Here is a 72,089-nt window from a genome sequence, read left to right as displayed (position 1 = left end):
AGAGAATGCAATGGGCCAGACTGCAGCAGCCTGCACCGTGGGAGATATGAACACGGTCGTGGCGATTGAAAGAATATCTAGTGGAATGCATAAGCCCTGGGCGACCACCATGAACATGCTCCCTAGAGTCCACAAAGTTGAGGTGGAGCCATGGAAATCAGATTTCGGCGTGCGCGATTGATATCGACATTAACCGTGACATAGTTTGAAATGATGCCATCGCCAGTAGGATGGGCGATGCAACCACTGTTGGACCCCCGATGGAAGGCACATCACTGTGATGAGGAGGATGCCGACCACGGCAGGGGTTCCGTCAAAAATGGTTCAAATGGCTCTGATTACTATGGGACTTAACTTCTGAGGTCATCAGTCCTTTAGAACTTAAGAACTGCTTAAACCTAATTAATCTAAGGACATCACACACATCCATGCCCGAGGCAGGATTCGAACCAGCGACCGTAGTGGTCGCGCGGTTCCAGACTGAAGCGCCTAGAACCGCTCGGCCAACCCGGAAGCGGTTCCGTCATTCTGTACGTTTCCACAACGTCCATCCCTAGCATCGACGACGTCCGCCCAGGAGAAAACGTCGCCCTGGGCAGGTTGAGTGGAACACTATCAGATGGTCTCCCATAGGTAGCGTCAGACACAGAGGGGAGGCTACCGCATCAGATGTAGGTGGAGACGGTCGGTATCTGTAGATGGATGATGACTGAACGAGGAGGCGAGGAGTGACATCGAGTCGTCTGGTGCCAGGGGCGTCAGAGGAGAGCGCATTATCAGTAGGACGGTCGTCATCCTGCGCACACATCGATGGAGGCAGTTATCAGAAGGGCTACAGCGTTTTCTTTTCCGTTTCCTCGGCGTCCGTTGCTTCCTAACATGTTGTTCCGGTCTGATGTCCAACACGCGGCCAGAAAAGCGGGGGTCGGTACAGCTCCATGATGAACAACTAAGGGGTTGGAACAGACGGCTCGTGTCCGCTGACGGCCATCGTCCGTTGGTTCTGCCTCCGACGCCAGTGTAGGAAAGACAGGGAAAAGTCCATTGCGTCGTTGAAAGGAGTCAACGCCAGTGCCGACTGATTCAGGGTAGTCGCAACAGGCAGTGCCGCCTCGTATAACAGAGGTAACACAGTGGGCGCCGCTGGGAAAGCTACGTTGCTGATCGGCGTCTGAACTAGTCTACGTTCGAAACATTCAGAACGGACATGGCCTTCCTGGCCACAGGATGAGCAAGTGCTGGCTCTGAGGACTATGCGACTGAACTTCTGAGGTCATCAGTCGCCTAGAACTTAGAACTAATTAAACCTAACTAACCCAAGGACATCACACACATCCACGCCCGAGGCAGGATTCGAACCTGCGACCGTAGCGGTCACGCGGTTCCAGACTGAAGCGCCTTTAACCGCACGGCCACACCGGCCGGCTGAGCAAGTGCGCTGCTGGCCATCGTACATGGTGACAGCTCTGCAGCTGGCAATAACTGAGTAGGAAGCCACGTGTTTCCTCTGTTCAGTTTTTATCTGACGGACACCACTTTCGACTTCGTAGGTTTCCAACGTTTTCCACGTTTCATCAATGTGACTAACTACGTTGCCATAAGGTTTAAAGGCGATTGGCTTGAAGAACAGTGTGGATAGTTTGAGCGATCGCCTGATATAAATCCCATCGAACATTTATAGGACGCAGTCGAGAAGTCAGTGGGTGCACAAGTTCCTACACTGGCAATACATTCTAAATTAAGGACTCCTGTAGAGGCAACATGGCTCAGTATTTCTTCAGAGAATTTCCAACGCCTTCTTGAGTCCATGCCACATAGAGTTGCTATAGAACGCCGAGCAAAATGGGATCCGACACGATATTAGGAGATAAAAAAATGATTCAAATGGCTCTGAGCACTATGGAACTTAACTTCCGTGGTCATCAGTCCCCTAGAACTTAGAACTACTTAAACCTAACTAACCTAAGGACATCACACACATCCATGCCCGAGGCAGGATTAGAACCTGCGACCGTAGCGGTCACGCAGTTCCAGACTGAAGCGCCTAGAACCGCACGGCCACACTGGCCGGCTTATTAGGAGATATCACATGACTTTTGTCACATCAGTGTACTTCCACAGGTGTGGCCAAGCCTTGTCTCCGCAATAACCTTTCTTCCAGGTATGCTAGTCCTGAACATATCGCAGAATTTCTGTGAAGTTTGGGAGGTAGGGGATGAGGTACTCGATGATGTAAATCTGCGAGTGGCTTGGGTAGCACAGTCGATAGAGCATTTGCGTGCAAAAGCAAAGGTCCAGAGATTGAGTCTCAGTCCAGCACACTTAATCTGCCAGGAAGTTTATAACTCCAACGCAGAGTGAGAAATTCATTCTGGGAACAACTCTGTTTGTTTGAGAAAAGTCGCTCACCAGCTCTATGTTGTGTCCAAGTTGGTCACCCTGCAGGGTGGTAAACAGGGCGCCACTTTGTGCTGTGCCTCAGCTAGCGCTGCCCGCTGGCAGGTCGACGCCAACGGCCGCCTGCGCTGGACTGTTACAGCAAGGCAACAAGTGCGGGGCAGCCTGGCCTCATCAATCACCCCGCGGCAGCGGCAGCAGTCGCCAGGCCCGGCTCACGCCCTACTTTGCTGCGCACGGCGCGGGACGAGCTCCGGAATCTACTAACTCTTCCTGCAGGCTCGCGAGACTGGAATATTTATCGTTCGCACAAATCACTGTTTGCTCCAGATAGATGCCAGGAGGGAAGGCACTACAACTCTTAAAAACAACTGTAAAGATTATCTACCACAGATCTGGTTTCTATTTGCCGTTTCCACAGTTAAAGAAAGGAAACAATATTTCAAGTTTTAGAAGGCCAGTAATCCGTATGTACAGGTTACCTTTCTTTCGCGTCTTCTCTTTGCGTCCAGAAGTATTTGGGCTTTCCGCTTTCTTTTCAATAACACCCTCAAAATTAGAATTGTTAGCGTTAGGTTCGATCAACACACGATTTTTATGTAGCTGGTTCGTGAACTCAGATGGGAATCAATGGAGGAAAGACGACGTTCTTTTCGCGGAACACTATTGAGAAAATGTAGAGAACCGTTATTGGAAGTCGACTGCAGAACGATTCTGCTGGCGACATTGCACATTTCGCGTAACGATCACGAATTTAAGATAAAAGAAATTATCGGGCATGTAGACATTAGATTTTCCCTCATGCTACTTTCAAGTGGAACATAAAAGGAAATTACTTGCAGTCGTACAAGCTACCTTCTGCCATGCACGACGCAGTGCCTTGCGGAGTATACAGTAAATGTAGATGAAGTACTTGTTCAGAACCTTAAGTTACTTACCCCTGTGGTCGTGAAGGGTGAATAAAAATTTTCAGCAAATAAAAATGGTTCGATTACGGTTCATGCTCGAAAGAATCCTCTGTTATCGTATGTTGTCAGACTCTGTTACTTATTACGTCATTATCAGCCATTGAAAGTCTATGGGAAGGTGAAAACTTTCTGTACAGTAGTGTACAACTTCAGTGTTTTGTGATCCTGCAAGGAACTTCCTACGTCGATCTACAGTCCATTTTCCTATTTACCGCCGACATCCACTTCGGTTTCATTAAAGTAATACTTTTTCCTTCCCTGATCCACTACTTTCTTTCCTGTCTTTTCTAGTGATTCCCTTCATGAATGTATACGTTTGTAGCTGAGCAAACTAAAGCTTTACAGTGGTTTTCACGTTTAATGTATGTCTATTAAGATCATATATCAAGATCGCTACTGTACGGGTTGAACCAGAACTGCGCCGATAAAATTTCGGTGGCCTTCAGCGATATTTTGATATAAGGGGCTCGAGGTTGCCGGTAGCTCGTTACAAAGTGATTTTGTGGATATGATTTATTCATAATGTAAATGTAAGATATGGTCACGCAGGACGTAGGCGACCATTACTGTAATGAACAGCAGTTCTGTTTTCAGGCTGATTGGGTCCCAGAGTAGTCTGCGAATGTTTGAGATACGACTGGAATCGCTATATCTACGTGCAGGAATCGCTCCTGGATATGTGATGAGGGATGAATTCTTAAACGCGTCATATGAGCAATAAAGTCATTTCTTGGCTGATATTTGACTTTTACCATAGTGACCCAGTTTGCCTCAATACACAGCTACTGATTATGATTTACTCTGTCAAACCAGTTACCTCTGCTTATCAGAAAATACCTTGACAACAGTCAAAATGTGTGTAAATACAACACAAAACCGAGAGTACTGCAACAACACTCAAACAGATGCAAAAGTAGTGCAATGGGTTGCCGTCAATGGGAGAAAATCTCAGCGTATCATCGTTGCACCGCTCTTCTTCACATACACGAGGTACAGTCCAGTAAACTTTCCATCATTAAAATTATCCATACTACTGTGTGTATCATTGTTAACGAAGAATTCATTGTTGGCACCACATCTGCGTAAACACACACACACACACACACACACACACACACACACACACAAGCACATGCATCACCTAGTTCCCATAAATTCAATCTCATCCCAGATGTGTTCGATCGGATACAGATCAGATGAGTGGGGGGTCAGCACATCAACCGGAACTCGTCACTATGTTCATTGAATCACTCCATTACACTCCTGGTCTTGTGACATGGCGCATTAACTTGTTCAAAAATGCCACTGAAACATTATCATCATTAAGGGTTGTTCTTGGTCCTCAAGCAGTGAAAGACACTCCTTGGCTGTCATTGTGCTTTGCACGAGCTCCATGGACCTATGGATGCATATGTGCCTGTGTCACCAGAACATAACGCAACCACCGCCATCTTGCCTCCGTTCCACAGTACAGGTGTCAAGGTGTTGTTCCCCTGGAAGGCGATGGATTCGCGCCCTCCCATCGGTATGATGAAGAAAATATCTGGATTCGTCACACCCTGAAACGCTCTGCCATTGAGCCAACGTCCAGTGCAGATCGTCACGTACCCATTTCAGTCGTAGTTGCCCACGTCGTGGTGTTAACATTGGCACATGCATGGGTATCAGTTGCGGAGGCCTATCTTTGGAAGTGTTTGGTACACCGTGTGTTTAGACACACTTGTACTCTGACAAGCATTAAAGTGTGGCGTAAGTTTCGCCACAGTTCATCGCCTGTACTGTTTTACCAGTCTGCCCAGCCAACGCCGTCCGACATCTGTAATGAGCAGTGACCGCCCAACCCCCAAGATATCTGTACGTGGTTTCACTTTGGTTTCTCCACGTGTTGAAGACACTCACCACAACACTCCTCGAACACCCGACATGTTATACAGTTTCCGAAATGCCATCACAATCTGCATTTGGTCAAACTCAGATAGTTCGCACGCCTTCCCCATTCTACCCACTGACAAGACGCTCACTGATACTGCATGCACGATGGATGTGTCTGACTAGCAGTTATTCCTCGGCAGCTGACGCTGCTATCACCTGGACGGCTTTATATCGGTAGTAGGTCAGTGGTTATAATGTTATGGCTGATCAATGTATGTATATACATAGTTCACGCATTCTGGGAATCGAGAATCTCCACGATGTTTTCCTGTTATCAAGAATGTCTTAATTTCAAGTTTAAAGTCGGATAACAAACTACAATACAAATATTTTATCTTGTGGTTAATTACGAATTGGCAATTTTCTGATTTTTTCCTTTACTTAAACATTGAAACCTTTCTTCTTCTGAAATTTCATGATTCATGTCGAGGGGGAGTACCCTTTGAGTTTGAATGATTGAGTTTCCGAATTTCCGAATACATTATGTTTTGATTTCATTTGCTTGTTACAAACTTAACATTTTTACTCCAAAAAAAGACTAAGACGTCAGTAGGTGACATAAATTTCAACTTGCTACGGCTGCCCGTTCCTGAGAAAAAAGGGGGCTTAACACACGGACAGGCAGATACTCTGATAAAAAATGACAAATATATTTTCGTGTGATACAAATACAAATTAATAATTTGGTTGTACTGTGAGACCTTGATTCTTCGTAAATTTTGTGATTCTGGATTAATGGGAATTACCCTATAACGTAAGTGGCCTTATCTTTTGGTTGTCTTGACTTAGAAGCTTTCTTTTACTACACTGCCAAGTGACTGTAATTAATATTTGTACCCGTTCCTGAGATAAAAGGGGGTTTAACAGACGGATAGACAAAAAAATGATCCTATAAGGGCTCTGTTTTTACCGACTGAGGTACAGAACCCTAAAGGAGAGACAGAGCCGAACCCTACTGAATGCAATGTTGAAGTCTGAGAGTAAAGTGGGTTTTACTGTTTCCAACAACAAGTATCGTGAAGGAATGGAAGAAGTGTTTCAACAAAAGACACACAGTGCATATTGTCGACATTTGCAGCGTAATGCATGTTTTTTAACTGCAGTATAGGCTCAAATATAAATGAGAGAAATAAATAAAACGAAATGCAATTACTCTGTAACGACCCAACAGAGACTGTATGGTCCCTTATGCTAAAATACTCGGAAAATATCTCTGAGCAATCTCCGAAATTTTATCGGAGTTCTGATTCACTCTGTATACTGTTTGTAATGATTCAGCTCCATACGAATTGTAACATGTGCTATTAATATTCTTAAGTGTATTGCCTTTGTTGTATCTCCGATGATAATAATTTACTGATCTAAAAGAATTGAGAAGGAAATGCCTTGGTGCTGGCAACTTTTCAGTGAATGATGAAATATGTTCAAATACTGAAATTCTAGCTACTGTACCACTTAAGAGTCAATGAGAGTATCTCACTGTAAACAGTTCCTCTCAACCCAGTACTGGGAACACTGAAGTTAAAAAATTTCTAGTGTGTATGCAGTACTATCTAAACTACCATTATAAATACAGCTTCCATTCGCCGCAACTTGCAAGGGAGTGCTTTCCATGTGGTAGCTATCGAAATAAAATCAAGGATCAAATAAACGCGGAAGATATTTTACGATGTACAAAGACAAATAACAATCCCAATATTAAAGGAAATTCTTAGAAATGAGCTGTAACAACTGTTTCATTGAATCAATAGTAAACGAAAAAAATTCAGGAGAGTTTTATTAAACCAAAGGTTAGCGAAATACTTGTATTCTTATTTATTTATTTTTGTTTTCCGTATTATCAATTTCGTTTAACTGGCATGTTAGTAAGGCGCTTAACTCCGTTGGCGGTGTGGTATTTGCTGATATCTGATCTCGTTCGGGAGTAATAGCCTCAGATTGTTTGGGGCCTCCGACCTATAGTACTGCGCAGGTTCTGTCGCCTACTTTATTGCGACGTAATCTCACTACTTTTTAAGAGTTTCATTCGTGACTGACAGAGCGCCGTAGAATGGCCACACATTCTGCGTGTAGGAATGCTGGAAGTACTTATTAAATGAAGGCACAAAAGTTATTGTTTTCCTTCGGGAAAACGAAATTCAGCACTTAACAGCGTCCAAGTAAAGTATAGGGGTTTGTTCACGGTCACCCTAATTGAGTGTTGGCAGAACGGAGATACAACGAAATAATGTTCGCTGCTGTGCACCTGAACTGAGAGCACGATTTCGACCGGCTTCTCTGAAACTTGCTTTGCACCAAACTTTCGAATATACGATTCTTCCTCCTACGTGTTTGGCTTTTATGGGTGACTGTGTAACTAGTCCCCGGGAACGGATATCTAACTGTATTTCTCCTTTCAAAAACTCGTCCTCCCATTCCACACATTCTGGTAGCCTTAGTTCTTTCTTTGGGCAAATGTAATTTTATAACCCTGAGCTCTACATCTTATATTGTTTTCTTTGATTCAGGAGTGGCATTTACCTGTTCGTGATTCTCACATGAATCCTGCTATCTATGCGTAATCCAATCGATATGTACTCCTTATTAATAGAAGTAATTTTAAGTATCTGTCCATTTTAATTTACCTTCGATGACCAATTTTATTTCCTTTTGCTGCAACCAGCCGTAACTAAATGAAATAACAATTACAGTAGTTACTAGCCACTTGATCAATTTCGATATCCAAATTCTACTCTCTCCGTGTCTCGTTCTTCACAAAGATAAAACCTGCCATTTCTTTGTTATTCAGATTTGTTTCAACACAATGGAAACACCTTTTCCGCGTAACCACCATGGCATATTGTGGTATGCTGTTGCAGTGCACTTCTACTGACTTAGCATGGATTTTTGTAGTGGCGCTAACCCTCAAATCCAGAAAATTGGTTACCGCATCAATGGGCTGCACCATTTTGTGATAACCATGCTTTTTTACTATCTCTTGTATCCTAATTCTTGCTACATTACTCTTCCTTTAGTTGCTGCACTATAATCGCTCTACCTCATCGTCAAGCAGACCAATGTTATCATGCAGTACTGCCTTGCAAGTATGTGCATCTATATTGTTTCTGCATCTTTCCTAAATTGATCTACCCACCTGCCTTTAGACTGACGTTTCGTTCTTCGAAATATCTTTGACGGTAGGAAACTTCCTTCGTCATCTACATTCGTCTACATCTTGCCTCAAGAGCTGAAAAGGGAAATGCAAAGGCTCAATCTAAATGTAGTAGGGGTCAGTAAAATGAAATGGAAAGAAGACAAGGATTTCTGGTCAGATGAATATAGGGTAATATCAACAGTATCAGAAAATGGTACAACAGGGGTACGATTGGTTATGAAGCTAGAAGTTTGTGGTAAGGTCTTATGGGACATAACTGCTGAATTCATCGGTCCCTAAGCTTACGCACTACTTAATCTAACTTAAACTAACTTACGCTAAGGACAGCACACACACCCACGCCTGAGGGAGGACTCGAACCTCCGACGGCGGAAGCCGCATGGACTGTGACGAGGCACCTAAGAAGGTAGGGCAGAGAGTGTGTTACTGTGAACAGTTCAGTGACAGGGTTGTTCTTATCTGAATCGACAGAAAACCAACACCAACAACGATAGTCCACGTATACGATGCCGAGGACGAAAGATGAAGAGATAGAAAGGGTAATACGATAGGTAAAGGGAGACGCAACTCTAATATTCATGGGAGATTGGAATGGAGTTGTAGGGGAAGCAGCAGAAGAAAAGGATATAGGAGAATATGTGCTTGGGACAAGAAATGAGAGATGAGAACGACTAATTGAGTTCAGTAACAAGTTTCAGCTAGTAATAGCGAAACTCTGTTAAAGGATCACGAGAGGAGGAGGTATACCTGTAAGAGGCCGGGTGATACGGGAAGATTTCATTTGGATTACAGCATGGTGAGACAGAGATTCCGAAATCAGATACAGGATTGTAAGGCGTACTCAGGAGTATATATAGACTCAGATCACGAGATAGTAGTGATGAACAATAGGCTGAAATTGAAGGCATTACTTAGGAAGAATCAATACGAAAAGAAGTGGGAATCAGAAATACTAAGAAATGACGATACACGCTTGAAGTTCTCTAAGGCTACAGATACAGCAATAAGGAATAGCTCAGTAGGCAGTACAGTTGAGGAGGAAGGACATTTCCAAAAAGCCCATCAGAGAAGTTGGAAAGAAAAGTATAAGTATAATGAAGGTAACTGCGAAGAAACCATGGGTAACAGAAGAAATACTCCATTTTATCGGTGAAAGGAGGAAGTACAAAAATGTTCCGGGAAACTCAGGAATACAGAAATATAAGTCGCTGAGGAATGCAATAAATAGGAAGTGCAGGGAAGCTAAGACAAACTGGTTGCATGAAAAATGTGAAGAAATCGAAAAAGTAACGATTGTCGGAAGGACAGACATGGCATACAGGAAAGTCGAAATAACCTTCAGTGACATTGAAAGCAAGGGTGGTAGCATTAAGAGTACAAGGGGAATTGCACTATTAAATGCAGTGGAGACAGTGTATATGTCGAAAGAATACAATGAAAGCCTTTATGAAGGGGGCGGGGGGGGGGGGGGGGGAAGATTTGTATGGTGTGATAGAAGAGTCGATTTAGAAGAGATAGGGGAACCAGTATTAGAATTTAAAAGAGGTTTGGAGGACTTAAGATCAAATTAGGCAGAGGGCATAGACAACATTCCCTCAGAATTTCTACAATCATTGGTGTGTAGAATGTATGAGTCTGGCGACATACCATCTGACTTTTGGAAAAGTATCATCCACACAATACCGAAGACTGCATGAGCTGACAAGTGTGAGAATTATCGGACAATCAGCTTAACAGCTCATGCATCCAAGTTGCTGACAAGAATAATATACAGAAGAATGGAAAAGCAATTTCAGAAATCGCTAGATGACGATCAGTTTGGCTTTAGGCAAGGTAAAGGCACGAGACGTTACGGGTAATAATGGAAGCAAGACTAAAGAAAAATAGAGACACGTTCATAGGATTCGTCGACCTGGAAAAAGCATTCGACAATGTAAAATTGTGCAAGATGTTCGAAATTCTGAAAAATGTAGAGGTAAGCTATAGGGAGAGACGGGTCATGTACAATATGTACAAGAGCCAAGAGGGAATAATAAGAGTGGGCAACCAAGAACTAAGTACTCGGATTAAAAAGGGTGTAAGACAGGGATGTAGTCTTTCCCCCCTACTGTTCGATCTCTACGTTGAAGAATCAATGACGGAAGTAAAAGACAGGTTCAGGATTGGAATTAAAATTCAAGGTGAAAGGATATCAATAATAGGATGAGCTGATGAAATTGCTATCCTACATCTACATCTACACGATTACTCTGCAATTCACATTTAAGTGCTTGGCAGAGGGTTCATCGAACTACAACCATACTATCTCCCTACCATTCCACTACCGAACAGCGCGCGCGAAAAATGAACACCTAAACTTTTCTGTTCGAGCTCTGATTTCTCTTATTTTATTTTGATGATCATTCCTACCTATGTAGGTTGGGCTCAACAAAATATTTTCGCATTCGGAAGAGAAAGTTGGTGACTGAAATTTCGTAAATAAATCTCGCCGCGACGAAAAACGTCTTTGCTTTAATGACTTCCATCCCAACTCGCGTATCATGTCTGCCACACTCCCTCCCCTATTACGTGATAATACAAAACGAGGCGCCCTTTCTTGCACCCTTCCGATGTCCTCCGTCAATCCCACCTGGTAAGGATCCCACACCGCGCACCAATATTCTAACAGAGGACGAACGAGTGTAGTGTAAGCTGTCTCTTTAGTTGACTTGGGTCATCTTCTAAGTGTCCTGCCAATGAAACGCAATCTTTGGCTCGCCTTATCCACAATATTATCTATGTGGTCTTTCCAACTGAAGTTGTTCGTAATTTTAACACCCAGGTACTTAGTTGAATTGACAGCCTTGAGAATTGTACTATTTATCGAGTAATCGAATTCCAACGGATTTCTTTTGGAACTCATGTGCATCACCTCACACTTTTCGTTATTTAGCGTCAACTGCCACCTGCCACACCATACAGCAATCTTTTCTAAATCGCTTTGCAACTGATACTGGTCTTCGGATGACCTTACTAGACGGTAAATTACAGCATCATCTGCGAACAACCTAAGAGAACTGCTCAGATTGTCACCCAGGTCATTTATATAGATCAGGAACAGCAGAGGTCCCAGGACGCTTCCCTGGGGAACACCTGATATCACTTCAGTTTTACTCGATGATTTTCCGTCTATTACTACGAACTGCGACCTTCCTTACAGGAAATCACGAATCCAGTCGCACCACTGAGACGATACCCCATAGGCCCGCAGCTTGATTAGAAGTCGCTTATTAGGAACGGTGTCAAAAGCTTTCCGGAAATATAGAAATACGGAATCAACTTGATATCCCCTGTCGATAGCGGCCATTACTTCGTGCGAATAAAGAGCTAGCTGCGTTGCACAAGAAAGATGTTTTCTGAAACCATGCTGATTACGTATCAATAGATCGTTCCCTTCGAGGTGATTCATAATGTTTGAATCCTGAGTGAAAGTGAAGAAGAATTACATGATGTGATGAATGGAATGAACAGTCTAATAAGTACAGAATATGTATCGTGAGTAAATCGAAGAAAAACGAATGTAATGAGAATTAGTTGGAATGAGAATAGCGAGAAACTTGACTTCAGGATTAATGGTCATGAAGCATATGAAGTTAAGGAAATCAACTACCTCGGCAGTAAAATAACCAATGACGAACGAAGCAAGGAAGTCATCAAAAGCAGACTAGCAATGGTAAGAAGGGTATTCCTGGCCAAGAGAAGTCTACTAGTATCAAATATAGGCCTTAATTTGAGGAAGAAATGTTCGAATGTGTGTGGAACCTTATGGGACTTAACTGCTAAGGTCATCAGTCCCTAAGCTTACACACTACGTAACCTAAATTATCCTAAGGACAAACACACACACCCATGCCCGAGGGAGTACTCGTACCTCCGCCGGGACCAGCCGCACAGTCCATGACTGCAGCGCCTAAGACCGCTAGGCTAATCCCGCGCGGCTTTGAGAAAGTAATTGCTGAGAGTATACGTTTGGTGTACAGCATATATGATAGTGAAACATGGAATGTGGGAAAACCGGAACAGAAGAGAATCGAAGCATATGAGGTGTGGTGCTACAGACGAATCTTGAAAATTAGATGCACTGATAAGGAATGAGGAGGTTCCGAGCAAAATCGGAGAGGAAAGGAATATGTGGAAAATGCTGGTAAGGAGAAGGGATGGGATGATGGGGCATCTTTTAAGATATGGGGGAATGACTTCCATGGTACTAGAGGGCGCTGTAGAGGGCAAAACCTGTAGAGGAAGGCCGATATTGGAATACATCCAGCAAATAACTGAGGACGTATGTTGCAAGTGCTACTCTGAGATGAAGAGGTTGGCAGAGGAGAGAAATTCGTGGCGGGCCGCATCAGAAAATCTCCAACAGTCTCATTCTCGGGTACAAACATAGCAGTTGTGAACTTCGTCTTGTTGCGTGCCATCTAGTTTATATCTTTCAGGCATAGATATTTATCATAGCGGCCGAACTGTTGTCACTTGTTCTACAAACAATTGGTCTTGTCTTGAAAGTGGACAAATGTGAATAGCAGAGTAATCACGGAGATGTAGATGTAGAAAAATACTATTCTGAGCGAATTACTAAGGGACAGCAATTATTGGACGTATTGCCTGAAGAAATTTGCTGCAATTGTCGAGTTATATAGAATGATGTGCAAAACTTAAGCAACAAAGCAACTTTCGTATGGTGTATAAGGGCCAAGTAATATAGCTCGGTGAAACTTGGACCATAGATAGAAACAATTGCTGTAATATGTCTCCAGTACAGAAAGTAACCGAAAGAAATATTTAATTAGAGGATTTTAAACGATAATTAATAAGTAATTAATTAGTTTAACCTTACCTGATAAGGGTCATAAGACCATCTCTTACATCGGATTAGGATTTCAGACATACAGTACGTATTTTACATCATGGTTACATAATAAATAACAGTTTTAATATAACAAATAGTATTAAAATGATCTATTACTCTAGCGACAATGTGAGTAAATAATAGTATGAACTAATAAAAGATACTGGAATTACTTCTACTACTGCTGCCACTAATAATGATAATAGTAATAACAGCAGTGACGAAATAATAATGACACTGACAACAATAATAACAGTGGCAAATATAAAAATAATTTATAGATGTGCAAAATAGATGTTTTTTTGCAAGTGAGTCCTGGGGAAAGAAAATTTAAAGAGATTGTTCCAGCTCAGGTTACTGGGAAATGAAGACGATATGGTTGAAAGGGAAGATGTACATTAGTAGCGAGTGCGTACAGGGGCAGTGGTAATCCTTTTCGTTGCTTTAGTAGATAAGTCATTAACTGTCTTCTGAAACGGAGATGTTATTCAGTTCTCTAATAGAAGGCAGGTGTTTATTTCGTAATCGGGTTCCACAACTGAGAAGGACTTCGAGGAAGTGGCTGAACGACAGGGACAGAAAGGATTTTGCTGTGATCGGACCGAGTGTTTCTGCCACGTTGTAGAGATAGGAGAGTTAAGGTCGAGGAGAGATATGAGGGACAGTGTACGTTGATATGGCAGTAGAGATGTCAGAGGGTGTGGATATCTCTGTAGCTGTCTGCACGCTGCCAGAATGGCTGTGGAAATGATGGCGTAATTTGATCAAAGAGTCGAGCATCACAGATATAACGAGCATAGACGTTATCCTATGAGATTTCGGAATTGCAGCGGGATTATGTTGACTTCTTGCCACAATACTTCGGTTGGCAACCGTCCAGCCACATTCAGGTGAGTGTCCGTTGCCAAACATTCACCTGAAGATGGCTGGATGGTTGCCAGGCTAAATATTGTGGCAAGAAGTCAACATGTTCTGGCTGCAATCCCGAAACCTCATAGAATATTCACTACACGGCAGAAACTTCTAGAATCAAAACATAGACATTAATAGCCAGTTCCACGAGTCGTGAGATTTCCTGAGAAAGAACTTACAGGAAACATCGCTGTAAGCAACAGTAGGAAGTACGTGTATGTTTGTGAGAGTTCCTTTTTAAGTTGAAGAGTGACGAGCTTTTTATTATTTTTGGGCGCATGGAGTAATGTTGATATTTTATGCACATTACAGTTACATGGTCGGCACAATTTATAATTTCGTGTATTATTACTCTGGATTGGTTGTGCTTTAACCTTATAACTAGAAACCATTATGATAGTGCACACAACTCAGTACTGAAATACTCTGTAACTGTCTTCAGGTTTATTGATTTTTCACTTCGATTCAACTGGACATCCTCAGTGGACGCGTGATATTTGCAGTAGGCCTAAGCTGACGATACATCATTGGATAGGCTGAAAAGAGGATAGGACCTAATACCGCACCCTGGGGATAGTCTGATAATACCTGCCTCCGTTGCGACTTTAAGGTGCTGGACATGACGCATTTCTGGTGAGTTGCCAGGTTTGAGAGAAACCATTGCACTGAACTTTGCGAGAAATTTAGGCTGTTAAGTTTCCAAGTAAAATTCCGAAGTCGCCTGCGTAAACGGCTCTGCCGAAGTCTGAGAAGAAGATGACACCTAATCTTGCTCAAACACGGCAAGCTTGAGAACATTTGTTACCTTTATTAATGCAAATTTTGTGATGCGATGTTTACGGAAAAGTGACTGGAATTCATCTTTTAGGTTGTTGGTAGCTAGGTAGCTTATTGGTTGGTGGTGGACTACTTTATTCCAAGGCCTAGGACAGGGCAGAAAGAATGTAAATGGGTCGGTAATCAAGAGGTGCTGCCGCAACGTCCTTTTTTAGGTGGTGGCTTAGCTAGTCCCTGTTTCCAGGCCTCGTGGAAAACACTTCTGGTTAGGAGTATCTGAAGATACCTGTTATACTGGGCAGCTGTGGGTAAATAACAAACTTCGTCTTTTGGTCTGGGAAGGTATCCCGTCCAGTAGATGGTGTTCTGATATGCATGATCGCTCTCTTGACAGTATTGCAAACAATATACACTCCTGGAAATTGAAATAAGAACACCGTGAATTCATTGTCCCAGGAAGGGGAAACTTTATTGACACATTCCTGGGGTCAGATACATCACATGATCACACTGACAGAACCACAGGCACATAGACACAGGCAACAGAGCATGCACAATGTCGGCACTAGTACAGTGTATATCCACCTTTATCAGCAATGCAGGCTGCTATTCTCCCATGGAGACGATCGTAGAGATGCTGGATGTAGTCCTGTGGAACGGCTTGCCATGCCATTTCCACCTGGCGCCTCAGTTGGACCAGCGCTCGTGCTGGACGTGCAGACCGCGTGAGACGACGCTTCATCCAGTCCCAAACATGCTCAATGGGGGACAGATCCGGAGATCTTGCTGGCCAGGGTAGTTGACTTACACCTTCTAGAGCACGTTGGGTGGCACGGGATACATGCGGACGTGCATTGTCCTGTTGGAACAGCAAGTTCCCTTGCCGGTCTAGGAATGGTAGAACGATGGGTTCGATGACGGTTTGGATGTACCGTGCACTATCCAGTGTCCCCTCGACGATCACCAGTGGTGTACGGCCAGTGTAGGAGATCGCTCCCCACACCATGATGCCGGGTGTTGGCTCTATGTGCCTCGGTCGTATGCAGTCCTGATTGTGGCGCTCACCTGCACGGCGCCAAACACGCATACGACCATCATTGGCACCATGGCAGAAGCGACTCTCATCGCTGAAGACGACACGTCTCCATTCGTCCCTCCATTCACGCCTGTCGCGACACCACTGGAGGCGGGCTGCACGATGTTGGGGCGTGAGCGGAAGACGGCCTAACGGTGTGCGGGACCGTAGCCCTGCTTCATGGAGACGGTTGCGAATGGTCCTCGCCGATACCCCAGGAGCAACAGTGTCCCTAATTTGCTGGGAAGTGGCGGTGCGGTCCCCTACGGCACTGCGTAGGATCCTACGGTCTTGGCGTGCATCCGTGCGTCGCTGCGGTCCGGTCCCAGGTCGACGGGCACGTGCACCTTCCGCCGACCACTGGCGACAACATCGATGTACTGTGGAGACCTCACGCCCCACGTGTTGAGCAATTCGGCAGTACGTCCACCCGGCCTGCCGCATGCCCACTATACGCCCTCGCTCAAAGTCCGTCAACTGCACATACGGTTCACGTCCACGCTGTCGCGGCATGCTACCAGTGTTAAAGACTGCGATGGAGCTCCGTATGCCACGGCAAACTGGCTGACACTGACGGCGGCGGTGCACAAATGCTGCGCAGCTAGCGCCATTCGACGGCCAACACCGCGGTTCCTGGTGTGTCCGCTGTGCCGTGCGTGTGATCATTGCTTGTACAGCCCTCTCGCAGTGTCCGGAGCAAGTATGGTGGGTCTGACACACCGGTGTCAATGTGTTCTTTTTTCCATTTCCAGGAGTGTATTTAGACCGAATTTTTTGTGGGTACAGTCGTTTATACCATGAAGTTTGGAGTCAATAGTGGTTTTAAGTGATATGAAGCATCGGTTCAGTTCCTCCGCTGGAACAAAGAAATAAGATGCAGCTTTTACTTTGCCTTACTAAGATCACGCAGGTTTATCCACAGGACAGTTGATCTATTTCTGTTGTCGGTCAATGTATGGGCGTGCCTGAGTTTAATATTTCTCTCAGTTTGACTGACAGTTCCACTTCTGCTTATAAGCAATATGATTTTCAGACGCAGGACGCAGTTTGTATGCACGATGTACAGCGTCTCTTAGATTCATGAGTTGTTTTAGTTCTTGGGTTAGCCAAGCTGCAGGTTTCCTTCTTACTTTTCCAGTCTCAAGGGGAGCACATTTGTCGTATAGTTGAGTAAGTTTGTTAGTAAATCACAACATTTTTCGTTTACTTCCGAGATGGGAATAGAAAAAGCCTCCCAGACTATTTCTTTCGCCCCAGTTGCAAATTCAGGTAAATTAATGCGTTTGAAGTCCCGTTATGTAGACAGTTGTGACTTCTTTCTGGGACCTTCTAGCAAGCAAGTCATGTAAAATATGTAATGGGGAGATATGCCAGGTGTTGATATTTGAGTACGTAATGAGACGAACATAAATGACAACTTTATTCAAAGACAATAATTATTCAGAAGTCACCGGGATGCATAATGGTACCCTGGACATTACAGATGGGGGGACATGTTTCTTAATAACGTGTTTCATGAAACACCACGGATGGCGGTGCGTCCTCTGCAACGTGCTCCCACGCCGTCCACATGCCTTATATGGAGTTCTTGTGACAGGACGTTTCATTCTTACACCAGCGGGGTTGACAACTGTTCGGTGGGCATTGATACATACGTCATTCCACAGCATCCCACGTGCTCGATTCGTTTTAAATCGGTGGAATGGGCAGGCCCGTTCATTCTTCGAATATCGAGTCGCTCCAACTGTGCCGTTCGATACGGTCGCGTATTGTCATCCACAAGAATGAAGTCACGACGGAATGCATCCCTGAAAGGTCAAATTAAGGTTGACCTGTGATTATATCGTGTTCGAAGACATGGAAGTCAGTAAGCCCATGCAGCATTATAACTAGACATTCCAGAATACCTGAACCATCGAAACGAACGTGTGCGACAGGATTCCTGGGTGTATTACATGTTCCCGCTTCTCGCCATGTGAGGGTACGTCCAGAACTGACGAACATGATGGTTTCGGTGTGCGAGCTAACATCCCAAAGATGTTCGGACTCACATTCGGTTCCTCTTCGTCGAAATGTCTTGGCACAAACTGGTCTAGGGGTTTAGCCGCACGTGTCGCATTATACGCCCTAAATAAGACACTTGTGACCCTTTGGTTAAATTGTCTGGCTGATGGCAAGTTTACGAAATACGAAGTTAACATAATATACAATAACAGTAATAATAATACAAGGAACTAAATTAACGACCCATGAATGATGTAGGCCACACAGTTGCGATTTGGTTAGAACAATGTTTATTCATAAAGCAAACTAATAGTGCAAGTGGTCGTCTTTAGAGCTACTGTTACACTCGAGCGCATATCCATTTGACACAATTCGATTATTCACAATCTCATCGCGAAACACAAGTCCAATACTCCACCTCTATAGTTACACGACAAGTTAGAGTCCACAGCGGGCGCGCGGCTGCTTCCGCGATACGACACAACGGGAAATTTTCTAAGTCGTTTCACTTCCGAGTTGCCTAAAGACCGACTGTCCGCTTTCCCGTCTCAATTCGAACTGTACTCTTTAGTGTCTAGACCAGAACTGTCCCTCTGCCCGTCTCCGACCGCGTTTCCCACGCGCCGAACATCTTCGCTCAACTCACTAGCGCAGTTTCCTTTCCTGAAGCCGTCCATCTGATTGGCTACAGCTTATTCTACATTACTTTAGATTTTAACATATTTAAATAACCTAAGCTTGACCACTTCGACGTTCTACATAATGTAACAATAATATCCATTACATGTTGTTGTTGTTGTGGTCTTCAGTCCTGAGACTGTTTTGATGCAGCTCTCCATGTTACCATATACTTAACAAGCTTCTTCATCTCCCAGTACTTACTGCAAACTATATCGTTCTGAATCTGCTTAGTGTATTCATCTCTTGGTCTCCCTCTACGATTTTTACCCTCCACGCTGCCCTCCAATGCTAAATTTGTGATTCCTTGATGCCTCAAAACATGTCCTACCAACCGATCCCTTCTTCTAGTCAAGTTGTGCCACAAACTTCTCTTCTCCCCAATCCTATTCAATACCTCCTCATTAGTTACGTGATCAACCCACCTTATCTTCAGCATTCTTCTGTAGCACCACATTTCGAAAGCTTCTATTCCCTTCTTGTCCAAACTAGTTATCGTCCATGTTTCACTTCCACACATGGCTACATTCCATAAAAATACTCTCAGAAACGGCTTCCTGACATTTAAATCTATACTCGACGTTAACAAATTTCTCTTCTTCAGAAACGATTTCCTTGCCATTGCCAGTCTACATTTTATATCCTCTCTACTTCGACTATCATCAGTTATTTTACTCCCTAAATAGCAACTCTCCTTTACTACTTTAAGTGTCTCATTTCCTAATCTAATTCCCTCAGCATCACCAGATTTAATTTGACTACATTCCATTATCCTCGTTTTGCTATTGTTTATGTTCATCTTATACCCTCCTTTCAAGACACTGTCCATTCCGTACAACTGCTCTTCCAAGTCCTTTGCTGTCTCTGACAGAATTAGAATGTCATCGGCGAACCTCAAAGTTTTTACTTGTTCTCCATGAATTTTAATACCTACTCCGAATTTTGCTTTTGTTTCCTTTACTGCTTGCTCAATATACAGATTGAATAACATCGGGGAGAGGCTACAACCCTGCCTCACTCCTTTCCCAACCACTGCTTCCCTTTCATGCCCCTCGACTCTTATAACTGCCACCTGGTTTCTGTACAAATTGTAAATAGCCTTTCGCTCCCTGTATTTTACCCCTGCCACCTTCAGAATTTGAAAAAGAGTATTCCAGTTAACATTGTCAAAAGCTTTCTCTAAGTCTACAAATGCTAGAAACGTAGGTTTGCCTTTTCTTAATCTTTCTTCTAAGATAAGTCGTAAGGTTAGTATTGCCTCACGTGTTCCAACATTTCTACGGAATCCAAACTGATCTTCCCCGAGGTCCACTTCTACCAGTTTTTCCATTCGTCTGTAAAGAATTCGCGTTAGTATTTAGCAGCTGTGACTTATTAAACTGATAGTTCGGTAATTTTCACATCTGTCAACACCTGCTTTCTTTGGGATTGGAATTATTATATTCTTCTTGAAGTCTGAGGGTATTTCGCCTGTCTCATACATCTTGCTCACCAGATGGTAGAGTTTCGATATGACTGGCTCTCCCAAGGCCGTCAGTAGTTATAATAGAATGTTGTCTACTCCCAGGGCCTTGTTTCGACTCAGATCTTTCAGTGCTCTGTCAAACTCTTCACGCAGTATCTTATCTTCCATTTCGTCTTCATCTACATCCTCTTCCATTTCCATAATATTGTCCTCAAGTACATCGCCTTTGTATAAACCCTCTATTTACTCCTTCCACCTTTCTGCCTTCCCTTCTTTGGTTAGAACTGGGTTGCTATCTGAGCTCTTGATATTCATACAAGTCGTTCTGTACTCTCCAAAGGTCTCTTTAATTTTCCTGTAGGCAGTATCTATCTTACCCCTAGTGAGACAAGCCTCTACATCCTTACATTTGTCCTCTAGCCATCCCTGCTTAGCCATTTTGCACTTCCTGTCGATCTCATTTTTGAGACGTTTGTATTCCTTTTTGACTGTTTCATTTACTGCATTTTTATATTTTCTCCTTTCATCAATTAAATTCAATATTTCTTTCGTTACCCAAGGATTTCTATTAGCCCTCGTGTTTTTACCTTCTTGATCGTCTGCTGCCTTCAATACTTCATCCCTCCGAGCTACCCATTCTTCTTCTACTGTATTTCTTTCCCCCATTCCTGTCAATTTTTCCCTTATGCTCTCCCTGAAACTCTCTACAACCTCTGGTTCTTTCAGTTTATCCAGGTCCCATCTCCTTAAATTCCCACCTTTTTTCAGTTTCTTCAGTTTCAATCTGCAGTTCATAACCAATAGATTATGGTCAGAATCCACATCTGCCCCTTGAAATGTCTTACAATTTAAAACCTGGTTCCTAAATCTCTGTCTTACCATTATATAATCTATCTGATACCTATTAGTATCTCCAGGATTCTTCCAGGTATACAACCTTCTTTTATGATTCTTGAACCAAGTGTTAGCTATGATTAAGTTATGCTCTGTGCAAAATTCTACAAGGCGGCTTCCTCTTTCATTTCTTGCCCCCAATCCATATTCACCTACTATTTTTCCTTCTCTCCCTTTTCCTACTGACGAATTCCTGTCACCCATGACTATTAAATTGTCGTCTCACTTCACTACCTGAATAATTTCTTTTATCTCGTCATACATTTCATCTATTTCTTCATCATATGCAGAGCTAGTTGGCATATAAACTTGTACTACTGTAGTAAGCATGGGATTTGTGTCTATCTTGGCCACAATAATGCGTTCACTATGCTGTTTGTAATAGCTAACCCGCACTCCTATTTTTTTTTATTCATTATTAAACCTACTCCTGCATTACCCCTATTTGATTTTGTATTTATAACCCTGTAATTACCAGACCAAAAGTCTTGTTCCTCCAGCCACCGAACTTCACTAATTCCCACTATATCTAACTTTAACCTATCCATTTCCCTTTTTAAATTTTCTAACCCACCTGCCCTATTAAGGGATCTGACATTCCACGCTCCGATCCGTAGAAGGCCAGTTTTCTTTCTCCTGATAACGACGTTCTCTTGAGTAGTCCCCGCCCGGAGATCCGAATGGGGGAATATTTTACCTCCGGAATATTTTACCCAAGAGGACGCCATCATCATTTAATCATACAGTAAAGCTGCATGTCCTCGGGAAAAAATGCGGGTGTAGTTTCCCCTTGCTTTCAGTCGTTCGCAGTACCAGCACAGCAAGGCCGTTTTGGTTAATGTTACAAGGCCAGATCAGTCAATCATCCAGACTGTTGCCCCGAAACTACTGAAAAGGCTGCTGCCCCTCTTCAGGAACCACATGTTTGTCTGGCCTCTCAACAGATACCCCTCCGTTGTGGTTGCACCTACGGTACGGCCATCTGTATCGCTGAGGCACGCAAGCCTCCCCACCAACGGCAAGGTCCATGGTTCATGGGGGGAGGATCTATTACATAATATAAAGAATTTAACATATATATATATATATATATATATATATATATATATATATATATATATATATGTATCCATTACATAATATATATTAATTTCTTTTACATAAAACCAATACAATTTCCTTCTTAACTTTGAATGTCACGGCCAGTAACCTTGCACCAATGTGATTTCTGACAAATAAACAAAGAACAAAAGTAACTATGATGCACTAAACTTTACAGTAAATATTCTATTACCTAATGGTTCAACAAGGTGTCATGCTGTAATCGTTCAATATGTTTTGTGTGGAGGGAATGATGATCTGATGCCTAACTGAAAATAGTATTAATTTAAATTTACTACATATTTTAAACAAATAAAGTCACAGAGTTGATATTACAACGTTTGTCATTTTAATGATGCTCTTCTATATGAAATATCGATCCTTAAGATCGACCATAGCGTTCAGGCTTCAGCATTCAGATCTTTGTTACAAAACTTGTTATTTCACTTTAACTGTAAATCCTAAACTATTATAGAAATGATCAGTATTCCAGTTTTATTGGGAACACCATGAAAATTTATGGAGGATGGCAGATTAAAATAACGTTGGCTTCATTTCCTGCATTACTGTAGAATGAAATAGTTCCCATAAATCTTAGGTCCATCACATTTAACACTGCTACGTCTCCTCGGTGAAAAACGGCTTCTAATGGGTTTCCCTATGACGTAGGTTCTCGTCTGTCTCACTCGCACACTACAGCGCTTAGGCCTCAACAAGCAATAGACGCGAGTGAGTTTCCCTATCTCGTGGTGAATCTGCGCCCTTTGTGGCACGCGGACGTGAGGTTCGTTTCACAATTCCTGTAGGCTGACTATTTCAGCCATATACACTACTGGCCATTAAAATTGATACACCAAGAAGAAATGCAGATGATAAACGTTTATTCATTGGACAATTATATTATACTTGAACTGATATGTGATTACATTTTCACGTAATTTGGGTGCATAGATCCTGAGAAATCAGTACCCAGAACAAGCACCTCTGGTCGTAATAACGGCCTTGATCCGCCTGGGCATTGAGTCAAACAGAGCTTGGATGGCGTGTACAGGTACAGCTGCCCATGCAGCTTCAACACAATACCACAGTTCATCAAGAGTAGTGACTGGCGTACTGTGACGAGCCAGTTGCTCGGCCACCATTGACCAGACGTTTTCAATTGGTGAGAGATCTGGAGAATGTGCTGGCCAGGGCAGGAGTCGAACATTTTCTGTATCCAGAAAGGTCCGTACAGGACTTGAAACATGCGGTCGCGCATTATCCTGCAGAGATGTAAGGTTTCGCAGGGGCCGAAAGAAGGGTAGAGCCACGGGTCGTAACACATCTGAAATGTAACGTCAACTGTTCAAAGTGCCGTCAATGCGGACAAGAGGTGACCGAGACGTATAACCAATGGCACCCTATATCATCACGCCGGGTGATACGCCAGTATGGCAAGGACGAATACACGCTTCCAATGTGCCTTCACCGCGATGTCGCCAAACACGGATGCGACCATCATGATGCTTGTAAACAGAACCTGGTTTCATCCGTAAAAATGACGTTTTGTCATTCGTGCACCCAGGTTCGTCGTTGAGTACACCACTGTAGGCGCTCCTGTCTGTGATGCAGCGTCAAGGGTAACCGCAGACATGGTCTCCGAGCTGATAGTCCATGCTGCTGCAAACGTCGTCGAACTGTTCATGCAGGTGGTTGTTGTCCTGCAAACGACCGCATCTGTTGACTCAGGGCTCGAGACGTGGCTACACGATCCGTTACAGCCATGCGGATAAGATGCCTGTCATCTCGACTGCTAGTGATACGAGGAGGTTGGGATCCAGCACGGCGTTCCGTATTACCCTCCTGAACCCATATTCTGCTAACAGTCATTGGATCTCGACCAACGCGAGCAGCAATGTCGCGATACGATAAACCGCTTTCGCGATAGGCTACAATCCGACCTTTATCAATGACAGGAAGAAGATGCTGTGATATGCAAATGATTAGCGACTTTGATAAACGTGATGGTGCGGCATTTCTGCTCCTTACACGAGGCATCACAACAACGTTTCACCAGGCAACGCCAGTCAACTGCTGTTTCTGTATGAGAAATCGGTTGGAAACTTTCCTCATGTCAGCACGTTGTAGGTGTCGCCACCGGCGCCAACCTTGTGTGAATGCTCTAAAAAGCTGATCATTTTAATATCACAGCATCTTCTTCCTGTCGGTTATATTTGGCGTCTGTAGCACGTCATCTTCGTGGTGTAGCAATTTTAATGGCCACTAATGTATTTAAATGAGAGCGCAATCCTCGTTAACTCACAGATCATCCAGGTGCTATGGTGTAGGTAGGCTTCATATTTCATGGGCGTACTGACCTCGAAATATTTGAACTCGGCATTCTCGACTGTCGACGTTAGTGTGATAATGTACTCCTTTCACATGTACGTCTTTTCAGGGGTGCATTCGGTTGTGACTTTATTTTTACGGACGAGAATGCGCAATCGCGTCGTACAGCGCATGTTCAAGAGCACTTGGAACGAATGATCTCGCCTGTCCATTCCTTCACTGAAATCCGACTGAGCACGTCTGCTACGCGTAGCGGAGACATGTTACAGCACGTCCACATGCACCAAGGACTATACAACATTTGTGCACGGCGCTGGTACAGAAATGGAACTGCCTACCACAATAACTCTTTGCCAATCTTATATCCAGCGTGGTAGCACGTTGCCTAGCATGCTTTTCCATCCGTGGTAATTACCCTATTAAGAACCAAGTCCCACCTTTTGTAATGTTGAGGGGACTATCAGAAATAGCGGCGATTTCAGCGTAGTTACTGTCTTTGAATAGAAAGGTCATTTTGGTTCTCCTCATTGTGGTTTCTTTCAGTTACCTTCTGTACCATAGTGTTGGAGTTCTATCCATGTAAGGTCCAATTTTCAATTAGCTATGTTACTTGGCAGTGACACACAATGCACATTCATGCACACCAGTGTTCACTAGCAGCGCGTTGTGTTGTAAATAATTTACGTACTTATTTCTGCCCTGCCGATCATCGTTAAGAAAAATACGTTTAACGAATAATGGTTTAAATTATTTCTTAAACTAATACTTGCATGAAAAATTAATTTAGTCTTCAGTAGATGTACCGCAATGTAAGTGTAATATTAGTGCAGTCCAAATAATGTTATTAACAGGATAATAAGATTTTAGTGAGATATGAGTGAACTGCATTCACTTTATACCTTGCCACTTTCAACAAACAATGCCACAAACACATGTGTATGCAGATGATTCGTTTACTGGTCATTGGAAAAATTCTCCGCCCGACCACTTGTTTTCTTCGTACTAGCCATAATTATCGTTTCCTAATCCGCTTGAGAAATATTAATGATGTCCCATAAGCTGCGTACACTGAAAATGTGCTCGTATATAGCGTCCTTATAGGCAGAGTATATCTAAATAGGGAAGAACACCTAGCAAGAACACAATTTTTACGAGTTTTCGAAATGTTGCACGAAATTTTAAATGCAGCTGAGACAATAACTCTTTCATAATTCTCTAAATAAAAACCATTTTTTCCAATGTAGTTGGGACTAAAACTCTGTTTTAGACCTGTTAACAAAAACAAGCTGAAAGGGTATGTGAGTCATATTTTATAATCTCATCACCCAGTCGTGAGCTGCCTTGAACAAAGACATCTAGCTGAAACATAGGAACTGCAATCTAGAAATCCGACTGTTTCGCATTTCCCCTACCACACTTACTGTAAAAAAATGGCGAAGTGAAGTAGACTCATCCATGATTAAATACCAGCATCAGCTTTTAGAGGCCGTCCTTACTGTAGGAATTGCCTAAGAGCAGCAGACTGACCTCTGAGTAACTTGCAGCCTCTTCTTCTAGAGGAAATCATCCGTAACGTCCAGTCGAGACATTAGTCAGCCACAGTGCAGCACACTGGGGTAATTCACTTCGTCTAACTAATGTCCGCACGTACCGCCAACGGATGCATTAGTCCTCTGGCCTCTCAGCAGGCAAAACTTGTGGACAGTCATTCACACATGATTATTGCACTGTACCCTACCGATGTGAGAAACCATTATTTGCTATTGGCGTCTGCGAGTCATTTTTATCACGTGTCCGCTGACTTGTAAATTAAATCTCTGACTGCTGTTTAATTAATACGCGAGGGCCGGCCGTAGTGGCCGAGCGGTTCCAGGCGCTTCAGTCTGGAACTGCGCGACCGCTACGGTCGCAGGTTCGAATCCTGCCTCGGACATGGATGTGTGTGATGTCCTTAGGTTAGTTAGGTTTACATAGTTCTAAGTTCTGGGGGACTGATGACCTCAGCTGTTAAGTCCCATGGTGCTCAGAGCCATTTGAACCATTTGACTATGCGAGAGTTGCATGAAAAACTAATGGCAAGACTACATAACATAAAGGATGTGCGTCAAATGACATGTGTGCTGTCTGTAGCTGATAGCAACAAGTCACGTGAAGCAGTGCACTAGACGATTATTGCTGTGTTTGTGTCAGTTGTAGTGGGTACTGCCTGAAAGTGCAGGAGGCCCGTTCAAAACGATCTGTCAGTAAGTTTAGACACTCGAGCAACGCATGTGGATCACGATTGAAGTGGCACGTGGTTGGAGCACACAAAAATGTTTTCAACGACTGCATGAGAGGTGTGGTAACGCAGTATTGTCTCGTACGGTGGCGAGCTGGGTGAAAGTGTTTCGGGACGACGGGGGTATCGTTCAAGATTGGCCCCTTTTCGGATGACCCTCCAAGAGACATCGTTACAAATGAGCTCCTTGCCTTCGCAGTATGTGGATCGCCCAAGAACTGCGCCTGAGTTAGCAGCAGAGGTAGGCGTGTGCCTCAAAACATCTTGAACGATATTAGTGGGTTCCGCAAAATTGCAGCTCGTTGCGTACCGCATGAACTGACCGAAGTGCAACAGTGGGTTCGATATGCACTTGCAGAGTGCTCAACAGCTACCGTAAGGAGGGTAAAGATTTCCCTGGAAGGATCGTCACTACGGACGAAATCTGGGCTCAGTCGTACGAAACACGATTTAGGCGTTAATCTAGTGAATGGGAACGCCCTGGTTCTCCTCGTTCACAGAACGTGCGCCGTGAACCTTCTGGTACCAAATTTACTGTTACTGCGGCTTACAGTATCCATGGGTTAATCCTGCATCACGTTGTACAGCACGCACTGACGTTTTACTACTGCAATATCTTAGTACATCATCTTATTCGCCGAAGTCAGGAGAAAGTTGTAAGTAGGCTGTTTATGTTTTCTTGTTGGCAACGTTGCGTAGCGCTCTGTATGAAAATCACTGACTGTGCTGTGTGCAGTCTGTGGCTAGTTTGCATTGTTGTCTGCCATTGTAGTGTTGGGCAGCTGGCTGTGAACAGCGCGTAGCGTTGCGCAGTTGGAGGTGAGCCGCCAGCAGTGGTGGATGTGGGGAGAGAAATGGCGGAGTTTTGAAATTTGTAAGACTGGATGTCATGAATTGCTATATATATTATGACTATTAAGCTGGCAGTAGTGGAGCTCGCTGTATTGCAGTAGTGCGAGTAACGAAGAATTTTGGGGAGGTAAGTGGTTTGTGAAAGGTATAGGTTAATGTTAGTCAGGGCCATTCTTTTGTAGGAATTTTTGAAAGTCAGATTGCGTTGCGCTAAAAATATTGTATGTCAGTTTAAGCACAGTCATGTATAATTGTTCAAAGGGGACGTTTCATATGTCGACCCTAAGCCGAGGATACCTCACTGGAAACTTCTGATTTTTTCTTGTAGTTTGTGCAATTAGTGTAGCTATTGTTTATTGCTAGCGCGTAATTGTAGAGAGAATCTCCTTTGTAGTTGCAGTCTTTCATTGTTGTTGTGGCATGGATGTAAATTTGCACAAAGTATTTCGCAGCTGCGCTTGCAATTAACTAGATATTATTTTCAGTGCTATGTTAATGTGTATTCTTATTTTGCTCTTCAAATTGTGCTTTTCTGTGTTATAGTGTGAAATATTGTGACAATAATGGCGTGTGAAAAACGTAACACTAGGCTCCAAACTAAACTGAGAAATAATAGTGACGACGAGCGTAGCTTATTAGCACCACTGTGTAATGAATTAACAGACATTCAAAGTAGTAATTTGGTAATTGTGCATAGGGAAATGGATCGGCCGCCAAATAATGGTGTAGACAGTGAAACAGTTAGTGAACAGGGAAGCATTATCGATCGATCGGTCGGTAACAGCTCGCCTCGAGATTCCGAAATGACAGGACACAATCTTGCAAATACTGTAGATTCAGGTTTTGCGTCCTCACCGTTTTCTCAAATAAATCAAGACACATTCTCTGCTTGTCAAAATGCGAATATTGCCGGTTCAAATGCGCTGCCGAATAGCACTGAGGAACATGTTTCAGACACCAGTGCATTGTTATTACAGTTAATGCAACAAATGGGACAAAGGCTACAAAAGTTAGACACAATGGAACAAAATCTTCAAAAGTTAGACACAACGCTTGAACAAAATCAGAAACAAATGGGACAAAATCTTCAAAAGTTAGACACAATGGAACAAAATCTTGAAAAGTTAGACACAATGGAACAACACCAGAGACAAACACAGCAACAGTTAGACGCAATAAAACAAAATCTTCACACCACGCTTCAACAAACGTGTGAAGATTTAACTACTGAGTTACATAAAATCGAATCGAAATGTCAAAAAGCCTGTAACGACGTAAAAACACAAATTTGTGAGCATTTCCAACCTATTTCTTTGCGTCATGAAAATGCATTACGGAATCATGAAGCAGCCATAAAAGAACTGCAAACTATTGGTCATGAAAATCACGATACCTTGCAAGCTAAAATTGACTCAGTTGCATCTACCGATTCGGTTACGCAACTTGCAAAAACTCAGGAAAACTTAAAAGACACAGTAGATACGATTTCAACACAAATGGACACTCTGAAACTTGGGTCAGAAAAACACACAGAGGAAATAATTTCACTAACGGATAAAGTAGCCGAACTTTCAGATCAGTTCACTAACTTATCTACAAAGGTAGATGATGATCTGAATGACACAAGACCTGTAGCCTTCACAGACACTGAAGAGTATGAACAAATTAGAAAATTCAAACAAAATCAAAGTCAAATCAATACACAGTCCAAAGGAGAAATCAGTTGGCACAAGTAATACAAGAATTACATATTTCAGAGGACACTCGCGCTCCAGTACAGGAAGAGGGAGAGAGAAATACGGAACAACCACAAAATAATAACACAGGACACTTCGGAAATTATGAAAGAAATTGGCAAGGCGCATTGGATTTTAGGATGGAACCGCCGAAACGAAGTAACAATGACCGATGTGCGACTCGCCGACACGATGATTTTGACTATAAGCTGTTCATTACTACACGTAAATTCAAAACATTTAAGAATTCTGACAACACCATTCATCCACAAGCACGTCTTCATCAATTCTCTCATTGTTTTCCTCCCAACTGGTCATTGGAGCACAGGTTAGAATTTATGTGTGGCTATTTAGAGAATGAACCAACTGTAAGAATGCGATCGGTCATTCACGATTGCCACAGTGAAGGAGAATTTTATCATGCCTTCCTCTTAGTGTATTGGTCTCAACCTACACAAGACCGAGTAAAACATAGCATCATAATGATGAAACGTTTCGAATAATCTGAATTTTCCAGTCTTATGAAATATTTTGAAGACATGTTGCATAAGAATCAGTATCTTTCAAACCCATACAGCCCCTCAGAACTCATCCGCATTTGCTTAATCAAATTGCCTGAACATTTACGACATATTATTTTAGCAGGACGTTGCAAAGACGACATTCAAGCTTTTCAGGGACTGGAAATTGACACTGACAATCGCGGAACGCGAAAACAGGAGCACAACAATTACAGGTCACATCTGTCACAATTCCGCGATGACAGAAATAATACACGACAAGGCTATTCTTATAACGTAAACCGTGACCAAAACAGACACCACCGTATGACAACCGTTGGCAGAGTAATAATAATTACAGGGAAAGATCACCTCTCTGCAGTAATGACTATCACATAGACAATCAGAGAAACAGACAATATGGGAACCAAAACAATTATTATCAAGAGAGAAAGAATAACTTTAGATGCAACAGTCCAGCGCGCAGTTACGATTTAAGGAGAAATTCTCCACCACGTGACCGACATGAAAGAAACTATGGAATCTACCGACATGACGACAGACGATATGATCATAGCGACAGACCTGAATTGCATCAGAACTGGCGGGATTCAAACAGAGCAGGGCCTTCTCAACAAGGTGAATTTGTAGAAGTTAGGTCTCCTAATCCCAATAACGACGCACGCCAACAAAGAGATAGCGGACAATGACTCGCACCGCAGGCAGCCACATGCTCCGGCGGGCTCAGAGAAAAATAACATAGACGCTAACATTTAGAAAAATTCCAGTATTCTTTACTGACGTATACCACATGATAATTGCGTTGAAGTTGAAACTCCGCGTACTAGGAAGAGTAAAGGTTTACACCACATTTCACATGTAAAACCGTTTATTGAAAGATAATCTGCTTTTTAACTTTGTCTTTGCCGTATAACTTTTCACTTTACATTACTAGTATGCTTTTTCATACTTAGAATCTGTTAATATGCAACAATGTTTGAAGTTAAATATCCAGTCAAGAACCAAGAGAACTTATTTAAACAGAAATTACGAATGCATTGTTATTGTGAACAGACGACACAGTGTTATTGTGTGTGTACATTCTTGCTTGTTAGTTGCACGATTACGTAATGACTATAAGGCTCACGTACTTAGAACATTTACCAGTACTGCTAATGATATTTTAATGCAACATTTTGGTTTACTTGAAAATACATTCTGGATTTAAAGTACTTTCCGTGAGATACCAGATGACACAGTGGTTAGTTTATGTGACAGCTACACGATTTTATCACGCCGCTACTAATGAGTGACAATTTACAATGTTGCTTTTGCAGTGTTTCTGATTCATATCTGCACAGTGTTTTTGAATTATTCTGGAATGTAAAACATGTTTTAGTAGTAACTTTTGTGGTATAGCTACAATGAGACTGTGTTTTTCGTAGCACAACAATACGTTACAGCACAGTACCTTCTTCATCATGGCAATAAGCGTAATAACTAAGATATCTATACGCAAAGCATTTCACTTTTGTTTATCATGAGGTAAGTACATTGACTTCAGCAGAACTTTGCTTACAGAGGACGATAACTACGACACTTCAACATAATTATCTTACACCAAGACGAACATTTAGCGCTACAGGACACATATTTGAGTGATTAATTTTGCACTTAAATCATTTATTTTTAAAGATATTCGAAGTACAATGATACAAAGGTTTTCCGTGATACATTTCATTCCATTGCTGTAATCTGTAACACCTGAGGGTATAATTACATTAATCCTCAAGGGGGTACACGCTTACTTTGTGTACTATGTGTTTGGCAAACACAAGGAGCTCAAGCTAATATGGTATTTGCTTACACAACTTTACACATCGGTACCATATTTCTCTAACACATAATTACACAGCTATCTGATCATTTAACTGAGAGACACAAACTTTTTTACTATGGCAGTGACAGATGTTTACGTAATTACACCATTGGATAATTCATACTTATGAAATTGTATTTTGTCTGTACTTTGTGAACTGTTCATATTTTTTGGGAACCAATGTGATACTATGAGAGTTTTGAATGATGTATTTGGTAAGGGAGCATGATTTTAAAGTACGTTTGAGGTAGATGACACAATTGAAATGAGCAGAGAATTTTTTTTAGGTTTTGACATTATTGCAGGAAGCTACGACTTTTTTTTGAGATTTGGCTGAGGTTTTATGATGTTATGATGATGATGTGTATTACGCTGTTGCAGTATGTTTATGATCAATAAGCTGATGCTATATGAGGAATTTGATTATGCTACATATTTATTATGATGAAATATTGAAGAAGTGTCGACGAATATGTATGTGTGTAACAAGGTAATGAATAATGAGTAGTGGTTAGGGACTCTGACTTGTGAAAAAGGATGCTGGAAACAAAGAATCGTACTTTAAGAGTGATGAAATGTGTCTAAATGCGTGAATGTACCACAATGCCGACGAAAATTTTTTGGACACTGTTATATTTATAGGATTTTGTTTCTACAGATTTGCAACACAAATTCTCGACCTGTGAAATTTTTATATGAGACTGTCATAGTAGTGCAAACTGGTGTCGTAAATATTTCGGTAAGAAAAATAAGTGACCTTGACGTAATGCGTCTTGAGTGGCCAGCTGTGTCAGAGAAAAAGCAATTAGTGTGTGCCTTTTCAGAGGCACAGGTAAAAAAAAAGGGAAGGCCATTATCCTCGCTATTGACATTCCTTTGTAGAAAGCATCGCAAATACGACACGCTCAAACTTGAAAACATATGATAACAATGTGGAGCTCTTAATTTATTATATTTACTGAAATGTCTAATGAAATGATGAGAAATATTTTATGTCTATACACCTGATTATGACTACTCTCTTTCTAGGTGAGAGATTTTTTTTACTACCTTATGGAATGCCATACGGCTAATGAATGATGTTTCATGCCTTCCTTTGTACATATTTGCTCATTTTCTTTAATATCTAGTTTCTAGCTGCACTGCAGCATTGGTTATTACAAAATTTAATAGATGTACTAATATCACTATTTTCTGTCTACAGACCCAGTAATGAATACTTTTCTCATATACTTTCGTAGAAAAGAGAGCACAAATAGATATTTCCCTTCACAGGAATTGCATAAATAATTTTTTTAATGACTTGGTAACTTTCTTGCAGAGTAAGGTTTTGCGATGCATCACCCTAGTGTAAAGATGTGACATAGGTATTAAACATGGCCATTTCTACTGTAATATTTTTTCTGCTCGAGCTTTGTCATGTTTAGGTATAAGTTATTGCATTGGCTGCTACTGTTTGCCAGGCATAGTTCTACTGAATTTTGCATTGTATTAAGCTAGTTTTACTACTGATTTACACTCCTGGAAATGGAAAAAAGAACACATTGACACCGGTGTGTCAGACCCACCATACTTGTTCCGGACACTGCGAGAGGGCTGTACAAGCAATGATCACACGCACGGCACAGCGGACACACCAGGAACCGCGGTGTTGGCCGTCGAATGGCGCTAGCTGCGCAGCATTTGTGCACCGCCGCCGTCAGTGTCAGCCAGTTTGCCGTGGCATACGGAGCTCCATCGCAGTCTTTAACACTGGTAGCATGCCGCAACAGCGTGGACGTGAAACGTATGTGCAGTTGACGGACTTTGAGCGAGGGCGTATAGTGGGCATGCGGGAGGCCGGGTGGACGTACCGCCGAATTGCTCAACACGTGGGGCGTGAGGTCTCGACAGTACATCGATGTTGTCGCCAGTGGTCGGCGGAAGGTGCACGTGCCCGTCGACCTGGGACCGGACCGCAGCGACGCACGGATGCACGCCAAGACCGTAGGATCCTACGCAGTGCCGTAGGGCACCGCACCGCCACTTCCCAGCAAATTAGGGACACTCTTGCTCCTGGGGTATCGGCGAGGACCATTCGCAACCGTCTCCATGAAGCTCGGCTACGGTCCCGCACACCGTTAGGCCGTCTTCCGCTCACGCCCCAACATCGTGCAGCCCGCCTCCAGTGGTGTCGCGACAGGCGTGAATGGAGGGACGAATGGAGACGTGTCGTCTTCAGCGATGAGAGTCGCTTCTGCCTTGGTGCCAATGATGGTCGTATGCGTGTTTGGCGCCGTGCAGGTGAGCGCCACAATCAGGACTGCATACGACTGAGGCACACAGGGCCAACACCCGGCATCATGGTGTGGGGAGCGATCTCCTACACTGGCCGTACACCACTGGTGATCGTCGAGGGGACACTGAATAGTGCACGGTACATCGAAACCGTCATCGAACCCATCGTTCTACCATTCCTAGACCGGCAAGGGAACTTGCTGTTCCAACAGGACAATGCACGTCCGCATGTATCCTGTGCCACCCAACGTGCTCTAGAAGGTGTAAGTCAACTACCCTGGCCAGCAAGATCTCCGGATCTGTCCCCCATTGAGCATGTTTGGGACTGGATGAAGCGTCGTCTCACGCGGTCTGCACGTCCAGCACGAACGCTGGTCCAACTGAGGCGCCAGGTGGAAACGGCATGGCAAGCCGTTCCACAGGACTACATCCAGCATCTCTACGATCGTCTCCATGGGAGTATAGCAGCCTGCATTGCTGCGAAAGGTGGATATACACTGTACTAGTGCCGACATTGTGCATGCTCTGTTGCCTGTGTCTATGTGCCTGTGGTTCTGTCAGTGTGATCATGTGATGTATCTGACCCCAGGAATGTGTCAATAAAGTTTCCCCTTCCTGGGACAATGAATTCACGGTGTTCTTATTTCCATTTCCAGGAGTGTATTTTTGTTGTTGCTGCACATTGGCTCATATTAGTTGTAATGTTGCATTGCTTGGCAATTTAAACTTATGCTGCTTGCTTTGCCATTTGTATTTTTTATCATTGCTGTTTGTATTAATTGTTTTGTGCTGCTGAATTGCCTCGTTCCTTAGTTTAGCATCCGAGCTCAGTAGATTTAAGTTAGCTTAAGATGGGGTAGGCCATATAAGAGAACAAGTTGTGATGAATTGGAAGAAATGCATTGAGAAGCTATAAGAAAATGGTTTTATCCAATAAAGTATTTTGAAAGAGGATATGAACCAAAAAAGTAGGGTTTAGGCACAACAGGTTTAGGTAGGATTTTCTTGGAAATAAATGATGAGGTAAGATAATGGAAAATAAATAATGAGGTAAGAAGTGTGTGAACATATAAATACAGAAAGCATGCTTGGATAGAAGTTTTTTGGTGGAAACAAATGTTGAAATAAGAGGAAAGATATATAGAATGAAGTTTTGAGATGGACTGCAGTACCAAATGTTACACTGAATACAAACCCTGCCCTTTCCTCTTGTGTTGTTCTGCTATGTGTTTGTGTACTCTTGTATACTTGTGTTTTTCCTGTCTTAATGTGTTTAGCTAATAAGAGTATGTTGTAGAATTTTTCTGATAATATTATTTTCTTTGTAAAGATGTTTATACATTATTTATTCTGTTCTGTTTTAATGCTCATGTGTGAAGTTGTTGTTTCGAAAGTTATTCTGATCTTTTATGTATGAACTTATGTCATAATTCCTGTAACACTGATGTATATGTTATTTCAATACTTTTGTAAAGCCTGTACTACAAATGTTATCTGTATTGTTATGTTCTTTAATGATGTATTTTGTACCTTTGTAATTGTATTCTTATGTTATAAAATTATAATTGACACCAGTTCATCAAATTAAGTAACTTGTAAGTTCCATTTCACTGCACACGTTTCTGTTGGTCATAGTATATGGACAATATGTAAGAAGTAGGAACTGTTAGTGTTTGCACATGTGTTAAAAATTCAGCAAGGGACTGGATAACAGCATTGCTGGTTCTAAGGACAGTTCCACAAACTTTGTGAGTGCACAAGTGGTGGTTATGGACTTGCTATATTGTCTGCAAGACTCTTCGATGGTGGTTGTGCACCTGCACAGTCGCAGCAGGTGGCTGCTGGCCATCTCTACAAGGACTACAGTGGGTCTACACCTTTGCTGACTCAGCAGTACCATTATTTCTACAAGGACTACAGTGGGTCTGCACCACTGGTGGCCCAACAGTACCACAATCTCTACCAGGACTACAGTGGGTCTGCACCTCTGGTGGCCCACCAATACCGTAATCTCTACCAGGACTACAGTGGGTCTACTCTGTGATGACCCACCTACCAATATTCTTCAAAACTTCGACTGACTCTGCGGTGGGTTTGCTCCGTTGTGGCCCATTACCTGTCTGCATGTCAAGAGTCAGCACTGTCTTTTCGTTGGAAGGACAACACTACTACTTCATGACTGCATGGATATCCACTACTTCCGTGTGCATTTTCTTCTACTGCTCAGATTGTGCTATTTTACTGTGATGAACGATCAGGACTGTCTTTATGGACTGTGAGAAAATTTTAGCTTTTGACCAACATTGTATCAATAAGTGTGTGCATTTGATTTCTTTGTTATTGTAATTATGAAAAATTTCATCAAATCATTATTGGCCACAGCCCAAAACAATTTGTAAAATTTTTTGTGGGATCATGGGGGCTATGTAAGTAGGCTGTTTATGTTTTCTTATTGGCAACGTTACGTAGCGCTCTGTATGAAAATCACTGGCTGTGCTAGTAGGCTGTTTATGTTTTCTTATTGGCAACGTTATGTAGCGCTCTGTATGAAAATCACTGGCCGTGCTATTTGCAGTCTGTGGCTAGTTTGCATTGTTGTCTGCCATTGTAGTGTTGGGCAGCTGGATGTGAACAGCACGTAGCGTTGCGCAGTTGGAGGTGAGCCGCCAGCAGTGGTGGATGTGGGGAGAGAAATGGCTGAGTTTTGAAATTTGTAGGACTGGATGTCATGAACTGCTATATATATATATTATGACTATTAAGCTGGCAGTAGTGGCGCTCGCTGTATTGAAGTAGTGCGAGTAACGAAGATTTTTGGTGAGGTAAGTGGTTTGCGAAAAGTATAGGTTAATGTTAGTCAGGGCCCTTCTTTTGTAGGGATTTTTGAAAGTCAGATTGCGTTGCGCTAAAAATATTGTATGTCAGTTTAAGCACAGTCATGTATAATTTTTCTAAGGGGACGTTTCAAAGTGACGGCATCTTCTGGTACTGCAACCCGTAATCCTTCATAACAATGCACAATGCCACATGGCAAACTCTGAGGAGGAGCTCCTGTGTACGTGCAGACGGGAGATACTGGAACATCCAACGTATTCGTCTAACGTAAGTCAGTGCAATTGAGATCTTGTTCGTGAAACTTGCTATAATACATCATTGGTGTGATAGGACGGTCCTTGCGAGACATAGAGGTGGACACCTTACATCTGTTTGAGGTAAGGTGATCGATATGAGGAGCGGTTCTATTGATGGCAAGTAATACGTTGAACGTCTGTCAGTAAGGTCTGATATGAACTATAACAGTGTTAGGTGCTTCTACTTTTTATCCATTCCACGTACTTCATCACATTGCTTATCATTATGGACCGTCGTAGAAGCTACTGACCAATAACTCCCACACAAGCAAATGTTTTCTAATGTTGTCATTTAGGTATTCTCCAACAGATCAGTAATCTCCTATGTATGGGTTTTACAACATTCATTTTTCATAATATCATCTAGAAAGGGGAGCAAATGAAGATGAGGCAGGAGATATGATTCTGCGAGAAGAGTTTCACTGGTCGCTGAAAGACATAAGTCAAAAAAGTCCTCCAATGTAGACAAGGTTTCCAAGGAACATACCGTGACAAAACTATTCCACCTGGTACCAGATACATACAAAAAGTCATCAGTATCTGCTCACTGACGTATTGGACCACGTTTGGAACGCAGTACAGCAGCAATAATGGGTTCAAAATATTCGACAGGTCAGTGGTAGCTTACTGGAGGACTATGACAACAGGTTTCTTCGCACAGGTTACGCAGTTCCCCAAAATCACACGCCGAGATTCAGTTGCGTCCCTGATGTTTTCCGTCGGTTCCAAAGCAGGCAGATTTAGTGGTCAAGAAGTCAACGTGAGTTCACTATCATGCTCACGAAATCACTTCAACACGATTGTGGCCTTTCGGCAGGGACAGTTGTCCTGCTGGATAGTACCTAGCCCGCACAGAAGACATCCAACATGCAGAGAAGCGTGTGGTCCGCAGTAATGATCACGCAGTAGATCAGAGCGGTCTTGGTGGCTTCGATTACCACCAAAGGTCCAATGGCAGGCAAGGTGAATATCCCCCACAGCCTAATACCGCCCCCACCGGTCAAATTCACTGGAGCAGTGCATGTTTAGATTGTGGATGATGCCGCACTCGGGCACGATTATTGATTTGAAGTAACAAGAAATGTGAATCATTCGACCAGGTGACGCATTTCCATTGTTGCGAAGTCCACTCTCCGTTAAGCTGCGGAGCCCATTGTTCAGCAATGTGTGCTGAGCGATGCACTCTGGAACGTTTGTGCCTGCACCAGCAATGTACTCTGTCGTCAGACTTACCAATGATCCTGTTTCACAGCCCTGGTAAGCCGTTCTGGGCTGAAGCGAGAACGTCCATCTATTCGAGGATCCACCATCTTCCAGAAATTTTCTCTAGCTGCCCTCCAAAGTAGCGCACGACGTGTCGAGAAGCTTCACCGTTTCAAGATGTTTTTTCCCACGTGCTGGACCATAACGATCTGTCGGTTGTCAAAATTACTTCTTGAACGGATGTAAGACCTACGAAGCACGAATTATCCGAATGGTACTGAAATGGGTAGGTGTGATGTACATGTGCAGACAAACAAATTATTAAAATGTCAGAAGAAGCGCATGATTGATTCACGAGAAAGAGCTTCACAAATTGAGCAAGTCAATAACGCGTTGGATCACCTATGGCCCTTATGCAAGCTTTTATTCGGCTTCGCATTGATTGGCAGAGTTGATGGATGTCCTCCTGAGGGATGTCGTGGTCAAAATTCAGAGAAGTTTCGATGACACTGCTCATAATGCTCCAAACATTCTCAACCTTGCTGATCATGGTAGGGTTTGACAAGTACGAAGAAAAGCAGTAGAAACTCTTGCCGTTTTCAAGCGGACTTTATCTTGCTGAAATGTAAGCTTGCCATGCGCGGCAATAAAACGGGGTGTGGAATATCATCGACCTACAGCTGTCCTGTAAGGGTGCCGCAGATGACCACCAAAGCGGTAAAACTGGTAGAAGCCGGCGACATTGGGAAAGACCGTTTTGGGTTCCACAAACATATAGGAATATCTCAGCAGCACTGAGCCTACTACTTTTCTTAGAAGATAAGGTTTTAAAAATATGTTTAAAGCAACTGTGTATTCAAAGAAAGTTTCTCACTATTTGGACTGGGGCCTCCCGTCGGGTAGACCGTTCGCCGGGTACAAGTCCTTTGATTCGACACCAATTCGGCGTCTTGCGCGTCTATGGGGATGAAATGGTGATGATTAGGACAACACAACACCCAGTCTCTGAGCGGAGAAAATCTCCGACCCAGCCGGGAACCGAACCCGTGCGCTTAGGATTGACATTCTGTCGCGCTGACCACTCAGCTACCGGGGGCGGACATTCAGAAGGTAGCACGGGTAAAATAGAGGGAAGACTTACCTGCAACTTACGAAGGAATCCCACTTCTATCATAAGATTCAGATGGCATGAAAGAGAAGCAGTGGTTGAGGAGAAATTGCGTAAATCTTGTAGGCTATGTTCGATATTATTACGTCTGTATATTAAGCTAACATTACAGGAGAAGTATGACAAATTTAATTAACACCAAAATTTTATGTGTATGGGACTGTGTCATTTTACAAATTACTATCACTGATGGAACCAACGCCCCGGCCGTATTTACAGCGGCCTTTTTCTGAATCTACTCAATTGGAAAGGTGATTAAGGTTCAACGAGAAGAAATAATCAGTCTGGCATGTGAAGTCTCCAAATAACATCTCTTTCAAATATCGCCTGACGACAATTGCAGATGAGACTGTATGTTTTTCCTTTTTTGTTTGTAAGCATATTTTATTTGATGATGACTAGAGAAGCGTCATAAATAATGTTGTTAGCGATCGAGACGTTTTGAAGCCATTACTACATGCCAAATCTGGGTGGTCGCTTACCTTACAAATGGAAGAATTCATCAGTAAAATGGAGAAATAAAAAGTTTGAGATTTGTTGATGATACTGTAATTCTGTTAAAGGAGGCAAAATTAACAACGATTCCAAAGCCAAGATGGCACAAAATATTTTTTATTCAAGTCTTCCGGTTTCAACAATCTTAGCTATCAGCTTTTAGTCTTAAAATTTTTTGTAGTAAAGCATGCTCATTTCACGCTAGACCTCATGCACAAGATGTCAAATGGATAAAAACTCAGCACTTTATAAACTTTTGTAGGGTTCAGCGTAAAGCGAAAATGTTTTATTAAAAAAAAGTTTTAAGACTTGAAAATGACAGCTAAGACTGTTGAAACCGGTTGTCTTGAATAAAAGATATTTTGTGCGATCTTGACTTTTGTACGGTTTTTAACAATTAAAACACATCGCCCTTCGGTGCCCCGGCGGCAAAGTACTTATGTCAGTTGAACGGTATGTATAATATCTGAAAAAGACTTGATAAGTTGAACGTCAACAAAAGTAATGCACCAGTAATTTTTATGTAATCGAATTACATCAAGCAATTGGTTTAGGAAATGATAAACTAAATTTAATGGATGGAGTTTATTACATGGTCTGCAAAATAAACGACGATTGGCGAAGTAGAGAGGATATAAAATGCAGTCTGGCAACAACAAGGAAAGCGTTTGTGAAAAAGGGGAATTTATTAACATCGAACAGGAATTTAAAAGTTAGGAAGCCTTTTTCTGAAAGTATTGAAATTTAAACGTTAAAAAGTAATTCGTGAAGGTATTTGTCTGGCGTGCAAGTCTTTGCAGAAGGTAAACATTGGCGATGAACGGTGAAACCAAGAGGAGAATAGATGCTTTTGGTACGTAGTGCTACAGAAAAATGTTGCATTTTAGGTTGGTGGAACGGATTACTAATGAGGAAGTACTGTATCGGACTGGAGAAAAAGAAATGCATGGATTAACCTCACTAAGAAATCGGTTGATAGTACATACCCGAATGCATCGGGGAATCATAAATTTCATAATGCACTGGGCAGATTGGTGTGGGGAACTGCATCAAACAAGTCTTCTGACTGAAGAGAACGAAAACAACGTAACTGCCGTCTGCATCACGTCTGCTGTGCAGCGAGCTACCTTAATTTAAGTATTAACTGTATTTTTCTTACTTGTCACTTCTTCTTCCGTGTGTATTTGCTTTTAGGAAGCTTTAATTGTCGGGTGCTATTAATAGTGTTCCATAGATGTCGTGTTTGTTTTGAATACAGTCAGAGAGAGTCCCTTTAGTCAGCCATAGTGCCAGTAGTGTCAGTGTCGTCGTAACTGCCGTCTGCTTCACGTCTGCTGTGCAGCGAGCTACCTTAATTTAAGTATTAACTGTACTTTTCTTACTTGTCACTTCTTATTCCGTGTGTATTTGCTTTTAGGAAGCTTTAATTGTCGAGTGCTATTAATAGTTCCATAGATTTCGTGTTTGTTTTGAACACAGTCAGAGAGTCCCTTTAGTCAACCATAGTGCCAGTAGTGCTAGTGTTTGTTTTCAATACAATCCAGAGACAGGTAGTGCTATTTTCATTGTTTTCTACAAGAAGTGCCTAGTAACCACAGTTTAGTGAATAAACAGCCGCCTTTAGTGAATTAGCAGTCTAGTTAAAGGTTGATTAACTCTCTTCAGTAAATTGATTCCTTACGATGGATAGGATGTGTGACTGCTGTGTACGGACGCAGGAGGAGCTGGCCACTGTTCGCGAACAGCTGAGCGTGTTGATGGCCGCAGTCAGCCGTCTTCAGGCTGCTGCCTCGGATTCTAGCGGCAGTGGGGAGTCTGGTGCGTCGCAAGGTACACCCCAGGTGTCACATGCTTCACCCACTGTCCCTGCTGTCGAGACATCTTCGCGTGTACTGGGCGCGGTTGGGCCACCCTCTCCCCAAGGGGAGTGGCGGGTTCGGCGGCGTTCGCGGCGCACGAGATGGAGGGTCAATGTGGAGGCTGGCCGTGTGGCATCGCCCGCTCTGCCTGTGAGTGGACATGTGGCTGCTCCTTCAGCAAGGTCCGAGCAGGCACACGGGGGGAGGGGTTTATTAGTTACTGGGAGCTCCAACGTTAGGCGGGTGATGGAGCCCCTTAGGGAAATAGCGGGAAGGTCGGGGAAGAAGGCCAGTGTTCACTCTGTCTGCTTGCCGGAGGGTCTCATCCGAGATGTGGAGGAGGCCCTACCGGCGGCGATAGAGAGCACCGGGTGCACCCGACTGCAAATTGTTGCTCATGTCGGCACCAATGCCTCCTGCCGTCTGGGTTCAGAGGTCATCCTCAGTTCGTACAGGCGGTTAGCGGAATTGGTGAAGGCGGAAAGCCTCGCTCGCGGGGTGAAATCAGAGCTAACTATTTGTAGTATCGTTCCCAGAACCGATCGCGGTCCTCTGGTTTCGAGCCGAGTGGGAGGCTTAAACCAGAGGTTCAGACGATTCTGCGGAGATCTGGGGTGCAAATTTCTCGACCTCCGCTATCGGGTGGAGAAATGTAGGGTCCCCCTGAATAGGTCAGGCGTGCACTACACACCGGAAGCGGCTACAAGGGTAGCGGAGTACGTGTGGAATGCACATGGGTTTTTTTTAGGTTAGATACTTCCCTCCCAAGGCCCGACAAGACGCCTCCTGAGACGCGGCAAGGTAGGAGTAGGCAAAATGCAACAGGGAATAACACTATTAATGTGCTAATAGTAAACTGCAGGAGCGTCTACAGAAAGGTCCCAGAACTGCTCTCATTAATAAACGGTCACAACGCCCATATAGTACTAGGGACAGAAAGTTGGCTGAAACCAGACGTAAACAGTAATGAAATCCTAAACTCAGATTGGAATGTATACCGCAGAGACAGGCTGGACAGTGAAGGGGGAGGCTTGTTTATAGCGATAAGAAGTGCAATAGTATCGAAGGAAATTGACGGAGATCCGAAATGTGAAATGATTTGGGTGAAGGTCACGGTTAAAGCAGGCTCAGACATGGTAATTGGATGTCTCTATAGGCCCCCTGGCTCAGCAGCTGTTGTGGCTGAGCACCTGAAGGATAATTTGGAAAATATTTCGAGTATATTTCCCCACCATGTTATAGTTCTGGGTGGAGATTTTAATTTGCCGGATATAGACTGGGAGACTCAGACATTCATAACGGGTGGCAGGGACAAAGAATCCAGTGAAATTTTTTTAAGTGCTTTATCTGAAAACTACCTTGAGCAGTTAAACAGAGAACCGACTCGTGGAAATAACATATTAGACCTTCTGGTGACAAACAGACCCGAACTGTTTGAAAAAGTTAACGCAGAACGGGGAATCAGCGATCATAAAGCGGTTACGGCATCGATGATTTCAGCCGTAAATAGGAATATTAAAAAGGGTAGGAAGATTTTTCTGTTTAGAAAAAGTGACAAAAAGCAGATTTCAGAGTACCTGTTGGCTCAACACAAAAGTTTTGTCTCAAGTACAGATAGGGTTGAGGATCAGTGGACAAAGTTCAAAACCGTCGTACATAATGCGTTAGATGAGTATGTGCCAAGCAAGATCGTAAAAGATGGAAAAGAGCCACCGTGGTACAACAACCGAGTTAGAAAACTGCTGCGGAAACAAAGGGAACTTCACAGCAAACATAAACATAGCCAAAGCCTTGCAGACAAACAAAAATTACGCGAAGCGAAATGTAGTGTGAGGAGGGCTATGCGAGAGGCGTTCAATGAATTCGAAAGTAAAGTTCTATGTACTGACTTGGCAGAAAATCCTAAGAAATTTTGGTCTTATGTCAAAGCGGTAGGTGGGTCGAAACAAAATGTCCAGACACTCTGTGACCAAAATGGTACTGAAACAGAGGATGACGGACTAAAGGCCGAAATACTAAATGTCTTTTTCCAAAGTTGTTTCACAGAGGAAGATTGCACTGTAGTTCCTTCTCTAGATTGTCGCACAGATGACAAAATGGTAGATATCGAAATAGACGACAGAGGGATAGAGAAACAATTAAAATCGCTCAAAAGAGGAAAGGCCTCTGGACCTGATGGGATACCAGTTCAATTTTACACAGAGTACGCGAAGGAACTTGCCCCCCTTCTTGCAGCGGTGTACCGTAGGTCTCTAGAAGAGCGTAGCGTTCCAAAGGATTGGAACAGGGCACAGGTCATCCCCGTTTTCAAGAAGGGACGTCGAGCAGATGTGCAGAGCTATAGACCTATATCTCTAACGTCGATCAGTTGTAGAATTTTGGAACACGTATTGTGTTCGAGTATAATGACTTTTCTGGAGACAAGAAATCTACTCTGTAGGAATCAGCATGGGTTTCGAAAAAGACGATCGTGTGAAACCCAGCTCGCGCTATTATCCACGAGACTCAAAGGCCATAGACACGGGTTCCCAGGTAGATTCCGTGTTCCTTGACTTCCGCAAGGCGTTCAATACAGTTCCCCACAGTCGTTTAATGAACAAAGTAAGAGCATATGGACTATCAGACCAATTGTGTGATTGGATTGAGGAGTTCCTAGATAACAGGACGCAGCATGTCATTCTCAATGGAGAGAAGTCTTCCGAAGTAAGAGTGATTTCGGGTGTGCCGCAGGGGAGTGTCATAGGACCGTTGCTATTCCTAATATACATACATGACCTTGTGGATGACATCGGGAGTTCACTGAGGCTTTTTGCGGATGATGCTGTGGTGTATCGAGAGGTTGTAACAATGGAAAATTGTACTGAAATGCAGGAGGATCTGCAGCGAATTGACGCACGGTGCAGGGAATGGCAATTGAATCTCAATGTAGACAAGTCTAATGTGCTGCGAATACACAGAAAGATAGATCCTTTATCATTTAGCTACAAAATAGCAGGTCAGCAACTGGAAGCAGTTAATACCGTAAATTATCTGGGAGTACGCATTAGGAGTGATTTATAATGGAATGATCATATAATGTTGATCGTCGGTAAAGCAGATGCCAGACTGAGATTCATTGGAAGAATCCTAAGGAAATGCAATCCGAAAACAAAGGAAGTAGTTTACAGTACGCTTGTTCGCCCACTGCTTGAATACTGCTCAGCAGTGTGGGATCCGTACCAGATAGGGTTGATAGAAGATATAGAGAAGATCCAACGGAGAGCAGCGCGCTTCGTTACAGGATCTTTTAGTAATCGCGAAAGCGTTACGGAGATGATAGATAAACTCCAGTGGAAGATTCTGCAGGAGAGACGCTCAGTAGCTCGGTACGGGCTTTTGTCAAAGTTTCGAGAACATACCTTCACCGAAGAGTCAAGCAGTATATTGCTTCCTCCTACGTATACCTCGCGAAGAGACCATGAGGATAAAATCAGAGAGATTAGAGCCCACACAGAGGCATACCGACAATCCTTCTTTCCACGAACAATACGAGACTGGAATAAAAGGGAGAACCGATAGAGGTACTCAAGGTACCCTCCGCCACACACCGTCAGGTGGCTTGCGGAGTATGGATGTAGATGTAGATGAACTTGTACTTCTAAAGAACGATACCGTTCCCACTATGCTGTTAGTTTAAACCAGTACTCCATTATACACTACCAGCTAGTTTCAGTAGCACGACAGATATGGACACATCCTCGTAACTGGCACGAACCTAGCTAGTAGTCCTTAATAAAGTATTTATAAACATTAAGATCTTACTGGAAACGATGGCTGTCAACGAGTCAAGATTTTATTATATCCGGTCGCTGAATCTCAGTTGTCAGTTGGGTGTTCCATCGAAGCAGTCCATCGTTAACAGTTCGCCTCAAGTGCTCCAACAAATACCGTTTCAGACTCCTTATTGCTAGCAATTGGTCGTACGAGCTCACAACTTCACATTTCTGTTGACCGACAACTATACAAATTATAAATAATACCTTCTACTTAAGAAGGTTACTAATCTTCAAATATCATTTGATTCTACGCTAAGATTATCCAAAAGTGTTCAATGAAGTATGTACAGAAACCTGTCTCTTGTGATGATACCTTTTTCTTAGTAATAACATAGCAGTTATACATCTCTTTCAAACTCCAAGTGTCCAGTAGTTGTTCATCTAACATACGCACAACTCCACTCATTCGTTACGTTAAGAGGAAGAAACAATCACTTCTTTATTCTTCTTGATACTGTACCATCAACAAATTGTAGCTAATTATAGTCTATTCACACTAACACATGTCGTAGTTATTCTGAGGTGACAAAAGTCATGGGATGCCTCCTAATAACGTGTCGAACCTCCTTTTGCCCGACATAGTAGAGCAAATCGACGTGGCAAGGACACATAAAGTGGTTAGAAGTCCCCTGCAGGAACATTGAGCCATGCTGCCTCTACAGGCGTCCATAATTGCGAAAGTGTTGACGGTGCAGCAGTTTGTGCACAAGCTGACCTCTCTATTATGTCCCATAAATGGTAGATGGGACTCATGGCCAAATCATTCTCTCGAATCGTCCAGAATATTCTTGAAATTAATCGGGAATAATTGTGGCCCGATGACATGGGCTCATTGTCGCCAAAAACTACTCCGTCGTTGTTTGGGAAAATGAAGTCTACGAACGGATGAAAATGGCCTTCAAGTTCCAGTCCTTGATCGTTTCAGTTAGAACAGAGGGTCCAGTTCATTCCATGTAAACACACACACCATTATGGAGCCACTACCAGCATGCACAGTGCCTTGTTGGCGACTTGGGTCCTTGGTTTGTGGGGTCAGAGCCACACTCGATCCCTACAATCGGCTATTTCCAACTGAAATTGGGACTCATCCGAACGGACCACGGTTTTCCAGTCGTCTAGGATCCAACCGATATGGTCATGAGCTCAGGACAGGAGCTGCAGGTGACGTCGTGATGTTAGCAGAGGCACTTGCGTCGGTCGTCTGCTGCCATAGCCCATTAACGCCGGATTTATCCGCACTGTCCTAACGGATATGTTCAACCTACGTTCCACATTGATTTCTGCCGTTATTCCAAGCAGCGCTGCTTTTCTGTCAGCACTGACATTCTTGCACAAACGCCACTGCTCTCGGTCGTTAAGAGAAGGCCGACGGCCACTGCGTTATCCGTGCTGAAAGGTAATGTCTGAAATTTGGTATTCGTAGCACACTCTTAACACTGTGGATCTCGGCTAGATCCGCTATCAAAGTCTGTTAATTCTCGTCGTGCGGCCGTAATAACGTAGGAAATCTCTTCACATGAATAATCTGAGTACAAATGACAGCTCCGTGAATGCACTGCCGTTTTATGCCTAGTGTACTCGATACTAGCGCCACCTCTGTATAGGCATATCACTGTCCCATGGCTTTTGTCACCTCGTTGTGTTTATTTATGTATCCTCGAACGACAGAGTTCAGGCTGACTGCTTATTCCTATACTCCTTACGTTTATTCACTTAATTTGATTCAGCTTGCTCTTTCAAGCTTTATTTGCTCACATGCAGTTACCGCAAGGTAGTAAGTTTACTGGTTGGTGGCTGTTATGGGCTTGTGACTGAAGCTGTCCTCTTAATTGAAAGGAAATGATTAGCCCAGCGGTCTAGGGCGCTGCAGTCACGGACTGTGCGGCTGATCCCGGCGGAGGTTCGAGTCCTCCTTCGGGCATGGGTGTGTGTGTGTTTGTCCTTAGGGTAATTTAGGTTAAGTAGTGTGTAAGCTTAGGGACTGATGACCTTAGCAGTTAAGTCCCATAAGATTTCACACATATTTGAACATTTTTGGAATGAAAGGATATTGTGAAGAAATTGTTTAGAAAGAATCTAAGGGTTTGTTTCCAGAATGGGTCTTTCAGTGTGCAGTGGTGTGTACGGTCTAAAACTCCCTCTCAGATTAAAACTGTGTGACCTCGAACCCAGCATCTTCTCTGTCACTGGGAACATTTTTGCCGTTTATGTTATCCAGGCATTTCTTCGTGGAGTGCTAGTCCCGCTAGGTATCGGAACAGCCGTGAAGTTTGGAAAGTGGAAAAGAGGTAGTGAGGTGGGAAGTTTGGGCCAGGGATGGAGGGTTGTGAATATGCTCAGCGATCGTTCATGTATATATGTCTGGAGGAATATTGTATCGCCATTCTTAACAACACAGGCATTGCAGTATCGTATTTATCCGCAAATAACGAGTGGGACTTAACGATTAAAATGTCCTCTTCGGTTCAGGAATAACATAATGTGTGTACGAGTATAGGTTGTGACATAGGAACGACGTCATATGGAAGTTTGGGTCTGGCTGTGAACAGTACACGAATAGCCAAAGAGGTTAAGGCCACAGCTCGCTTTAAGTGGGAAGCCCAGGTTCGAGTCCGTGTCCGGCACAAATTTTCACTGTCGTCATTACCTAATACAGCTGATGGTTGTTCGTATTCGCAGCTGCGAATATATTTTATGTATAATAATGGCTGTCACCGCAGTGCTCTTCCTTTAGACATGCATATACGTCTGAAGAAACATACCATCATTCTCCTCAACAACACAGCCACTGCGGTATTGTATAGTACAAGTACAGTTGAACCACTGCAGAAGATTGAAGCATTAAGTGAAAGGCACTGTCTTATACGAAGGCGTTGCAATCTTACCAACACTAATGACAAATTTATGCTTCCGGTAAGCCTGGATGGTTTTCGGATAGCCGATATTAGCCTCCCAAGGGGATTAATGGTAGCAAATTTAGAGATAATTGATGAGGATAGATCGACAGAGCAACAGATAATCACAGCCTCAAGCAAACTGTCAGTGCAGCTGCACTTCGTGCAAGGCTCGTCACTTGAGAGGCAGTGAGCGGTTAGCTGTGGCAACATTGCTGTCCAAACACTCAGCCTTGTTTAACCCAGACGGCCCGTCGCCAGCAACACGCGTAACTCAACATCGCATTCCAAAAGGCAGTAACACACCAATCTACACGAAGCCATATAGAATAGCAAAGCACCTACAACCAATGGTGGATGAATTTGTAGATAAATAACTAACTGAAGGCATTATCGTACACAGCGATACTCCTTGGTCAGCTAGTACTGTCATTATATTAAAAACGTCATGCAATGGAACCAAGAAAAAACAGATTATATTGAGAGTACCGTTTCCTAACCTAAAATGTATGCTTTCACGGCCGGAAATGTCACAATTAATAAGAGGTTCAAAAATGGCTCAAATGGATCTGAGCACCATGAGACTTAACTGCTGAGGTCATCAGTCCCCTAGAACTTAGAACTACTTAAACCTAACTAACCTAAGGACAACCACATCCATGCTCGAGGCAGGATTCGAACCTGCGACCGTAGCGGTAGCGTGGTACCAGACTGTAGCGCCTAGATAAGAGGTTCCGGGCTATTAATCCGTGTGGAGTGGGTTTCCCTTTAGAACCCAGCGTTTCGTTCTCATCTGAGGACATTTTCAAGGGGATCGTAGCTTCTTCGACTGTCCTCTTCACACCATGGCTCGCTACTGTCTACAGCAAAATTCCGTTTACGCATTCTTCCCTACAGTGGAATGACATCACATGCTTTGCATATCCGAGAGAATTTGGTTGTTAACGGTTGCCGTCGTCCGCTTTTGCTATCACCCCACGGTGGAACACTGGTACACAACTTCTTCAGCACCGGAATCCAGATGTCATTCAATTCCATGCTCTCCCACTTGCTACTGAAAATCCTGGGGTGTTTTACAGTTCCTGTAGTCTCTCTGTATAGCCTTTCAAGATATCCGCTTGTGACTGCCAGTGCTTGAGCCCTATCAGAATGAATGTGAACTCCTGGCTGCAAAAGTATGTTCCGTAACAGCTGGTCTGTCAAGCTCCATCTCCTCCCCCCCCCCCCCCCCCCCTTCTGCATTTGCCATTGTGCTCTTATAGTCGTTTTCTGACCGTTGTTTTTGTGATACCCACGTACACACCCCACAACTACACGGAATCCTAAAAATTCCTGCTTTTTCCAGTGGTTGGAGTGCAGCCTTGGCCAATTTTAGGTGAACTAGTGTTCCCCGAGGGGGTTTGTAGATTACCACGAAGTTCCATTTTTCTCTTTTCAAGAGTCTCGTAATGTCCTTAATGGATGTTTGGTTCGATTTTATAGGCTCTGTGATTTCTGTGTGGTAATGTATCGGTGAGATGTTTTAATTCTGCAGCTCTTGTTCACATATGTTCCTTGCTCTAACCACCAAAGCTTTTATGATGCCTGGATTTTCTTGTGGGTGGTGGTTCGAATCCCTGTGTTGGTAATGGTCTGTGTGCGTAGGTTTCGGGTAAACTGTGTGGCCTAAGCTACCATCTTTCTCCTTGAAATTTAGCACATCGAGAAAATTTAATCTTCCACCCGCCTCCTTCTCCATAGTAAACGGAATTTAAGGATTAATCCCGCTGCGATGTTTGTGAAAATTTAAATATCTTCAACACTTCTCGGCCCTGTCAGCAACTCTATAAATATTAATTTTAATTTTAATAATCAACAGCCTCAGTTGCACCGTTTACCTAGAATTTACCTAGGTTTCAGTGGGGATAAACCAACCTTCTTCAGAATAACAGTGCCGGCTGCGGTGGCCGTGCCGTTCTGGGCGCTACAGTCCGGACCCCCGGGACTGCTACGGTCGCAGTTTCGAATCCTGCCTCGAGCATGGATGTGTGTGATGTCCTTAGGTTAGTTAGGTTTAAGTAGTTCTAAGTTCTAGGGGACTGATGACCTAAGATGTTAAGTCCCATAGTGCTCAGAGCCATTTGCACCATTTTTGCAATAACAGTAACTCCCGTTCGTCCATAGTGGACATCGTCAAGCTAAAACTACATATCCATAAATTGGAGTTCCAGTACAGCACTTGTGGCTGCCGCATCGCGGTCGCGATGTGGGGCCGGGGCAGCTTCAGATATGGTTTTACCATCTGATGACAATTTATGGATTTGTAGTTTCAGCTTGACGATGTCCACTACGGACGAATGGTAGTTACTGTTATTCTAAAGAAGGTTGGGTTATCCCGATTGAAATCTAGGTAAATTCTAGGTAAACGGTGCAACTGAGGCTGTTGATCATTAAATTAAAATTAAAATTAAATTGTGAAAATTCCTCTCTTCCATGTCTCTACAAAACATACGTATCACCCACGTATCGGAATCAAATGTTCGGTTTCTTGTTGGCAGTTCACAGTGTCTGCCCCTCGAATTTTTACGTAAAGTAATTCATAATAACTGGGCTTAAGGGGTCCGATTAACAAAGCCACTGTCTATTTAAAGAAGTCATCGTCCCATTTGGTTATGACGCAATATCTGGAGGATAATCTGATTCAGCTGTTGCAGCACCTCATTGAGCGGAATCATAGTAAACAGCAATAGCACATCAAATGTGTCCTCTGACTGGACCACCAGGCCGTTTAATTTACTGACTAAATGTGCCATATTGTTGATATACGAATCCAGTCGGCTCGCATATAGTCGAACTAATGTTGTCAAGAACTTGTCAATCGAATAAGTTTGCGAACCAATAGCACTCGGTATAAGTCTTAAAGGAACATGTTCTTTGTGCACCTTTGGCAACTCTTAAAGTCTTGCTGGTAGCGCAACTGAACAGATTTTTCTGAACGCTCTATTCGGAAGAGGACTTTTTTATTAGCTGCGTAAGAGTTCTAAGAACATTGTCAGAGGGGTCTTTGCTCAGTTTCCTTTATGTTTGCCAATCTAATAAGTCGTTAATCTTACTATGGCAGACTGTCACATTCAGAACAACCATCGGATAGCCTTTCTCAGTGGAGAGTGGGGGGTGGTGGGTGGGGGTGGGGGGGGGGTGGATGATAATACTATTGTCTTCTTTCATGTGTTTTATGGCTTTCCTCTCACCCACAGTTAAATTACATATGGAGGCTTTGCGTGACCCAATATTCCAACAGCTAGTATACGGATTTCTTCAGCTGTAACCATGCCCACTCTACATTTCCTAAATGCACACGCTATAAAATACGTGTATCCAGTCACAAACATGATGGACACATCAGACAACATGGGACAATCTAAATACTGGTTATCAGCAACCTGAAACATGTCGTGAAGCCTGGCCGGTGTGGCCGAGCGGTTCTAGGCGCTTCAGTCTGGAACTGCGCGACCGCTACGGTCGCAGGTTCGTATCCTGCCTCGGGCATGGATGTGTGTGATGTCCTTAGGTTAGTTCGGTTTAAGTAGTTCTAAGCTGTAGGGGACTGATGACCACAGATGTGAAGTCCCATAGTGCTCAGAGCCATTTGAACCATTTTGAGCCATGTCGTGAAGGCAGATGTGAAACAGCATTCATAGCAACCTAAGGTCATCATCAATACTTCTGGAAGCCATTTGGATTAAAAATTTCTCCTGCCTCATTCCAGCGCTTGTTAGACAGAACACTTCATGGGTTGAAACCAATTATATGTATTGCTTCTCCTGACGAATTATTTGAGGAATGTGGAAGAGCATGTTAAATGCTCGGATGAAGCGCTCAGCAGGCTGAGGACGGATTATCTTCTCACGTCAGCTGAGCGTGACTTTGGAACACCACGGACAACAAAACAGTTGCACTCACTTTCTGGATTATGCAACTACGAGCGTTGGAATTTTAATACTGTCAGCTATTTATTTACAGCTTGTACAAAACAGATACGTGTTTCAAAGTAATCTCCAGCTTAGTTTAAAACCGGTTGCAAGCGATGTGGAAGTCCTAGGATACTCTTACAAGGGAACCTCCCCATCGCACCCTCCTCAGATTTAGTTATAAGTTGGTACAGTAGATAGATCTTGAAAAACTGAACACAGATCAATCGAGAAAACAGTAAGAAGTTGTGTGGAACTATGAAAAAAATAAGCAAAATATACAAAATGAGTAGTCCATGCGCAACATAGGCAACATCATGGATAGTGAAAACTCAGGAGCGCCGTGGTCCCGTGGTTAGCGTGAGCAGCTGCAGAACGAGAGGTCCTTGGTTCAAATCTTCTTATTTTCGCCGTGTTATGATCTGTCCGTTCGTTCATTGACGTCTCTGTTCACTGTAATAAGTTTAGTGTCTGTGTTTTGCCACCACACCACAAGACCGTGCGATTAGCAGACGAAAGGTCGCGCCTCTCCAATGTGAACCTAAAACATTTGATCGCAAGGTCATAGGTCAACCGATTCCTCCACAGGAAAACACGTCTGATATATTCTATACGACACTGGTGACGGCATGTGCTTCACATGACAGGAATATGTTGTCGGCCCACCTAACTTGTACACTTGGCGAATGGGTAAAAGGATTCTTCTACCTTGCCCGATTTAGGTTTTCTTGTGGATGTGATAATCACTCCCATTGGACGGACGGACAGATAATAATTGTCTGAAAATAAAAAAATGAAACCTTTCACTCGAGGGAAGACTTGAACCAAGGACCTCTCGGTCCGCAGCTGCTCACGCTAACCACGTAACCACGGCGCTCCTGAGCTCCGACTATCCCTGATCTTGCCCATCTTGCACATGCACTATTCAGTTTGTATATTTTTCTTATTTTTTTCATTTTTTTTTTTTTTTTTTGGCCATCAGTCTACTGACTGGTTTGATGCGGCCCGCCACGAATTCCTTTCCTGTGCTAACCTCTTCATCTCAGAGTAGCACTTGAAACCTACGTCCTCAATTATTTGCTTGACGTATTCCAATCTCTGTCTTCCTCTACAGTTTTTGCCCTCTACAGCTCCATCTAGTACCATGGAAGTCATTCCCTCATGTCTTAGCAGATGTCCTGTCATCCTGTCCCTTCTCCTTATCAGTGTTTTCCACATATTCCTTTCCTCTCCGATTCTGCGTAGAACCTCCTCATTCCTTACCTTATCAGTCCACCTGATTTTCAACATTCGTCTTTAGCACCACATCTCAAATGCTTCGATTCTCTTCTGTTCCGGTTTTCCCACAGTCCATGTTTCACTACCAAAGAATGCTGTACTCCAGACGTACATCCACAGAAATTTCTTCCTCAAATTAAGGCTGTTATTTGATATTAGTAGACTTCTCTTGGCCAGAAATGCCTTTTTTGCCATAGCAAGTCTGCTTTTGATGTCCTCCTTGCTCCGTCCGTCATCGGTTATTTTACTGCCTAGGTAGCAGAATTCCTTAACTTCATTGACTTCGTGACCATCAATCCTGATGTTAAGTTTCTCGCTGTTCTCATTTCTACTACTTCTCATTACCTCCGTCTTTCTCCGATTTTCTCTCAAACCATACTGTGTACTCATTAGACTGTTCATTCCGTTCAGCAGATCATTTAATTCTTCTTCACTTTCACTCAGGATAGCAATGTCATCAGCGAATCATATCATTGATATCCTTTCACCTTGTATTTTAATTCCACTCCTGAACCTTTCTTTTATTTCCATCATTGCTTCCTCGATGTACAGATTGAAGAGTAGGGGCGAAAGGCTACAACCTTGTCTTACACCCTTCTTAATATGAGCACTTCGTTCTTGATCGTCCACTCTTATTATTGCCTCTTGGTTGCTGTACATATTGTATGTGACCCGTCTCTCCCTATAGCTTACCCCTACTTTTTTCAGAAACTCGAACAGCTTGCATCATTTTATATTGTCAAACGCTTTTTCCAGGTCGACAAATCCTATGAAAGTGTCTTGATTTTCCTTTAGCCTTGCTTCCATTATTAGCCGTAACGTCAGAATTGCCTCTCTCGTCCATTTACTTTTCCTGAAGCCAAACTGATCGTCACCTAGCGCATTCTCTATTTTCTTTTCTATTCTTCTGTATATTATTCTTGTTAGCAGCTTCGATGCATGTGCTGTTAAGCTGATTGTGCGATAATTCTCGCACTTGTCAGCTCTTGCCGTCTTCGGAATTGTGTGGATGATGCTATTCCGAAAGTCAGATAGTATGTCGCCAGACTCATATATTCTATACACCAACGTGAATAGTCGTTTTGTTGCCACTTCCCCCAATGATTTTACAAATTCAGATGGAATGTTATCTATCCCTTCTGCCTTATTTGACCGCAAGTCCTCCAAAGCTCTTTTAAATTCCGATTCTAATCCTGGATCCCCTATCTGTTCTAAATCGACTCCTGTTTCTTCTTCTATCACATGAGACAAATCTTAACCCTCATACAGGCTTTCAATGCTCTCTGCTCTCTCCTCTGCATTTAACAGTGGAATTCCCGTTGCACTCTTAATGTTACCACCGTTTCTTTTAATGTCACCAAAGGTTGTTTTGACTTTCCTGTATGCTGAGTCTGTCCTGCCGACAATCATATCTTTTTCGATGTCTTCACATTTTTCCTGCAGCCATTTATTCTTAGCTTCCCTGCACTTCCTTTTTTTTTCATTCCTCAGCGACTTGTACTTCTGTATTCCTGATTTTCCCGGAACATGTTTGTACTTCCTCCTTTCATCAATCAACTAAAGTATTTATTCTATTACCCATGGTTTCTTCGCAGCTACCTTCCTTGTCCCTATGCTTTCCTTCCCAACTTCTGTGACGGCCCTTTTTAGAGATGTCCATTCCTCTTCAACTGTACTGCCTACTGCGCTATTCCTTATTGCTGTATCTATAGCGTTAGAGAACTTCCAACGATTCTCGTCATTCCTTAGTACTTCCGTATCCCACTTCTCTGCGTAGTTATTCTTCCTGACTAATGTCTTGAACTTCAGCCTACTCTTCATCACTGCTATATTGTGATCTGAGTCTATATCTGCTCCTGGGTACGCCTTACAATCCAGTATCTGATGCCGGAATCTCTATCTGACAATGATGTAATCTAATTGAAATCTTCCCGTATCTCCCGGCCTTTTCCAAATATACCTCCTGCTCTTGTGATTCGCTATTCGCTATTACTAGCTGAAACTTGTTACAGAACTCAATTAGTCTTTCTCCTCTTTCATTCCTTGTCCGAAGCCCATACTCTCCTGTAACCTTTTCTTCTACTCCTTCCCCTACAACTGCATTCCAGTCACCCATGACTATTAGATTTTCGTCCCCCTTTGCATACTGCATTACCCTTTCAATATCCTCACACACTTTCTCTATCCGTTCATCTTCAGCTTGCGACGATGGCATGTAGACCTGAACTATCGTTGTCGGTGTTGGTCTGCTGTCGATTCCGTTTAGAACAACCCGGTCACTGAACTGTTCACAGTAACACACCCTCTGTCCTACCTTCCTATTCATAACGAATCCTACACCTGTTATACCATTTTCTGCTGCTGTTGATATTACCTGATACTCATCTGACCAGAAATCCTTGTCTTCCTTCCACTTCACTTCACTGACCCCTACTATATCTAGATTGAGCCTTTGCATTTCCCTTTTCAGATTTTCTAGTTTCCCTACCACGTTCAAGCCTCTGACATTCCACGCCCCGACTTGAAGAATGTTATCCATTCGTTGATTATTCAATCTTTTTCTCATGGTAGCCTCCCCCTTGGCAGTCCCCTCCCGGAGATCCGAATGGGGGACTATTCCGGAATCTTTTGCCAATGGAGAGATTATCATGACACTTCTTCAATTACAGGCCATTTGTCCTGTGGATACATGTTACGTGTATTTAATGCAGTTGTTTCCATTGCCTTCTGCATCGTCATGTCGTTGATCATTGCTGATTCTTCCGCCTTTAGGGGCAATTTCCCAACCCCAGGACAAGAGAGTGCTCTGAACCTCTATCCGCTCCTCCGCCCTCTTTGACGAGGCCGATGGCAGAATGAGGCTGACTTCTTATGCCGGAAGTCTTCGGCCGCCAAAGCCGATTATATATCAAAATTTAGGCAGTGGCAGGGATCGAACCCGGGACCGAAGACGCTTTGATTATGAATCAAAGACGCTATCCCTAGACCACGGGTCTCATCCCTAGACCGCGGGTCTACTTCCACACAACTTCTTCCTGTTTTCTCGATTTATCTGTGTTCAGTTTTCCAAAACCTGTCCACTGTGCCAACTTATAACTAAATCTGAGGGGGGTGCGATGGGGAGGTTCCCTTGTTAGCAGTGCCAGTTGTGTTGACAGTTCGAGCGAGCGGTGCGGTCTATTGCCCGATGAATTTGTAGCAGTTCTGAAGCGAATGCCGTGAAGTGTTTCCTTCAGTTTATAAATCGAGTTGAACTCTTGAGGGCTTAAGTCAGGGGAATGCAGTATGTGGTATAGCACTTAGAAGCCTCATTAGTCAAACAAATCAGTAACAGCTTGCACTGTACGTGTGTAACCTCCCCCTCACTTATCGACCTTAATGACAGTGAAAAACGAAACCGCGTGTACCTAATGGGAATTTTGGAAAAGCAATCGTCACCGAAGTTAACCTGTCGGTAAAGAGGGAGGAAAGGGTTACATCTAAATGAAAGGAAAAATGCAAGTGAAACTGGTGGAAATTAATTTTGAAATTGGGATAAAGTTAATAAAGAAAGTAAATGTGCGGTCGTTACGTTAACAATTAACTAGCGGTAATTAGATATTTGAGATTTGGGGGAAATCACGGTCGCCAGTCCTAAGGACAATTACTATAATAACTGAAAAAGCAAGGTAATTACACATATAATTAGGACTAGAAGCGTGGCAACTGAAGGTTGACACGTGTAGTGTGAAAACTGAAAGTTTGTCAGAAGTAATAAATTTCGCTACACTTAATTTAGCAAAAGAATTAATGAAACCGGAAAATCGAAAGTTAATTTAGTGACTGAAGTTAATAGTGAGCTTTCTTTCTGAAGCACATCGAAAGACAGTTAGTCTTGGACTACCTCAACAATCATTTCAAAAGCTACTTGAATCTACGCAATTTAGAAATAAGAGAATTAACTTTGAACTTGAATTAAATGATTCTGAACAATTAACAATAGTAAAATTTAGTACGTACCAAGCTGAGCTGCAGTCACAGGTAACTAAAATACGGTAACAAAACTCGCACTCTTAATTCGTGCTTGTGCAATCTAAATATTGTAGCCAGCTGAACTTTGAAATTAAAGCAGTGAAATCGAATGATGCTGGCGTTTGAATTTCAACGACCCTCGGGCTCATTTCGGAAAAGGAAGGGACCCTGCTTGGCAATGCAATTGGGACAATGAGCAACAAAGGTTCATGCTAAGTTGCTGTAATTTTGCGAGGCAAATGGAACAATTTGAAAAGCTGAGGTCTGCCATACAGTTCTGAAACTTTACGTGCTTTTAGTCTTCCTTGTTGGTTGATTGAAGGTTTGAAGCCGTCGATCGAGGAGGTGGCGACAGTCACTCATTGTCGGCCGTCGCTGTTGCAGAAGCTGGATGTTGGCGCGCCTTCTTCTCGACACGGTCACCAGGCGAAACGGGCTCTTGATGTGCGCCAGCTAATGCTTCCCGTCCGCGACACCATGTCAGAAACTATCATCGCGAGTCGAGCGCAATTACATGCTGCCAAACCCCGAAAGCGCGGCAACTCGCGGGAGCGTCACGCAACACACCTGCTCCACTCGCTACTCCAGCCAGACTCTCACTGCCCGCGCTCCACGCGGCAGAGTTAACACTACTCAAAGATCCTACACACTTTGATTCTTCACACGACCCATCGATGTAATCGTTCGATAGAAGTTTTCCCTAGGCAAGACCCAGCGTAAAAATACAAATAATATTTACGAAACAAAGCAATTATACATCGACATAAGTGCATAAATATATATATATCCAAACAGTAAAGCAATTACAATATATAAAGAGACAGAAATGTCATATCTTGAGGTAACAAAACAAGGAAAAAAATAATAGTACAATAGATGGAAATAGGAGGATATGCATTTCCGGCGTTACACGTGCCCCACATTGTCTGAGGATGTTCGTGTAACGTAAACAGACTCAGAAAATGTCCCAAAAAAGAAACAGCGGAAATGCATATGCTCAAAACATCAACAAAATTTAGCATTCGTCTAATTAACCATAAATCAATTTTTAGACCATAATAACTGAGTGGAGACACTCCTAATCTTATTCCACTCTGTCATCTTGCACAAAATAAAACAGGTTGACAACATATTAAAATTCATAGAAGATATAGAAAATGGTTTAGCTATTCCAAAATCGTCAAAATCCGTAACACTATCATGAAATGGAATACTATTTACAAAATTAATCAGAGTACATGGTCATAAAAAACAGGTAGATCAAAATACGCAAATTGATTATTAATTACATAGAATACACATTTTATATAACCTTTTCGTAATTAATACGCTTGCCATGAGAGTCCACTTAATGCTAAACAAGAAAATAATATTCAGTAGATCGAAAAAAACATAAGTATTGACAGCAGAATTCTTTCACATCATCTGTCCGGGAAGAAAAACAATTCCGCCTTCCGTACTCGCAATTACAAAGAATGACGACAGCGGCACAAGAGCCGACAGCGGCACAAAGGCCGACAGCGGTTCCGCCCCGCCAGTATTGTTGCGCCCGTCTGTGCGGCACGCTTGATCTCTCTCGCCCTTGTAACGGCATTTCCAGAACGTCCGTTTCACTGAATTCTTTCGGAAAAACTCACTCCCGAGTAATCTCAAGGAGTCCATAAACACTATCACAGTGGATAACTCAACACTGTCCATCATCACACATGTACAAGCCTGAAACTTAAAACAGCGTCTAAGTACATCGGCAATGACTAGTAAAACACATATTCATGGGATCTCACAGCTAGTTACAAAATCATATTTACATTGCTTAATCTACTGTGACTCAGCTGAAAATTTAAACTAGCAGCTTGGATTTTTAAATTGATTAATATTCAGTAACTCTTAAATCATTTAATCAACATAAATTACTTATTAATTACAACTTCTTTAATGACCTCTAGGTCAGGCAAGAGCATCGCCACATGGCACATCCTTAAATCTTACACTCTATATCTACATACTGTACAAATTACCCTATCTGTGGTACTAATCAATCCTTGGTTGGTACAATTTCAGGTCTACAATGTTTCGTATACCTAGTAGCTTTCCAGAGCTTGGATACTCTAAGCAATAAGCATTTGTGTGAGGTATACCAATGACTTTATATGGTCCATTATAAACAAACTTAAATTTAGAGATTTCATTGTCTATCTCGCTCGATTTCTCATGAGCTTTTACAAGTACTAAGTCTCCGATCGCAAACTTAGCAAAACGCGCTTTAGCGTCATGACGCCGTATGCGAGCATCGGCTTTAAGCTTCATTACTTCTCGCAAACGATCTTTTTTCACACCAATACTAATGTCAATCCGTGGAGGGAATTTGATTATCTCTTCCACTAAACTTTTACTTCTGTCATCCAACAGGATTTCCTCTGGAGAAAATCCCGTCGATTCATGTCTCAAGGTGTTCATAATTCTCTCAAATACTGCTACATATTTGCCCCATGCCCTATGGTTGTGATGGCAATAGGTACGGCACAGTCGGCCTAGCTCGCGCATATACCTCTCAGCGGGATTCCCAGCCGGACAATAAGCTGAAATATGGATCACCTCGACCCCATTACTTTTCATGCCTTCATTCCACAACTTAGAAGTAAATTGTGCCCCATTGTCTGATAGAATCGCCTTGGGCTTGCCAATATGAACAAAATAATCGATCACAAGCTTGCTATAGACCGCTTTGGCTGTAGCTTTCCTAATCGGGTATAGTTTGATGAACTTGGAAAAAGCTTCTAGCACTACTAAAATGTAGGCAAAGTTTCCTGATGACTTGGGCAAAGGTCCGTACAAGTCCACGCACAGTAACTCAAAGGTGTCGTTAGGCCTTATACTTTGCATAGGACCACGACTCGTACAGTTGGTAACCTTCACCTTCTGACATAAATCGCAAGTTTTCACTCTGTCAGTAACGCGTTTTAACATGTTGTTAAAATGCACTACTTCACACAGCTTTTCCGTACATTTCTTCGGTCCACAGTGACCATACGCCAAATGGTAGTAGTCTATTATTTCTGTGACGTATTTGGTGGGCCAGCATACCCGCCAAATATTACTATCTTCACCCTTATGTATGTACAAGATATGATCGTATATCTTGTAATACTTCCTTAATTTCTCTCCTTCTGGACTCTTTTCATCATATCGGGTTTTCACCATATTTAAACAACCATCCTCGTTCTGATGACGACGTAGATTCTTACAGATGTTCATTATTAATTTACGTCCCTCAACTTCTTTAAAATAGTACAATTTGACCACTCCATCTGCCTCATCTTTCAATAGACCTTGATTAGACTCGGGCAACCGCGACAGCGCATCCGCTACGCAATTGTCGGTCCCTTTTACGTAACAGATTTCATAGTTAAATTGCTGTAAATACAACGACCACCTAGTCAGTCTTTCGTGAAGTAGTTTACAATCCTTCAGATAAGTGAGCGCCTTATGGTCCGTATGAATAATCACCTTACGGTCCCATAGGTAACCCTTGAACTTCTTGAATCCCCACACGATAGCGAGACACTCTTTCTCAGAAATCGTGTAGTTTCGCTCACTTTTTGATAAAGTTCGACTCGCGAACGCTATCGTCCGGTGTTCCTTATCCTCTCCTTTACCAACTTCTTGGAACAGTTCTATCCCCACCCCATAATTCGACGAATCCGTTCCCAGATGGAAGGGTAGCGATAAATCAGGATGAAATAGTATGTTAGATCTTAACAACTCGTCTTTTAATCTCTCGAAAGCGGCCTGACACCCGTCAGTCCACACAAACGGAACGTTTTTGCGTAAGAGGTTATTCAAATTTTCATCATTAAACACTTGTCCTTTTACAAATTTACGGTAAAATTCTGTTAGCCCTAGAAAACTTTTTAACTGTTTCCTAGACTTGGGTGGAGGACAATTCCTTATTGCCTCTAGTTTCTCTGGGTCCTTTGTAATACCAGCAGTGGTAATTACATGCCCTAAAAATTTCAGTTCCTGCTTCACAAATTCGCATTTCTTTAGCTTTAGAGTCATTCCGCCACGGCGCAATGCTCTAAAAACTTCATCTAACAGGTCACAATGGTCATGCCAAGTGGCATTGGCCAACAATAGGTCGTCAACATATACAGTTAATCTTGAACTCAAAGCCGGTCCTAGCACTTTATCTAGGGCCCTGATGAATACGGACACAGATATATTAAGTCCAAACGGCAGTACTCTATACTGATAACACCTGCCCGCAAACAAGAAGGCGGTGTATGGCCTAGATTCTTCTTCGAGTTCTATTTGCCAGTAACTAGCCGTCAGATCGAGGCTAGTCATGAATTTAACGTCATGAAAACGTTGCAAAATGTCCTCCATACTCTCTGGTCTGTCTGTTTCACGTTGAACGACCCTATTCAACGTGCGTGCGTCAATCACAATACGCACACTACCATCCCGTTTTGCTACAATGACCAAACCGTTATTATATGGACTCGTACTTCTTTCAATCACTCCCCATTCGATCATCTTATCTATCTCCCGTTGCACTGCTTCCCTTTTGGACAGCGGTATAGCATACGGTCTCACGAAGAATGGTTCGTGCGGAATCACATGCAACTTGCATTTATATCCTTCCACAAGTCCCGGTTTGTCTGAAAACACACTCTTATTCTTCATTATTACTTCATACAGGCCTCGTCTTTGTTCGTGTGTTACGTTTGACACACCGTCTACAATACTTTCCAATTCACTTTCTACACTATTGTCAATGCCGAGATTCCTCACATTACAGTAGTTCAAATTCATACCTACGTCAATAGCATCCGGCCAATTAACAATGTGTATAGGCTGGTATTGCCTATGCACACCGTCTCCTGTCTCGTCAAAACTAACTACTATTGTTTTATCTTGTGACGTACATGTCAAAGTTTTGCTTTCGCAATTAATCACTGCACGGTACTTTAATAGCCAATCTAACCCGATAATTACTTCCGTAGTTAAGTCTGGCACGACGACAAACTCTTGTTCAAATCGTGCCCCACAAATCTCGAAGTTGACAAAAATTTGTTTCGTGACCGGTTTACTGGCCTTCCCAGTAGCACCGATAATTTTCACTCCTGTTACTGGCATAACTACGATGCCAGGTCTGTCTTTCAGTAACTCAAATATTTTGCCAGATACAGCACTCAATTCTGCACCGGTGTCAATCAACACGTTTAGTTGTAGGTCGTGCATATTAACAGACACTACTATCTGTCTACACTTGTCCTCGATTGTTTCTTTATTTTCCCACAGTAAATCCTCGTCTATATCCAGGTCATTCCAGAACAAACCATCCGGCTTTGATCCTAAATCCGGTTTATCTGGCGGCTTTTTCAGCCTCTGTTCACTTACAGTTTTAATTTCAACACGTCTGTCCTGAGGCTTAGTCTGTAGCTTCGCCTCCAATACCGAAACCTTTTCCTGTAACTCGTCAACTAGTGAGTGCTGCTTTGCTATCACTTCACTAATTGTCACCTTCGTTGATTCCTCTTTGGTCAGATTGATCTCATCTGCCAATCTACCTGGAAGAATGTGCCCAGTAGCATCTGAAATTACTTCCTCTGGATCTGCGCAACCCACACTGCTACCGTCTGACCGTATAACGTCAGCTCTAACCTCATACACGCTGTAATCTACGTGCTTTTCTACCAATCGTTTCCGGCTATCACTAAAATTTTCGTAATCTTTCTCCTTAATACTCTCGCAATGTTTAAACTGGATGTTCGCGTCGGATGGGTCGGCTACTTCTACCACTACAACTTTCGGTAAAGTCTGCCGGTTAGGGCCAGAACTTTCCGTTACTACTTCAACATTCAACTCCTGCGGGACGAAACACGACGCATCTTGCTCGTGCTCCCCATTAACATCAACTATTTCTAGTAAAGTCTGCCGGTTAGGGCCAGAACTTTCTATCACTTCACAATCACTACCTTCCTGCGGGACGAGACGCGGCAAATCCTGCCCGCGCTCCCCATAAACACTTCTCCCGTACAGGCCCCTATAATCTCTTAGTTCGTCGTATAAGCGATCGAACTGCCTTAACCAGACCTCATCCCTCTCTGCATCCCCTCGCTCGATGACGGACGTTTTATCCGACATCTGATCTTCTTTCAACACTTGCGAATCATTCTTAAACTCAATCTCCAGTTCCGCTGTGGGTATTACAGCTGCCCCTTTATAATCGATTTCCGGAACACTACTTAAATTGTTCTCACTGACAGTGAAGGTATTTTCTACTGCCGTGCATACAGTTGATCTACTACTTGTGGGCGCACTCCTTTCTCCTAACACTGGCACACTCTCCCGCCGTTGATTATTCCACACGGAATTTTCATAACGACGACACCTGGGTTTTCTCCTGTTATTGGGCCGCCAAAATTTCTCCACGCCCGGTCGGCCCCTCACCGGCGCGGCTAATGGTTTCCCTGTCTCGTCCCAGCAGATACGCTCCCCGGATACTGCTGAGGCGGCTGGTCACACCCTCTGGCGTTATTACTATTCTGTGAAGCCCGTATCACGCTAGTATGATACTGGTTTCCGTCATTCCGGTTATTATTTGCATTGTACCGATTGTCATTACGGCCCGAACCATTATTGTTATTGCTGCCAAGATTGCGGTATGCATTATTCCCATGGTTATCGTTGTTGTGGTTCCCGTTGTTGTTACCACGGCCTCTACCACTGTCGCGATTATTGCGCCAATTGTCCTCGTCCCCAACTCTTTCTAGGAAATCATTGATTGTCTTGTAACTGCTTCCTATGTAGCGTTTTGTATCATCTGGAAGCTTCTTGTACAGTTCCCAGACTATTTCGGATTCCGTGCGGCGATCACGCAAATATTCCAACTTGCGGATCCAGCCCTCACAAAACTCCTTCATCGAAACGCGCGAATTCGCATCGAAAGGCCTCGATACGACAAATTCGCGCCAGACACTTTGCTGTTTTTGCTCTGACCAGTATTCAGCCAGAAACAAATTTTTAAACTCGTCAAAAGTCAGGTTCGTAATGTTGAGGTTTAGGCCCCAACGCTTGTCATCACCAGCCAACACATCAATAACCGCATTAATTTTTCTCTCATTAGTCCATGATCTGGGTAAAACTCTTTCACAATTTTTAATGAAATCCGTCGGGTGTATACCGCCTTTTTTCAAGGGGTCGAACCGCTCCTCTTTCGTCAACAACTCCGAACTATGTGCACAGATTGGCACATAGCTCTGTTTTTCGTCAAGCTTCCTTTCTAATTCCGACACCCTCGTAATCACTTGGCAAGTGGTTGTCGCAAGCGTTTCCACTTCCCTCTTTTTCTCTTCGCAGGAATTAGCCTGCTTCGTCACTTTGGTGTCTACTTCGGATACTAAAGCCTTTAAAGTTTCCACCTTCTGATGATCCTCTTTTCTCACTAATTGAATTTGTTCCGTCACCTTATTCTCGATGATCGGAGCAACTGCGTCTCCTACACTTTTCTCGATTCTGCTAATTTCGGAATCAAAACGAGTATTTATGCTCGCAATTTCCGCCTGAACGCCTATCATTTCCTGTTTAAGATTACCGATTTCGGTATTAATTACAACAATATCTTCTTTGATTTTATCAACTTTTGTGTTAACAACTCCAACATTGTTGATAACAACGTTAATAGCTTTGTTCTGATTGTCTAGCATCCGTTCAAATTTTTCAGACTGAGCTTCTTGCTTGGCAGCCTGAGCTTCTTGTTTGGCAGCCTGATCTTCTTGCTTGGCCGATTGACTCTTGATTTCGTTAATCAAAACATTCAATAAATCAGTTAAATTCCCGGAAACTACCGGTTTTACTTCCGTAGCGGCTTCCTCTTTAATTGTCCCCCCGTATTCGTCATCAAGGGATTCAGATTTGATTTTCACTTCTGATTCCGAAACATTTTCTAAAGTTTGGAATTCCATTTCTGCTCTTTGTTGCGTTTCGGCGGTCGCGTCTTTCATGCTAGCCGCCTGCCCCTGAACAATGGGTACCGCGGTGCGCGTTTCCCACTGTTCGACCGATTGTTCCGTATCCAAGTCTACCTAATTTTGGTAATTGTTGCCTTCACTCATTTTAATAATTTTCAATATAAATGCCAAATCTCAAATATAATTAGGACTACTCCCACTACTTATTCTCGCTGACGTAACGGCCTGTACGTAACCAGTACTTTGTTACGAGATTTGCACCATACAAAATTCGTGTCCAGAACAACCTCAAAACTGAAGATTGTCCAGTCACCAGGTCGCCACGTGTAACCTCCCCCTCACTTATCGACCTTAATGACAGTGAAAAACGAAACCGCGTGTACCTAATGGGAATTTTGGAAAAGCAATCGTCACCGAAGTTAACCTGTCGGTAAAGAGGGAGGAAAGGGTTACATCTAAATGAAAGGAAAAATGCAAGTGAAACTGGTGGAAATTAATTTTGAAATTGGGATAAAGTTAATAAAGAAAGTAAATGTGCGGTCGTTATGTTAACAATTAACTAGCGGTAATTAGATATTTGAGATTTGGGGGAAATCACGGTCGCCAGTCCTAAGGACAATTACTATAGTAACTGAAAAAGCAAGGTAATTACACATATAATTAGCACTAGAAGCGTGGCAACTGAAGGTTGACACGTGTAGTGTGAAAACTGAAAGTTTGTCAGAAGTAATAAATTTCGCTACACTTAATTTAGCAAAAGAATTAATGAAACCGGAAAATCGAAAGTTAATTTAGTGACTGAAGTTAATAGTGAGCTTTCTTTCTGAAGCACATCGAAAGACAGTTAGTCTTGGACTACCTCAACAATCATTTCAAAAGCTACTTGAATCTACGCAATTTAGAAATAAGAGAATTAACTTTGAACTTGAATTAAATGATTCTGAACAATTAACAATAGTAAAATTTAGTACGTACCAAGCTGAGCTGCAGTCACAGGTAACTAAAATACGGTAACAAAACTCGCACTCTTAATTCGTGCTTGTGCAATCTAAATATTGTAGCCAGCTGAACTTTGAAATTAAAGCAGTGAAATCGAATGATGCTGGCGTTTGAATTTCAACGACCCTCGGGCTCATTTCGGAAAAGGAAGGGACCCTGCTTGGCAATGCAATTGGGACAATGAGCAACAAAGGTTCATGCTAAGTTGCTGTAATTTTGCGAGGCAAATGGAACAATTTGAAAAGCTGAGGTCTGCCATACAGTTCTGAAACTTTACGTGCTTTTAGTCTTCCTTGTTGGTTGATTGAAGGTTTGAAGCCGTCGATCGAGGAGGTGGCGACAGTCACTCATTGTCGGCCGTCGCTGTTGCAGAAGCTGGATGTTGGCGCGCCTTCTTCTCGACACGGTCACCAGGCGAAACGGGCTCTTGATGTGCGCCAGCTAATGCTTCCCGTCCGCGACACCATGTCAGAAACTATCATCGCGAGTCGAGCGCAATTACATGCTGCCAAACCCCGAAAGCGCGGCAACTCGCGGGAGCGTCACGCAACACACCTGCTCCACTCGCTACTCCAGCCAGACTCTCACTGCCCGCGCTCCACGCGGCAGAGTTAACACTACTCAAAGATCCTACACACTTTGATTCTTCACACGACCCATCGATGTAATCGTTCGATAGAAGTTTTCCCTAGGCAAGACCCAGCGTAAAAATACAAATAATATTTACGAAACAAAGCAATTATACATCGACATAAGTGCATAAATATATATATATCCAAACAGTAAAGCAATTACAATATATAAAGAGACAGAAATGTCATATCTTGAGGTAACAAAACAAGGAAAAAAATAATAGTACAATAGATGGAAATAGGAGGATATGCATTTCCGGCGTTACACGTGCTTGAGCATTGTCCCGCAAAATAATGGTCAGGTCCTGCAGAAAGTGTCATCACTTCTGTCTATAAGCTGGTCGTAGGTTGTTTTCCAAAAATGAACGGTATAGAGACAGAAGTGATGACACTTCCTGCAGGACCTGACCATCATTTTCCAGGAAAATGCTCAAGCACGTTACTGATATTTTGCTGATGTGACTGCTAAGTGCTGTACCACCTACTGCACTCCCCTGACTTAAGCCCTCGTAAGTTCAACTCAATTTCTAAACTGAAGGAAACACTTCACGGCATTCGCTTCAGAACTGCTACAAATTCGTCGGGCAATAGACCGCGCCGCTCGAAATGTCAAGACAACTGGCACTGCTAATAGAATCCTAGGACACATCGCTGGCAATGGGTTATACACAATGCTGGTTATTACTTGGAAGGTAAGTAAATCTTTGAAACACATATCTATCTTGTAAGAGCAGTAAATAAATAGTTGCCACTATTAAAGTTCCAACCCTCGTATTATCATAAATTTGTGAAGGGATTTGCTGAAATTGGACAACCATGAGCTCTGTCACATCAGAAGGGAGTTGTTTCAATTGACAGCAAAAAACCAGGAAGCGTTTCAGGAACTGAAGGAAATACTGGTGTGATATACTACTTTAATATTCTCTGATGTCGAGAAGAAATTTATACTTGCCCGTGATACTAGTAACAGTGCAGTGGGCTGTATTCTGAGTCAAACAATGAATAGGAACACACTGTGGCATACGTATGCAGTCAAACAAGGCTGAGCGAAATTACTCAAAAACCGAAAAATAGATGATGGAAGTAATATACGGAATTTCACTGTTAATTGCGTGGTCAAAAATTTAAAGTGATAACAGATAAAGAGACCTTGAAGTGGTTGTTAGGCTTAAAAGACCCTTGTAGTTTGTTAATAAGAACTCTCAAACTGAGGTGACTTTGATTATGAAGTGATTCGCAAGATGGGAGTAAAGCATATAAATTCCGAGACTGTAAGTAGAAAAGTAGCTCTATTACAGGCATTAGGTAGAGTCAAGCAGAGTGGAGAAAGGCACAGGCAGCAGACAGTGAATGTCAACTGTTTAAAATGCAACCTCTGTTCGTAAGCACGAGAGCTTACTGTGCGGTTTCACAATGTGCAATCCACGCATCCTATCTCCCACAACACACAGAAGTGAAGTATTACATCTAGTACATGACTACGTATTATCAGGTCCTGGGGGTAAGAGGACAACAAATAAACGAGGTACAGAGACGTTTTGATAGAGAACATGGCGTAGTGATTTAAGATAGTATGTCGAAAAATGCATCCTGTGAGCACAGAGAGCAGATTTCAAGTCACCAGAAAATACAGTCACAGATGTTACTAGAAGCTAAAAAACCGTTTCAAATCTTAGGACGTGAGGTATTACGATATTTCAGCAGAACTCCAGCCAGTAAGAAATACACACTCATGATGATACTTTATTTTTCGAGATATCTAGGAATGATCACAATTACAGATCAGTAAGCTAGCACTGTCATATAGTTAATGGCAAACAACTGCTTACTAAAATTCACCAAAGACCATAATCACATATCAAGGGAATAACTTTTTATGGTACCTGGTGAACCAGCTACACTGTTTACTGCAAATCAAGAAGTTACGTGGTCAGAGTGCACAGTTCAAAAGTTCACAGAGTAACAGGTCTTTCACAATACGATTGGATTACAATATGATTGGATTACAAAAGAAACAGAGGGACTCTCCCACATTGTTACAGCATGTTGTGCCTTTAACAGACAAATGTGTAGCCTTGTTTTATCACATATCTAGTGTTTAAGTTAGTACTGAACGAGCTACTTTATACACCACTATAGAGTTTTCGGTAGTAGCCGTAATCGCATACTACCGATGATTTACTATCCACCCATTCCGTTGAAGTGGGACACCATAGACTCACGAAGTGTTATTGGTCTTAGAACGAAAGAATGCTCTCACACTTAGATCCATAATAGATCTCAACAACTATATGATAGTTTATGTTAACGAACAGTCATGTGAATGCAGCTGTTTTTTGGGAAAAAGGAAGCAGTACACTTTAAAAGGGACGTGACAGCCCAAAAGTTATATTTCCAGATAATTGGACACCACTGGATTTGTTCCATATTTTCATCAGAAACAGTGATTGTGAGCTGTTATAGAAGCGAAAGATCAACAAGGATGATGAAAAGTAGAGGTTCGAAATAGCGGATTATTAACTGACGCAATCAAGTGTGACAGCCAGAACACTGTTCCGTCTTCCAGCTGCTGTCACGTGAGCAATAGTGTTTACCTTTCCCTAGCCGGAGTTGTATTGCCTTGAAAAAGCATTTTACGTCTTACCTATAGATAAAGCAAAATTCCTTAAGAAAACCTTAGATTCCAGTCCACTACACTCCTTAGACGAACTGATAATCTCAAAAACGGGAAGAATTTTAGTTGAGTACGTACTACAACAGGTAAAGCAATATCATGGGAAACTCTAGCAAACATAATAACTCTTAGTTTTATCCTGATTCTAGCACTCATTTACTTTTAACGCAAAAATCAAGTTTAAACGAATCATCAATTCATCAAATACCCGTGGAATAGACAGATAAAAGCGATAAAAATTACTGAAAGGGAACTTTAGAGTGTAGTAATAGATTATATTGTCCGCCCCTCGTGGTCTCGCGGTAGCGTTCTCGCTTTCCGAGCACGGCGTCCCGGGTTCGATTCCCGGCGGGGTCAGGAATTTTTCCTGCCTCGAGATGACTGGGTGTTATTGTGTCGTCTTCATCATGATCATTCATCCCCATTACGGTCGGAGGAAGGCAATGCCAAACCACCTCCACTAGGACCTTGCCTAGTAAGGCAACTTGGAGTAATATCAAATTGTAATTGCATAATACATACAGACTAGTTCAGTAAGGGATGGAGAAAGTAAAATTTGGGATTAATTTCTCATAGAATAGGGGAATGTTACGCCACACAAGAAAAGGGGAAGAAATTAAAACGTTCATCCTATCATAGCAACGCCACGTGGGGCGAGATAGGTGGTGACATACCTATGGAGCAGAAAGAAACAATTAACACTGTAAGTCGTGGACATGTCCACACGTTGATACATCAGCACTAGTCGCCAGGCACAAGTTACACATCCACAAGAACGTCCCCTAAGAGAGAGAGAGAGACACAAATATATTCGTTAGCTCTTGTTACGTGGAGCAACAACCTATACCTCAAATGCAGTAACGCCTGCCGGTGACTTCAAAGTGGAGGTAACACCCTGTAATAAAGCGAACACAGTGTAAAGAGGACCACTCACACACTAGTGAAGAAGCAGGCCACATTCTATCATCACAAAAAGAGCCTCACTCCAAAACCTCCTACCCGTCTCCAGTTGGTTGTTAGGATCGACGGTGTTCGTAACGAAGAACTCGATTCAGCGATTATTACAATGTAGTGACATCCAAGTTTTGGATGTTCCAGCACTTCTCAGGAACACGCCGCTTGCCATTACCGAGAAGATGATAACAAAGCAACCAAGAGCTGCCACTCGTGGGACTTCGTGCTGGCCGAAGACAATGGCCGACGCCTACAACATTGCTGACAAATGGTTCAAATTGCTCTGAGCACTATGGGACTTAACCTCTGAGGTCATCAGACCCGCAGAACTTAGAACTACTTAAACCTAACTAACCTAAGGAAATCACACACATCCATGCCCGAGGTAGGATTCGAACCTGCGACCGTAGCGGTCGCGCGGTTCCAGACTGTAGCGCCTAGAACCGCTCGGCCACCCCGGCTGGCCATTGCTGACATGGAGACTCCCTTCCAACACCAGTATATCTCATAGTGGTTGTCCCACTAATGTAGTCCGGTTGGGTCGGACTCACCACGGTACACCCCAATGGGTCACCGTGTGTCATCATCATATTGTAGAGCGAGATCGAGGACATTAAAATGCAGAGTGGAGACACTGCAAGTAGGCTGTTTAGGTTTTCTTATTGGTAACGCCACGTAGCGCTCTGTATGAAAAATGACTGGCTGTGCTGTATGCAGTCTGTGGCTAGTTTGCATTGTTGTCTGCCATTGTAGCGTTGGGCAGTTGGCTGTTAACAGCGCATAGCGTTGCGCAGTTGGAGGTGAGCTGCCAGCAGTGGTGGATGTGGGGAGAGAAATGGCGGAGTTTTGAAATTTGTAAGACTGGATGTCATGAACTGCTATATATATTATGACTTTTGAACACCATTGAGGTAAATACATTGTTTGTTCTCTATCAAAATCTTTCATTTGC

The sequence above is a fragment of the Schistocerca americana genome, chromosome 6 (assembly GCF_021461395.2).
Source record: "Schistocerca americana isolate TAMUIC-IGC-003095 chromosome 6, iqSchAmer2.1, whole genome shotgun sequence".
NCBI lineage: Eukaryota > Metazoa > Arthropoda > Insecta > Orthoptera > Acrididae > Schistocerca > Schistocerca americana.
This window is presented reverse-complemented; position numbering follows the sequence as displayed.